This window comes from Physella acuta, unplaced genomic scaffold (assembly GCF_028476545.2).
Source record: "Physella acuta isolate Inbredline_101_S28 unplaced genomic scaffold, ASM2847654v3 ptg001077l, whole genome shotgun sequence".
Taxonomy (NCBI): Eukaryota; Metazoa; Mollusca; class Gastropoda; family Physidae; genus Physella; species Physella acuta.
This window is the reverse complement of record NW_026732594.1, coordinates 18,433-81,537: the sequence shown is the minus strand read 5'-3', so window position 1 is coordinate 81,537 and position 63,105 is coordinate 18,433. Positions and strand designations below refer to the sequence as shown.

Here is a 63,105-nt window from a genome sequence, read left to right as displayed (position 1 = left end):
TTTTTAATTTGCTTGTGTTTTCTCTAGAGCGTTCTTGTCAGACAGAGCGTTCTTGTCCAGATAGACAGACAGCGAAACTATTATTATAGACGAGAAAAATGGCCCGTTGAGGAAGGGTACAACGGGCGCTAGGCTGATAGTGCTGTCTCTTTTCTCTAAACTAAAACCAACCCACCCCCCACACACCCCACCCCCCCCCACCCCCCACCCCCCACACACCACCCCCACCCCCACACACCACCCCACCCCTCACCCCCCACACACCACCCCCTCCACACACCGCCCCCCCACCCCCCACCCCCCCCCCCCCCCAAAAACATGTCTACCGTCCCATTCAACGAAATATAATTATATACTTTTTCCAGTGTCCGCCCCCCTCCCAGAAAATTCTACCCCCGCCCCCGAAAATTTCAAGTACCCCCACCCCTCTCCGGGGAGGAAAAAGTCTGAAAGAAACACTGAAACCAACCCCCCCCCCCCCACACACACCCCCCCCACCCCCCCACACACACCCCCCCCCCCACACCCACCCCTCCCCACCCCTCCCCACCCCTCCACCACCCCCCACCCCCAAAAAAAACATGTCTACCGTCCCATTCAACGAAATATAATTATATACTTTTTCCAGTGTCCGCCCCCTCCCAGAAAATTCTACCCCCCGCCCCCGAAAATTTCAAGTACCCCCCCACCCCTCTCCGGGGAGGAAAAAGTCTGAAAGAAACACTGAAACCAACCCACCCCCCACACACCACCCCCACCCCCCACACCACACCACCCCCCACCCCCCCCCCCCACACACACCACCCCCCCCCACCCCTCCACCACCCCCCACCCCCAAAAAAAAAACATGTCTACCGTCCCATTCAACGAAATATAATTATATACTTTTTCCAGTGTCCGCCCCCTCCCCAGAAAATTCTACCCCCGCCCCCGAAAATTTCAAGTACCCCCACCCCTCTCCGGGGAGGAAAAAGTCTGAAAGAAACACTGAAACCAACCCACCCCCCACACCACCCCCCACCCCCTTACCCCCCACCCCCCCCCCCCCCACCCCTCCCCCCCCCCAAAAAAAAAACATGTCTACCGTCCCATTGCAAGAAAACCACTTTTTAGATTAGACACATTAATTAGGCGGTAATTTTATTATAGAGTATCGATGAGGAAATTTCTTTTGAGTTGGGGAGGGGGGGGGGGCTCAGACGTTCTTACGCGGGGGGTGGGGCTTCGCCCCTACCCCGAAGAATTGTATGCAAGAAACTCTTCACGCAAACCATTTAGATTAGACAACATTTCCTTTTTTTCAATGTTTACGCGAGAATCAATGACGTCATTACATTACTGTGTGCACTCTCTGGTTTGAGATTATGTTCTACTCTACGCTAAATGTGTCGACGTCATATTTCGTTTTTCGAATTACTGTGCATGTTTTTTAAATTGCTTGTGTTTTCTCTAGAGCGTTCTTGTCAGACAGAGCGTTCTTGTCAGACAGAGCGTTCTTGTCAGACAGACAGCGAAACTATTATTATAGACAGAGCGTTCTTGTCAGACAGAGCGTTCTTGTCAGACAGACAGCGAAACTATTATTATAGATAATATTAAATATTAATGTGGCCATTTCCTTCAAAAAAAGGGAGATAACCAGTAAAAAACTTAGAAACAATATTTAGCACTAGTTACGTTACATGTGGTTTTATAGGCCTATATGTTTATTTAGCAAAATAAATAAATAAATAAATAAATAAATAAAACAGGCCTAAAAGGCTTTTCACTGCTTAATTATTATTTTAATTATTTTTTTCGGCTGATTATTTCCCCTAGATACATTCCTACTGCTAGACCAACATAATATCTGCCAACTGTACAAAAAAAAAAAAAAAAAAAAAAAAAAGAATAATTAAAGCGTCCGCGATCTAAAATATTAACAGAAAAATGTCAAAGTTAGGTAGATCTAGATCTAGATTTAGAGACCAACTGATCACTTTGTAAAATCTATTAGAATCATAAGAAGGTTCTATTAAATTTTTGTTTAAAAAATTACATTTTAAACATTGTTATGAGCCGTTATACTTTCTGAAAATTCCCCTCCCTCTCACAAATCTATGCCCTGAGATTAGTTATATAAATCATGTCATGGTTAGTCGTCCCCCCCCTTCTCTCCCCCCCCCCCCCCACCTATGGGTCCAGTGTTTCTTCCAGACTTTTTTCTCACTTGAAATTTTTGGGGGGGAGGCGGTAGACTTTCTTCGGGGGGGGGGCGGACACTGTTAAAAGTATATATTTTCTATATAAATTATATAAATTTCATTTCTTTCGGGGGGGGGGGGGGCTGGAAGAAACTCTGTATGGGTCTTGTGTGTTCAACTCTGAGAAGCCCTGTGCTAGTTATTGGTTACTCGCCTTTTCCCAGCCAAATTTCCCAAGGTAAATTAAAATTTCGAAATCGGATCGTTGTACATAAACAAACAATGGAAATACGTGTCATGCACACATGTTGAAGGACCTAGTTACACTTAGGAACAATGAGCTTGCATATATGAAATGAAAGTTAATGGCTAACCAAAACAATTTTAAGACAATAATGTTTATCCTGTTTATATTTATTTTAAGTATTTCGTCAGTATTAGGCGATATAGATGGTTTGTATTCAACTGAGGATGACGTTCTTTCGTTGAATAACGAAACATTCAACCAAGTGATGGAAAGTAAACAAGGCATTGTGTGGGTTGTGGAGTTTTATAACAGCTGGTGTGGTCATTGCATACATTTTGCACCAACATGGAAAAAACTAGCCACCGAAATGAAAGGTAGGCCTAACATTATGTGACATGGTCATGAGTTTTTAAATGCTAGATTCCAAGAAATAATCTAGATTCTACCAATTTTTTATTTTAGTAGATCTAGATTTAGATCTAGATCTATATTAAAATTATTAAGTAGGCCTATAGGCCTAGTATTAATAATTTGAATCATCATTTAGACTCTTAGAGAATCTAGATCTAGATCTAGTATTAGTAGTAGCCAGTCTAGCGACTAGAAGGGTGAACGGAAAAAAAGTCACAGGAAAGAAAAACACAGAAAAAAAGTCACAGTTTTTGCTAGGAAAAAAAGTCACAATGGAAAAATTTTATTGGAAAAAAAGTCACAGAAATAAAGTCACAGAAAAAAGTCACAAAAATCTTCTTAGAAATATTTTGATTTATTTGTTAAGAATTGTAAAATTGGTATGTTTATTGTTGTGGGTTGTATTTTTTAATAGCATAAATTATTTATAGACATTAAAAGTTAAAAGCATTATGGTTTATAAAAATTTTAAGTAAAAATACTCTAAGATAATTTACACAACAATCTCAACTTTTGTTATGTATTTAGTTAAATACGCAGTAGATAAGTTAACTATAAAAGAAATTTAGTCACATCATTGTGTTTTGCATATGTTTCGCCGTAGGCTATTCTCTGGTCGGCCTCCCCTCAGTAGGCATTGTCTGAACATATTTTGTGTTGTTGACATTTTGTATCAATGACAGCCTTTGAACCTTGTCGGCTCTCTGTTTTGATCCTAAGTTTTGTTATGTAATGATCGTGATAAATGTGGGCAGTAAAGGTGGTTGAACTAAGCATAACTATTGTTGCGATGAGTTGAGGGCAGTAATTCAGATGACCTTACCATTTTACGGTAATTTAATTAAAAAAAAAACACGATGAAAACCGTGGACATTCTATTAAATGCTTTAAATATTATGTTTAACATAATTACAATCTACATAATTCATACTAAATATTTTTAGGTGAATTTTAAAATTACTATGTGTATACAGCCTACACACATTACATTACATTTAATTAATCCTAAGTTAATTTGCATTCTCTGAATATTTAATACATAAAAGTATTAACAAATTCCATGCAAATATATATTTGTGACTTTTTTTCCTGTGACTTTTTTTCCTGTGACTTTTTTTCTGTGTTTTTTTTTCCTGTTTTTTTTTCCTGTGACTTTTTTTCCTACAATCGACTAGAAGTACTACTAGTAGATTGATGTCCCTGTGAAAACCATGGTTAAGGGGTTATTCTTAAAATAAATATAGGATCATGACTAAAACTTTTTTGGATGATTTTTACCTTCCCTCTACACACAGTCAAGCATCACAAACAGCCAGACCCCCACCCCTCCCAAAAAAAATAACATCACATCTCAGCCTACAATGCCCCTCAAAATTGCAGTTTAATTTTTAAAATTTATTCTTTATTGAATATAGAATGAGCTTGTGTCATATTAAGTAGTTTAATACTATCAATAGATTTGTATTACAATTTACAAAAACAGTTTCCTAAAATGCTAAATAATAACGGCTAAAATTCAGTTCCTAACATTACTTTTTTGAAATGCAAAAGTGTGAAGTCACATAAACAATCCCCCCCCCCCCCCATCACAAAATTATAGACCCCCCACTCCCCCTCCCTAGAAGTGTGATATCATTTATAAAAAACACAAAATTTAATAAAACTGCCTGTAGGCCTACTTGATTTAACAATGACATTTTTTGCGAAGATGTCCATTAAACTAAAATAAAATTTAACCACACCTGAATTTTAACATGTCATTGATTGAAATTTAACTTTAGACACTACCTAAGTTGCAGCTTAGAAGTTTTTTTTTATTATTGTTAGCTGTATTTGACATAATTTATTATTATTAAGTTAATTAGTTATTAACCTTAGATATTAAACTTAATGGGACAGCTGAACTTTTCTAGCGGCCCAGGATTTCATAGCCAAAATAGTGGGAGGCTGATCCATTAGTTTTATAGTTAACCAGCATGCTCGTCCCGCATGTTGCCGCAGGGTTAGAAAAAAGTCAGAGAATAACCCGGGGCAAATCGCACCCTGATTCAGTTTATTGAACGACTATAATACTACTTCTTATCCATATTCTATCACACTCTTTGAAATGAACGCATGCTGACAGAGGAGCCTGGGTGCTTCAGGTCATGCAAAAGTAGTATTTCTTACCTGCTATGCACGACACACGATTAACAGATACCAAGTGCTTAGATAGCCTCTCTGGAACTCTGGGCGCCAAATCGTGTATTGACAAAAATCACACCCTCCTGGGTGCCGCCCATAAGAAATTTAAATATTTTTGTGTGTGCAGAAACCTTCTCGAGAGTATTCTCATCAACTCCCCAAAGTTTCAAGGCACTTGGATGAAAGGGGTCGAACCACAATTGACTTTTATTTTTATATTGTGTATATAGAGAAGAATCATATCGCGCTCTTGCAGGGGCGCATCCCCTGCAAATTTGAAAAAACAAATTCCGCAGACACCTCCAAAGACAGGCGTATTCTCAACAACTTCCCAAAGTTTTGTGCGGATCGGATGAAAGGTGTAGTAATGCATAACAGACAGACATACATTGCTTTAAAAATAGTCCTGATATAAATAATTTAATATTAATAATGTAGCCTAGCATCTCTTGAGGATACTGAGTTAAAATTACCTCTTGACTCCACAAAGCCATACATGTAACATAAGTAATGAAAACATTGAGACAAGGTTGAACACAAGAACCATGAACAAAAATGAAACGTCTTTTATCAGTAGCTTGCCAGATTTTTAGTTTCACTTTTTCATGAAGGTTTTTAAACTGAACACAGTTACAGTACAGTATCAGTTTGTCTTAAGTTTGTAGCCAGTTACCTAGTGCTTTATTCAATTGTTATGTGGTGCTATGTGGTGTGCTTCAAACCAGTGTCAGTTGTTGTGGTGCTATGTGGTGTACTTCAAACCAGTGTCAGTTGTTGTGGTGTACTTCAAACCAGTGTCAGTTGTTGTGGTGTACTTCAAACCAGTGTCAGTTGTTGTGGTGCTATGTGGTGTACTTCAAACCAGTGTCAGTTGTTGTGGTGCTATGTGGTGTACTTCAAACCAGTGTCAGTTGTTGTGATGTACTTCAAACCAGTGTCAGTTGTTGTGGTGTACTTCAAACCAGTGTCCAATATTAAAACAATATGAAACATGTCAAATGTTGACATGTTAGGTCTGTATGACAGTCTTGATGCATGAGAACTCAGCTATGTAAGATAATGTATATAAGACCTTACATTTCAGAATAATTATGAAAGTTTTAGTAAGGGTTAGAGTGATACTGTGGCTAACCATTTAAAAAATAACTGAATGAGAAGGTTCTGTCAGAAAACCAATTAAAGGTTTCCTGTTGTTTAAATACTTTCTCTTCTCATTGTTCTCCACACTATAAAAATGTGTTCAGCTATTTTTTCTTCTGTCCTTGTCACAAAGAAAATGTATAAAGAACTTGACCTACTTATAATGACTTGAAAAACCTCCATTTCAATTGCACAACAGTATAGTGGGCTCAATGTGTCAAGAAAACTGCTGTCAAGCTGTTTTATTAGGTCACTAAGGGTTGTTTTGTCAACAATAGTCTCAAGTAGGGATAATTCAGCCATGAGAGAGTCAAGATGGTCTAAAGTAGTTGTAATTCAGTTATCAGGCTGTTTAAATATAGTCTAAAGTAGACATAATTCAGCTATCACAGTATCAGCCTGTCAAAATACAAACAATCTTATGTAGACATAAGTCAGACTGTCAGAAACAGTCAAAATACAATCTAATGTAGATATACTTTGGCCATGAGACTGACCACACTGACCCTTGTTTGATTCCTACACCAGATTGGGGGGACATCATTGTGATAGCTGCAATTGACTGCTCACAACAAAAAAATCTGGGCACATGTCGAAGCTTTGGCATTGATGGTTATCCCACTATACTGGTAAGTTCAAACCTATTACTTAGTTTCTTTATTGATTTTTATCTTAACGTTTAACACACACTCTTCATGTATGAGAAGATCAATATTTCATTACAAATTTATATACATCTAATTAAAAGTAAATAAAGGGCTAATCGTTTTGAGTTTAACAGCAAGCTTAGATGTGAGCTACATGATTGAGTGGTTAGAGCAAGATCTTTGATGATCTATAGGACTATGACATGTCTATGACCAGCTATGACAATTCATGAATCTGTTTGCAGATTTTCCCGCCAGTTTTCAACTCGTCCAGAAAAAGTCTGGCGTATGAAATCAAGTCAACTAACTTGCCTCCAATCAAAGAGGAGATTCTCAAAGTCTTGACCCAGTACCCCACAGATTCCTGGCCCCATCTAGAACCTCTGATGTAAGTACCCCATAGGTCTCTGGCCCCATCTAGAACCTCTGATGTAAGTACCCCAAAGATTCCTGGCCCCACCTAGAACCTCTGATGTAAGTACCCCACAGATTCCTGGCCCCATCTAGAACCTCTAATGTAAGTACCCCACAGATTCCTGGCCCCATCTAGAACCTCTGATGTAAGTACCCCACAGGCCCCATCTAGAACCTCTGATGTAAGTACACCACAGGCCCCATCTAGAACCTCTGATGTAAATACCCCACAGGCCCCATCTAGAACCTCTGATGTAAGTACCCCACAGATTCCTGGCCCCACCTAGAACCTCTGATGTAAGTACCCCACAGATTCCTGGCCCCATCTAGAACCTCTAATGTAAGTACCCCACAGGTCCCATCTAGAACCTCTGATGTAAGTACCCCACAGATTCCTGGCCCCATCTAGAACCTCTGATGTAAGTACCCCACAGATTCCTGGCCCCATCTAGAACCTCTAATGTAAGTACCCCACAGGTCCCTGGCCCCATCTAGAACCTCTGATGTAAGTACCCCACAGGTCCCATCTAGAACCTCTGATGTAAGTACCCCACAGGCCCCATCTAGAACCTCTGATGTAAGTACCCCACAGATTCCTGGCCCCATCTAGAACCTCTGATGTAAGTACCCTACAGGTCCTATCTAGAACCTCTGATGTAAATACCCCACAGGCCCCATCTAGAACCTCTGATGTAAGTACCCCACAGGTCCCATCTAGAACCTCTGATGTAAGTACCCCACAGGCCCCATCTAGAACCTCTGATGTAAGTACCCCACAGGTCCCATCTAGAACCTCTGATGTAAGTACCCCACAGGCCCCATCTAGAACCTCTGATGTAAGTACCCCACAGGTCCCATCTAGAACCTCTGATGTAAGTACCCCACAGGTCCCTGGCCCCATCTAGAACCTCTGATGTAAGTACCCCACAGATTCCTGGCCCCATCTAGAACCTCTGATGTAAGTACCCCACAGGCCCCATCTAGAACCTCTGATGTAAGTACCCCACAGGCCCATCTAGAACCTCTGATGTAAGTACCCCACAGGTCCCTGGCCCCATCTAGAACCTCTGATGTAAGTACCCCACAGGCCCCATCTAGAACCTCTGATGTAAGTACCCCACAGGTCCCATCTAGAACCTCTGATGTAAGTACCCCACAGGTCCCTGGCCCCATCTAGAACCTCTGATGTAAGTACCCCACAGGCCCCATCTAGAACCTCTGATGTAAGTACCCCACAGGTCCCATCTAGAACCTCTGATGTAAGTACCCCACAGGTCCCTGGCCCCACCTAGAACCTCTGATGTAAGTACCCCACAGGTCCCATCTAGAACCTCTGATGTAAGTACCCCACAGGTCCCTGGCCCCATCTAGAACCTCTAATGTAAGTACCCCACAGGTCCCATCTAGAACCTCTGATGTAAGTACCCCACAGGCCCCATCTAGAACCTCTGATGTAAGTACCCCACAGGTCCCTGGCCCCATCTAGAACCTCTGATGTAAGTACCCCACAGTTCCCATCTAGAACCTCTGATGTAAGTACCCCACAGGTCCCTGGCCCCATCTAGAACCTCTGATGTAAGTACCCCACAGGTCCCATCTAGAACCTCTGATGTAAGTACCCCACAGGCCCCATCTAGAACCTCTGATGTAAGTACCCCACAGGTCCCTGGCCCCATCTAGAACCTCCGATGTAAGTACCCCACAGGTCCCATCTAGAACCTCTGATGTAAGTACCCCACAGGCCCCATCTAGAACCTCTGATGTAAGTACCCCATAGGTCCCATCTAGAACCTATGATGTAAGTACCCCACAGGCCCCATCTAGAACCTCTGATGTAAGTACCCCACAGGTCCCATCTAGAACCTCTGATGTAAGTACCCCACAGGTCCCTGGCCCCATCTAGAACCTCTGATGTAAGTACCCCACAGATTCCTGGCCCCATCTAGAACCTCTGATGTAAGTACCCCACAGGTCCCATCTAGAACCTCTGATGTAAGTACCCCACAGGTCCCTGGCCCCATCTAGAACCTCTGATGTAAGTACCCCACAGGCCCCATCTAGAACCTCTGATGTAAGTACCCCACAGGTCCCATCTAGAACCTCTGATGTAAGTACCCCACAGGCCCCATCTAGAACCTTTGATGTAAGTACCCCACAGGCCCCATCTAGAACCTCTGATGTAAGTACCCCACAGGTCCCATCTAGAACCTCTGATGTAAGTACCCCACAGGCCCCATCTAGAACCTCTGATGTAAGTACCCCACAGGTCCCATCTAGAACCTCTGATGTAAGTACCCCACAGGTCCCTGGCCCCATCTAGAACCTCTGATGTAAGTACCCCACAGGCCCCATCTAGAACCTCTGATGTAAGTACCCCACAGGCCCCATCTAGAACCTCTGATGTAAGTACCCCACAGGTCCCTGGCCCCATCTAGAACCTCTGATGTAAATACCCCACAGGTCCCTGGCCCCATCTAGAACCTCTGATGTAAGTACCCCACAGGCCCCATCTAGAACCTCTGATGTAAGTACCCCACAGGTCCCATCTAGAACCTCTGATGTAAGTACCCCACAGGTCCCTGGCCCCATCTAGAACCTCTGATGTAAGTACCCCACAGGCCCCATCTAGAACCTCTGATGTAAGTACCCCACAGGTCCCTGGCCCCATCTAGAACCTCTGATGTAAGTACCCCACAGGTCCCATCTAGAACCTCTGATGTAAGTACCCCACAGGCCCCACCTAGAACCTCTGATGTAAATACCCCACAGGCCCCATCTAGAACCTCTGATGTAAGTACCCCACAGGCCCCATCTAGAACCTCTGATGTAAGTACCCCACAGGTCCCATCTAGAACCTCTGATGTAAGTACCCCACAGATTCCTGGCCCCATCTAGAACCTCTGATGTAAGTACCCCACAGGTCCCTGGCCCCATCTAGAACCTCTGATGTAAGTACCCCACAGTTCCCATCTAGAACCTCTGATGTAAGTACCCCACAGGCCCCATCTAGAACCTCTGATGTAAGTACCCCACAGGTCCCATCTAGAACCTCTGATGTAAGTACCCCACAGGTCCCATCTAGAACCTCTGATGTAAGTACCCCACAGGTCCCATCTAGAACCTCTGATGTAAGTACCCCACAGGTCCCACCTAGAACCTCTGATGTAAGTACCCCACAGGTCCCATCTAGAACCTCTGATGTAAGTACCCCACAGGCCCCATCTAGAACCTCTGATGTAAGTACCCCACAGGTCCCACCTAGAACCTCTGATGTAAGTACCCCACAGGTCCCATCTAGAACCTCTGATGTAAGTACCCCACAGGTCCCATCTAGAACCTCTGATGTAAGTACCCCACAGGCCCCATCTAGAACCTCTGATGTAAGTACCCCACAGATTCCTGGCCCCATCTAGAACCTCTGATGTAAGTACCCCACAGGTCCCATCTAGAACCTCTGATGTAAGTACCCCACAGGTCCCATCTAGAACCTCTGATGTAAGTACCCCACAGGCCCCATCTAGAACCTCTGATGTAAGTACCCCACAGGTCCCATCTAGAACCTCTGATGTAAGTACCCCACAGGTCCCATCTAGAACCTCTGATGTAAGTACCCCACAGGTCCCATCTAGAACCTCTGATGTAAGTACCCCACAGGTCCCACCTAGAACCTCTGATGTAAGTACCCCACAGGTCCCATCTAGAACCTCTGATGTAAGTACCCCACAGGCCCCATCTAGAACCTCTGATGTAAGTACCCCACAGGTCCCACCTAGAACCTCTGATGTAAGTACCCCACAGGTCCCATCTAGAACCTCTGATGTAAGTACCCCACAGGTCCCATCTAGAACCTCTGATGTAAGTACCCCACAGGCCCCATCTAGAACCTCTGATGTAAGTACCCCACAGATTCCTGGCCCCATCTAGAACCTCTGATGTAAGTACCCCACAGGTCCCATCTAGAACCTCTGATGTAAGTACCCCACAGGTCCCATCTAGAACCTCTGATGTAAGTACCCCACAGGCCCCATCTAGAACCTCTGATGTAAGTACCCCACAGATTCCTGGCCCCATCTAGAACCTCTGATGTAAGTACCCCACAGTTCCCATCTAGAACCTCTGATGTAAGTACCCCACAGGCCCCATCTAGAACCTCTGATGTAAGTACCCCACAGGTCCCATCTAGAACCTCTGATGTAAGTACCCCACAGGCCCCATCTAGAACCTCTGATGTAAGTACCCCACAGGCCCCATCTAGAACCTCTAATGTAAGTACCCCACAGGTCCCATCTAGAACCTCTGATGTAAGTACCCCACAGGCCCCATCTAGAACCTCTGATGTAAGTACCCCACAGATTCCTGGCCCCATCTAGAACCTCTGATGTAAGTACCCCACAGGTCCCATCTAGAACCTCTGATGTAAGTACCCCACAGGCCCCATCTAGAACCTCTGATGTAAGTACCCCACAGATTCCTGGCCCCATCTAGAACCTCTGATGTAAGTACCCCACAGGTCCCATCTGGAACCTCTGATGTAAGTACCCCACAGGCCCCATCTAGAACCTCTGATGTAAGTACCCCACAGTTCCCATCTAGAACCTCTGATGTAAGTACCCCACAGATTCCTGGCCCCATCTAGAACCTCTGATGTAAGTACCCCACAGGTCCCATCTGGAACCTCTGATGTAAGTACCCCACAGGCCCCATCTAGAACCTCTGATGTAAGTACCCCACAGGTCCCATCTAGAACCTCTGATGTAAGTACCCCACAGGTCCCTGGCCCCTTCTAGAACCTCTGATGTAAGTACCCCACAGTTCCCATCTAGAACCTCTGATGTAAGTACCCCACAGATTCCTGGCCCCATCTAGAACCTCTAATGTAAGTACCCCACAGGTCCCATCTAGAACCTCTGATGTAAGTACCCCACAGGCCCCATCTAGAACCTCTGATGTAAGTACCCCACAGTTCCCATCTAGAACCTCTGATGTAAGTACCCCACAGATTCCTGGCCCCATCTAGAACCTCTGATGTAAGTACCCCACAGGTCCCATCTAGAACCTCTGATGTAAGTACCCCACAGTTCCCATCTAGAACCTCTGATGTAAGTACCCCACAGATTCCTGGCCCCATCTAGAACCTCTAATGTAAGTACCCCACAGGTCCCATCTAGAACCTCTGATGTAAGTACCCCACAGGCCCCATCTAGAACCTCTGATGTAAGTACCCCACAGTTCCCATCTAGAACCTCTGATGTAAGTACCCCACAGATTCCTGGCCCCATCTAGAACCTCTGATGTAAGTACCCCACAGGTCCCATCTGGAACCTCTGATGTAAGTACCCCACAGGCCCCATCTAGAACCTCTGATGTAAGTACCCCACAGTTCCCATCTAGAACCTCTGATGTAAGTACCCCACAGGTCCCTGGCCCCATCTAGAACCTCTGATGTAAGTACCCCACAGGCCCCATCTAGAACCTCTGATGTAAGTACCGAACAGGTCCCATCTAGAACCTCTGATGTAAGTACCCCACAGGTCCCATCTAGAACCTCTGATGTAAGTACCCCACAGGTCCCATCTAGAACCTCTGATGTAAGTACCGAACAGGTCCCATCTAGAACCTCTGATGTAAGTACCCCACAGGTCCCATCTAGAACCTCTGATGTAAGTACCCCACAGGTCCCATCTAGAACCTCTGATGTAAGTACCCCACAGATTCCTGGCCCCATCTAGAACCTCTGATGTAAGTACCCCACAGGTCCCATCTAGAACCTCTGATGTAAGTACCCCACAGATTCCTGGCCCCATCTAGAACCTCTGATGTAAGTACCCCACAGGCCCCATCTAGAACCTCTGATGTAAGTACCCCACAGGTCCCATCTAGAACCTCTGATGTAAGTACCGAACAGGTCCCATCTAGAACCTCTGATGTAAGTACCCCACAGGTCCCATCTAGAACCTCTGATGTAAGTACCCCACAGATTCCTGGCCCCATCTAGAACCTCTGATGTAAGTACCCCACAGGTCCCATCTAGAACCTCTGATGTAAGTACCCCACAGATTCCTGGCCCCATCTAGAACCTCTGATGTAAGTACCCCACAGGCCCCATCTAGAACCTCTGATGTAAGTACCCCACAGGTCCCATCTAGAACCTCTGATGTAAGTACCCCACAGGCCCCATCTAGAACCTCTGATGTAAGTACCCCACAGATTCCTGGCCCCACCTAGAACCTCTGATGTAAGTACCCCACAGGTCCCATCTAGAACCTCTGATGTAAGTACCCCACAGGCCCCATCTAGAACCTCTGATGTAAGTACCCCACAGGCCCCATCTAGAACCTCTGATGTAAGTACCCCACAGGTCCCATCTAGAACCTCTGATGTAAGTACCCCACAGGCCCCATCTAGAACCTCTGATGTAAGTACCCCACAGGCCCAACCTAGAACCTCTGATGTAAGTACCCCACAGGTCCCATCTAGAACCTCTGATGTAAGTACCCCACAGGTCCCATCTAGAACCTCTGATGTAAGTACCCCACAGATTCCTGGCCCCATCTAGAACCTCTGATGTAAGTACCCCACAGGTCCCATCTAGAACCTCTGATGTAAGTACCCCACAGGCCCCATCTAGAACCTCTGATGTAAGTACCCCACAGATTCCTGGCCCCATCTAGAACCTCTGATGTAAGTACCCCACAGGTCCCATCTAGAACCTCTGATGTAAGTACCCCACAGGTCCCTGGCCCCATCTAGAACCTCTGATGTAAGTACCCCACAGTTCCCTGGCCCCATCTAGAACCTCTGATGTAAGTACCCCACAGGTCCCATCTAGAACCTCTGATGTAAGTACCCCACAGATTCCTGGCCCCATCTAGAACCTCTAATGTAAGTACCCCACAGGTCCCTGGCCCCACCTAGAACCTCTGATGTAAGTACCCCACAGATTCCTGGCCCCATCTAGAACCTCTGATGTAAGTACCCCACAGGTCCCTGGCCCCATCTAGAACCTCTGATGTAAGTACCCCACAGGTCCCTGGCCCCACCTAGAACCTCTGATGTAAGTACCCCACAGGTCCCATCTAGAACCTCTGATGTAAGTACCCCACAGATTCCTGGCCCCATCTAGAACCTCTGATGTAAGTACCCCACAGGTCCCTGGCCCCACCTAGAACCTCTGATGTAAGTACCCCACAGATTCCTGGCCCCATCTAGAACCTCTGATGTAAGTACCCCACAGATTCCTGGCCCCATCTAGAACCTCTGATGTAAGTACCCCACAGTTCCCATCTAGAACCTCTGATGTAAGTACCCCACAGATTCCTGGCCCCATCTAGAACCTCTGATGTAAGTACCCCACAGGCCCCATCTAGAACCTCTGATGTAAGTACCCCACAGGTCCCATCTAGAACCTCTGATGTAAGTACCCCACAGGTCCCATCTAGAACCTCTGATGTAAGTACCCCACAGGTCCCTGGCCCCATCTAGAACCTCTGATGTAAGTACCCCACAGGCCCCATCTAGAACCTCTGATGTAAGTACCCCACAGGCCCCATCTAGAACCTCTGATGTAAGTACCCCACAGGCCCCATCTAGAACCTCTGATGTAAGTACCCCACAGGTCCCATCTAGAACCTCTGATGTAAGTACCCCACAGATTCCTGGCCCCATCTAGAACCTCTGATGTAAGTACCCCACAGGCCCCATCTAGAACCTCTGATGTAAGTACCCCACAGTTCCCATCTAGAACCTCTGATGTAAGTACCCCACAGGCCCCATCTAGAACCTATGATGTAAGTACCCCACAGGTCCCATCTAGAACCTCTGATGTAAGTACCCCACAGGCCCCATCTAGAACCTCTGATGTAAGTACCCCACAGTTCCCATCTGGAACCTCAGATTTATGCCTTTTCTCTTACTGTACTTTTGGTTTCTCAAAAGCCTTTAATTTTAGTACTGTTTCACTTTGATAGATGAAATTTTGGGTATATGTAAATGATCTAATTCTCTAGTTTCTTTAAAATTTTGAAGGATTTGCAGTTACAGGACGTAATACTTTATTTTCAGATTTCTCAAAAATGCTTAAGAATTTATTTTTAACTTGATTCTACTGTCTATCGTCCATCATGGCCTGAATTTTGCCAGCAAAATTTTTAACACTTCTACTGGACCAATTTATTTCAAACTTTTCATGTAGTTCAAGACTTGAAGACTGAATTTGATTATTAATTAACTCTTTGAAAATTAATCAAGGTTTTCTTTATTACTAACTAATGTTCCGCACTAAGTAGTATACACATATTGTTTGCTGTTCATTTAGTGAGCAATTTTTTTTTTATGCAGTTCTGTTCTATTTAAAAGTTCAAGTATTTAAAAATTGATAAAAAAGCATGTCTGTATCCTGATTGCACTGGTGGTGCCAAACCCGTTAGTGTTATATAAAAAATCTTTGAGAAAGTTGAAAGGAAGATCCCTCCTGTTTTATTTAATTGCTGTCAGTTCTCAATGGTGGGGTCCTGGAGTAAAAATCATCATTTTTGACATATTTGATTCCAAAGAAATGTTTATATACCTGTATATTTGTCTGTGTCATCAGAAAAATTGAAGAGATCTGGCAACACAAGAAAAGTCACCACAAACACATTCTGCTGATATTTGAGGAGAAAGGTTCTCATGTGGGGAAACAGGTGAGAACCAAATTTGTGCAGATAAAAAGCATCTAATTAAACTTAATTTCCTGCTTTTAGATTTGAAACAAAACTTTGATATGGCTACTAATCATGTTGGTCTGGCCAATCATGGAGTTCTGTAACATTTCTTGTCTTTTTGTTTACACTCTGGCTTCTATAAATAACTTGAGATATGATGTAAGACTTGAGTGTAGCAGTAGGGTCAAGGTTGTGAGGTCACTGTGTGTCTGCAGGTGATGCTGGACGTGAGGAAGGTGACCAGTGTGCTGGTCCAGAGCATGGTCAAGGACAGCGTGGAAAAGTTTGGCATCAAGAAGTTCCCCAGCCTGTACAAGGTGAACAACGACTCCACCTACAAGGTCATGGCCGTGTGAGTTCTCTTATGTTTGATCACCCTGGGATTTTGTCTTGAAATTTTTCTAGAGCAAGGTCTGGGTGCACAGACCAAATTTCTATTTTTAGATTTTTAAAAATCTGACCTAAAATTACCTGAATATATTTTAGTTTTTAGGCTTCTAAAAATCTGACCTGAAATTGGCTGTATATTTAATTTTGTGGGTTTAAAAAAATGTTGTTGTCATGTGACCTGTGTTCACAGTGGTAGCCACAACAACGAGGAGGACAGGTACCTGTTTGTTAAAGTCATCAGGAGCCTGGCTGATGTGGGGAGTATTGGGAGCAGAGGTCAAATGCCAGAGGTCAGCAATCATGGGGGCATGATGGGAAGTAAGGACAAACAAGACCAGCCATCTAAAGTAAAGGCCAACAGGTCAGTTTGTTACACCAGCTGATTGCAGTGCTAAATCAAACAAAGATAAAACAAATATCAAATTTAAAAATAAAACAAACTTGCTTTCTTTCAGTGCATTTAACAGCTGTAAGCTTTTTATATTTTATTTTCTACTTTCTCATATACTCAGTAAAGAGGAAGTATTGTAATCATACACAAACATCACATGCAATTTTGACAGTTTCATCGTTTTACACCTCAGTACTTCATCATATAAAGAGTATAGGGGACTTATTTTAATCGGGCAAAAATAATAAATGCAGGTTTATCTTGATTTCAGCGTTTTTTGCATGATGGAGTAGAAAAAGCTGGGCTTTGCAATTCTTTCCGTATGTCAGTGTGTGTGTGTGTCTATAAACACGATAACTTGCTTACCGTTACAGCTAGGTTGATGAAATTTCATATACAAGTATTATATGAAACTTGTATTTCTGTCAACTTTTCAGCCATTTCCGGTAACCGGAATTGGAACTTACTCTGCTTTTGGTTTTACAAAAGCCTATAACTTGACTACTTTTTCAGACAGATAAATGAAATTTCAAAAATAAGTAAAAGATCTAATTTTCTGCTTTCTTTCAAATTTTGAGTAATTTCTGTTGACCAGAAGTAGTAATTTAGGCTATTTCTGATTTCTCATGTAAATTTATAAAGTACTCATAATATTCTGCACTATTATACACAGATTGTTTGGTGTTCACTTGGTGCGCAATTCTAATTTCTAAGACATTCTATTCTAAAAAGTTTAAGTAATTATAATGGATTAAAAATCATGTCTATATCCTGAGTTGCCATCCCCCATAGTGTTGTATAAAAATATTAGAGAAAGTTTAGGGGAGATCACTCCCAGTTTATTAGTTAATGAAACACACCACAAAATATACTTGCTTTTAAAAACTGATCAGTAGTTATGAAGCTTTAAAAATAATTATTTACCTCATCTAGTACACGTGGTCAGCTCAAAGGTGTTAAACCAACAGGCGTAACCAGACTGACAGAGTGGTTGTTTGAGAATAATGCTTTTGTTATCTCCCCTTATAGAATTAAATTAATTAAACTTTCAAATCATTTTTAATTTTATACCAAATTCGATTAAAAATTAGATATTCTTGTGCTATTTTCGGAGACAAATGTATCTGTAAAGTTTAATAAAAAATGTTTTAGAAATGGTCCAAAATTAAGTTGCTAAATTAGCCAGTAAATATTGTGAACTAAATTTTACACCCAGGGTTTGGGATGTGTGTGGGTAGTGTGAAGCTAAATCAAGTATTGCAGCACTCAATGCCTTAACTACCATTGACTTAACTACCATTGACTTAACTACAGCTCAGTGGTCAGCATGTATTGCAGCACTTAATGAATTCAAATACTAACTTGTCACCATTGACTTGACAGCTCAGTTGACTTGATGAATTCAAATACTAACTTGTCACCATTGACTTGACTATAGCTCAGTTGACTTGATGAATTCAAATACTAACTTGTCACCATTGACTTGACTATAGCTCAGTTGACTTGATGAATTCAAATACTAACTTGTCACCATTGACTTGACTATAGCTCAGTTGACTTGATGAATTCAAATACTAACTTGTCACCATTGACTTGACTATAGCTCAGTTGACTTGATGAATTCAAATACTAACTTGTCACCATTGACTTAACTACAGCTCAGTGGTCAGCATGCAGGACCTGGAGTCTGCCATCCACTATAGCTTTAGGCAGGAAGTGGCCATCATGAAGGTCATTGACAGCGAGAAGCTGGCCGCACTCAAAGACTTTGTCAGTGTCCTGGCCAAGGTGGGTTGGGGCTTGTATATGTCCTGTTGGTTGTCAATGTCCTGTTGGTTGTCAATGTCCTGTTGGTTGTCAATGTCCTGTTGGTTGTCAATGTCCTGTTGGTGGGATGTGTCTTGTCAGTGTCCTGGCCAATGTGGGTTGGGGCTTGTATATGTCCTGTTGGTTGTCAATGTCCTGTTGGTTGTCAATGTCCTGTTGGTTGTCAATGTCCTGTTGGTTGTCAATGTCCTGTTGGTGGGTTGGGACTTGTCAATGTCCTGTTGGTTGTCAATGTCCTGTTGGTGGGATGTGACTTGTCAATGTCCTGTTGGTGGGTTGTGTCTTGTCAATGTCCTGTTTACGGGTTGGGACTTGTCAATATCCTGTTGGTTGTCAATGTCCTGTTTGTGGGTTGTGTCTTTCCAATACATTAGCATAGGTGCTACTTGAAATAGATGAGATCTATGGCCAACACTTGAGGCATGAAGGTGAAAAAATGTGAGGCGCTGAATGAATGGGCAAATGTCTTGACACTAGGGTAGGGCTAACCAATTGCTGTCTGGACCATTTCAGTAATGTCTTGACACTAGGGTAGGGCTAACCAATTGCTGTCTGGACCATTTCAGTAATGTCTTGACACTAGGGTAGGGCTAACCAATTGCTGTCTGAACCATTTCAGTAATGTCTTGACACTAGGGTAGGGCTAACCAATTGCTGTCTGAACCATTTCAGTAATGTCTTGACATTAGGGTAGGGCTAACCAGTTGCTGTCTGGACCATTTCAGTAATGTATTGACACTAGGGTAGGGCTAACCAATTGCTGTCTGGACCATTTCAGTAATGTCTTGACATTAGGGTAGGGCTAACCAGTTGCTGTCTGGACCATTTCAGTAATGTCTTGACACTAGGGTTGGGCTAACCAATTGCTGTCTGGACCATTTCAGTAATGTCTTGACATTAGGGTAGGGCTAACCAGTTGCTGTCTGGACCATTTCAGTAATGTCTTGACACTAGGGTTGGGCTAACCAATTGCTGTCTGGACCATTTCAGTAATGTCTTGACATTAGGGTAGGGCTAACCAATTGCTGTCTGGACCATTTCAGTAATGTCTTGACACTAGGGTAGGGCTAACCAATTGCTGTCTGGACCATTTCAGTAATGTCTTGACATTAGGGTAGGGCTAACCAATTGCTGTCTGGACCATTTCAGTAATGTCTTGACATTAGGGTAGGGCTAACCAATTGCTGTCTGGACCATTTCAGTAATGTCTTGACATTAGGGTAGGGCTAACCAATTGCTGTCTGGACCATTTCAGTAATGTCTTGACATTAGGGTAGGGCTAACCAATTGCTGTCTGGACCATTTCAGTAATGTCTTGACATTAGGGTAGGGCTAACCAATTGCTGTCTGGACCATTTCAGTAATGTCTTGACACTAGGGTAGGGCTAACCAATTGCTGTCTGGACCATTTCAGTAATGTCTTGACACTAGGGTAGGGCTAACCAGTTGCTGTCTGGACCATTTCAGTAATGTCTTGACACTAGGGTTGGGCTAACCAATTGCTGTCTGGACCATTTCAGTAATGTCTTGACATTAGGGTAGGGCTAACCAGTTGCTGTCTGGACCATTTCAGTAATGTCTTGACACTAGGGTAGGGCTAACCAGTTGCTGTCTGGACCATTTCAGTAATGTCTTGACACTAGGGTAGGGCTAACCAGTTGCTGTCTGGACCATTTCAGTAATGTCTTGACACTAGGGTTGGGCTAACCAATTGCTGTCTGGACCATTTCAGTAATGTCTTGACATTAGGGTAGGGCTAACCAGTTGCTGTCTGGACCATTTCAGTAATGTATTGACACTAGGGTAGGGCTAACCAATTGCTGTCTGGACCATTTCAGTAATGTCTTGACATTAGGGTAGGGCTAACCAGTTGCTGTCTGGACCATTTCAGTAATGTCTTGACACTAGGGTTGGGCTAACCAATTGCTGTCTGGACCATTTCAGTAATGTCTTGACATTAGGGTAGGGCTAACCAGTTGCTGTCTGGACCATTTCAGTAATGTCTTGACACTAGGGTTGGGCTAACCAATTGCTGTCTGGACCATTTCAGTAATGTCTTGACATTAGGGTAGGGCTAACCAATTGCTGTCTGGACCATTTCAGTAATGTCTTGACACTAGGGTAGGGCTAACCAGTTGCTGTCTGGACCATTTCAGTAATGTCTTGACACTAGGGTAGGGCTAACCAATTGCTGTCTGGACCATTTCAGTAATGTCTTGACACTAGGGTAGGGCTAACCAGTTGCTGTCTGGACCATTTCAGTAATGTCTTGACACTAGGGTTGGGCTAACCAATTGCTGTCTGGACCATTTCAGTAATGTCTTGACATTAGGGTTGGGCTAACCAGTTGCTGTCTGGACCATTTCAGTAATGTCTTGACACTAGGGTAGGGCTAACCAATTGCTGTCTGGACCATTTCAGTAATGTCTTGACATTAGGGTAGGGCTAACCAATTGCTGTCTGGACCATTTCAGTAATGTCTTGACACTAGGGTAGGGCTAACCAATTGCTGTCTGGACCATTTCAGTAATGTCTTGACATTAGGGTAGGGCTAACCAATTGCTGTCTGGACCATTTCAGTAATGTCTTGACATTAGGGTAGGGCTAACCAATTGCTGTCTGGACCATTTCAGTAATGTCTTGACATTAGGGTAGGGCTAACCAATTGCTGTCTGGACCATTTCAGTAATGTCTTGACATTAGGGTAGGGCTAACCAATTGCTGTCTGGACCATTTCAGTAATGTCTTGACATTAGGGTAGGGCTAACCAATTGCTGTCTGGACCATTTCAGTAATGTCTTGACACTAGGGTAGGGCTAACCAATTGCTGTCTGGACCATTTCAGTAATGTCTTGACACTAGGGTAGGGCTAACCAATTGCTGTCTGAACCATTTCAGTAATGTCTTGACACTAGGGTAGGGCTAACCAATCGCTGTCTGGACCATTTCAGTAATGTCTTGACACTAGGGTAGGGCTAACCAATTGCTGTCTGGACCATTTCAGTAATGTCTTGACACTAGGGTAGGGCTAACCAGTTGCTGTCTGGACCATTTCAGTAATGTCTTGACATTAGGGTAGGGCTAACCAATTGCTGTCTGGACCATTTCAGTAATGTCTTGACATTAGGGTAGGGCTAACCAATTGCTGTCTGGACCATTTCAGTAATGTCTTGACACTAGGGTAGGGCTAACCAATTGCTGTCTGGACCATTTCAGTAATGTCTTGACACTAGGGTAGGGCTAACCAATTGCTGTCTGAACCATTTCAGTAATGTCTTGACACTAGGGTAGGGCTAACCAATTGCTGTCTGGACCATTTCAGTAATGTCTTGACACTAGGGTAGGGCTAACCAATTGCTGTCTGGACCATTTCAGTAATGTCTTGACACTAGGGTAGGGCTAACCAATTGCTGTCTGAACCATTTCAGTAATGTATTGACACTAGGGTAGGGCTAACCAGTTGCTGTCTGGACCATTTCAGTAATGTCTTGACACTAGGGTAGGGCTAACCAATTGCTGTCTGAACCATTTCAGTAATGTATTGACACTAGGGTAGGGCTAACCAGTTGCTGTCTGGACCATTTCAGTCATGTCTTGACACTAGGGTAGGGCTAACCAATTGCTGTCTGGACCATTTCAGTAATGTCTTGACACTAGGGCTAACCAGTTGCTGTCTGGACCATTTCAGTAATGTATTGACACTAGGGTAGGGCTAACCAATTGCTGTCTGGACCATTTCAGTAATGTCTTGACATTAGGGTAGGGCTAACCAATTGCTGTCTGGACCATTTCAGTAATGTCTTGACATTAGGGTAGGGCTAACCAATTGCTGTCTGGACCATTTCAGTAATGTCTTGACATTAGGGTAGGGCTAACCAATTGCTGTCTGGACCATTTCAGTAATGTCTTGACATTAGGGTAGGGCTAACCAATTGCTGTCTGGACCATTTCAGTAATGTCGTGACACTAGGGTAGGGCTAACCAATTGCTGTCTGGACCATTTCAGTAATGTCTTGACACTAGGGTAGGGCTAACCAATTGCTGTCTGAACCATTTCAGTAATGTCTTGACACTAGGGTAGGGCTAACCAATTGCTGTCTGGACCATTTCAGTAATGTCTTGACACTAGGGTAGGGCTAACCAATTGCTGTCTGGACCATTTCAGTAATGTCTTGACACTAGGGTAGGGCTAACCAGTTGCTGTCTGGACCATTTCAGTAATGTCTTGACATTAGGGTAGGGCTAACCAATTGCTGTCTGGACCATTTCAGTAATGTCTTGACATTAGGGTAGGGCTAACCAATTGCTGTCTGGACCATTTCAGTAATGTCTTGACACTAGGGTAGGGCTAACCAATTGCTGTCTGGACCATTTCAGTAATGTCTTGACACTAGGGTAGGGCTAACCAATTGCTGTCTGAACCATTTCAGTAATGTCTTGACACTAGGGTAGGGCTAACCAATTGCTGTCTGGACCATTTCAGTAATGTCTTGACACTAGGGTAGGGCTAACCAATTGCTGTCTGAACCATTTCAGTAATGTATTGACACTAGGGTAGGGCTAACCAGTTGCTGTCTGGACCATTTCAGTAATGTCTTGACACTAGGGTAGGGCTAACCAATTGCTGTCTGAACCATTTCAGTAATGTATTGACACTAGGGTAGGGCTAACCAGTTGCTGTCTGGACCATTTCAGTCATGTCTTGACACTAGGGTAGGGCTAACCAATTGCTGTCTGGACCATTTCAGTAATGTCTTGACATTAGGGTAGGGCTAACCAGTTGCTGTCTGGACCATTTCAGTAATGTCTTGACATTAGGGTAGGGCTAACCAGTTGCTGTCTGGACCATTTCAGTAATGTCTTGACACTAGGGTAGGGCTAACCAATTGCTGTCTGGACCATTTCAGTAATGTCTTGACATTAGGGTAGGGCTAACCAATTGCTGTCTGGACCATTTCAGTAATGTATTGACACTAGGGTAGGGCTAACCAGTTGCTGTCTGGACCATTTCAGTAATGTATTGACACTAGGGTAGGGCTAACCAATTGCTGTCTGAACCATTTCAGTAATGTCTTGACACTAGGGTAGGGCTAACCAGTTGCTGTCTGGACCATTTCAGTAATGTCTTGACACTAGGGTAGGGCTAACCAATTGCTGTCTGAACCATTTCAGTAATGTCTTGACACTAGGGTAGGGCTAACCAATCGCTGTCTGGACCATTTCAGTACTTCCCTGGACGTAAGCCTGTGCTAGGTTTCCTGGGTCAAGTGGTGCTCATGTTGAGCAAGCTGGACAGGCAAAACTTGACCGGTGAAGAATGGATGGGTAAAATAGATGGCATCCAGGTAAGTCCTGGTCAGGTGGGCTCAAATTCTAAAAAAATAGATGGCATCCAGGTAAGTCCTGGTCAGGTGGGCTCAAATTCTTTCACTCAAACAGCTAATTCAATCTTTGGGGTTCAGAAATATTTTTTAATATATTACCGTCATTTATGGTGCTAATTAAGTTTACAAACATTCAGCATATTTTTAAAAATTTTTTTTTTATAAGTTTAACTTTACAAACAATAAAAAGCAGCCTATGAATATGATCACTTTTATCTTTGACTTGAGGATCAAGACAACTTTTTACCAGACGTCATTAAGTGGCAGGCCTGTCAGGGCAGCTCCGCCCAGTACAGGGGATTCCCCTGCAGTATGTGGACCTTGTTCCACACCCTGACTGTTGCTGCCTATTCCCAGAATCAAGCAGCAAGTGAGTGATTGCCCTTGTGTAGACTTTGTGTTTAGAAATATTTGATCATGTGAGTGATTGCCCTTGTGTAGACTTTGTGTTTAGAAATATTTGATCATGTGAGTGATTGCCCTTGTGTAGACTTTGTGTTTAGAAATATTTGATCATGTGAGTGATTGCCCTTGTGTAGACTTTGTGTTTAGAAATATTTGATCATGTGAGTGATTGCCCTTGTGTAGACTTTGTGTTTAGAAATATTTGATCATGTGAGTGATTGTTTTAACTTGACCTCAGGACAGAGCAATCCTCAAGAAGTACTTCTGGCTGTCAGGGGCTACATGAAACATTTCTTTGGCTGTAAAGAATGCTCCATCAACTTCCTGCAGATGGCCCAGTCAGTGCCAGAGGAAGTCAGAGACCATAAAGGGGCTGTCTTGTGGCTGTGGACCGCCCACAACAAGGCCAACAAGCGTCTCCATGGTGACGTCTCAGAGGACCCCAAGCACCCCAAAGTCCAGTTCCCTCCAGACAGTCTGTGCCCCAAGTGTCAGACCATGACCCAGTCCCCAAGCGAGGGCATGAAGCTGTCCTGGGACCAAGAGCAGGTCTTCACATTTCTCACCAGCTTCTACTCAGCTAAAAACATCGTCTTCCCCCTAACTTTACAAAGCTCAGCTGAGGCTTTAGAAGCTGAACAAGGGGATGACGACAATGCCAAACCATTGGACACACCTTTAAAAGAACTAGACTGGTGGGAAAAGATGCAGAAGCAAGACGATTTGAAAAATGTCTGGCTTTTGAAAGAGAAGTTGGATCGGCGTCGAGGGTCAGTGGGCAGGCTGGGAGAAGAGAGGGAGATCTCGTATGCTCTGAGGAGTGAGAGAAACTTTCTCAGCACTTGGGGTCTGACCCAGACAGACCTGAGCATGTGTGTGGTCTTCTACGTGGTCAGCACTGTGTTGATCATCCTACTCTATCACCACTTCATTGTCAGGCGACGCATGATTTCATGTAAAAATTCCAAGAGTTTTATTTAAAATCGTTTAGGCTGTGTATGGTATCGTGTTTTAGATGTTTGTTATTTTATTTACCTAAGATGGTATGTGAAAACTTCCAAATAATTTTAAAAATGTTTGTATTTAGCAGTAGCTATCAAGCTGTGTGTTTGCTTTGTTTAAGGGACATTCTTTTTTATTTTGGTGCTAATAATCTAGTAACACAGTTTTTTTTAAATTTATTTTATGGTGGCAGAAGTCATACATGATTTAGCATAATCTAGTGATGGGGATTATGTATTCTACTAATCCCGACTTTCTGGATAGTGACTCTGATGGTGATGAGATGAAGTCACCAAATGGTGCCACACTCAGCTGTAGGTGATAGCCTTGAGTGTTACCTACTGTGTTGACCTGTAGGTGATAGCCTTGAGTGTTACCTACTGTGTTGACCTGTAGGTGATAGCCTTGAGTGTTACCTGCTGTGTTGACCTGTAGGTGATAGCCTTGAGTGTTACCTACTGTGTTGACCTGTAGGTGATAGCCTTGAGTGTTACCTACTGTGTTGACCTGTAGGTGATAGCCTTGAGTGTTACCTACTGTGTTGACCTGTAGGTGATAGCCTTGAGTGTTACCTATTGTGTTGACCTGTAGGTGATAGCCTTGAGTGTTACCTACTGTGTTGACCTGTAGGTGATAGCCTTGAGTGTTACCTATTGTGTTGACCTGTAGGTGATAGCCTTGAGTGTTACCTACTGTGTTGACCTGTAGGTGATAGCCTTGAGTGTTACCTACTGTGTTGACCTGTAGGTGATAGCCTTGAGTGTTACCTATTGTGTTGACCTGTAGGTGATAGCCTTGAGTGTTACCTACTGTGTTGACCTGTAGGTGATAGCCTTGAGTGTTACCTATTGTGTTGACCTGTAGGTGATAGCCTTGAGTGTTACCTATTGTGTTGACCTGTAGGTGATAGCCTTGAGTGTTACCTACTGTGTTGACCTGTAGGTGATAGCCTTGAGTGTTACCTATTGTGTTGACCTGTAGGTGATAGCCTTGAGTGTTACCTACTGTGTTGACCTGTAGGTGATAGCCTTGAGTGTTACCTGCTGTGTTGACCTGTAGGTGATAGCCTTGAGTGTTACCTATTGTGTTGACCTGTAGGTGATAGCCTTCAGTGTTACCTACTGTGTTGACCTGTAGGTGATAGCCTTGAGTGTTACCTGCTGTGTTGACCTGTAGGTGATAGCCTTGAGTGTTACCTACTGTGTTGACCTGTAGGTGATAGCCTTGAGTGTTACCTGCTGTGTTGACCTGTAGGTGATAGCCTTGAGTGTTACCTGCTGTGTTGACCTGTAGGTGATAGCCTTGAGTGTTACCTAATGTGTTGACCTGTAGGTGATAGCCTTGAGTGTTACCTGCTGTGTTGACCTGTAGGTGATAGCCTTGAGTGTTACCTATTGTGTTGACCTGTAGGTGATAGCCTTCAGTGTTACCTACTGTGTTGACCTGTAGGTGATAGCCTTGAGTGTTACCTACTGTGTTGACCTGTAGGTGATAGCCTTCAGTGTTACCTACTGTGTTGACCTGTAGGTGATAGCCTTCAGTGTTACCTACTGTGTTGACCTGTAGGTGATAGCCTTCAGTGTTACCTACTGTGTTGACCTGCAGTTGACTTGTTGCAAGCAAGAGTTGAGCTAGTCAATGTTGTTATTTTGGGTTGTGTGATGAGAGTAGTGCTTGCAAATGTTGGATTCTATTTTATTTACTGTTTAGTTGTACATTGTACATTTCCTTTTGCGCTTTCATTTGTTACCCATACGGGATATCCTTTTAGCTTGGGATCACATATGATATGGGATCAGCCCATCCGCTAAGAGAAGCCACATCTTACCTTATTTATGACCAGCATTTGTCCATTGACCCATTAGGTTTGTTTCTGCCTGCATCTTTTGTCCTGATTGGTTGATGATGTTGTACATGAAGTCCTCTAGAGCTGCGGACTCTGTGTGTTAGGTGGTTGAGGAAAAGAAATCATGGATTGTATTAAAAATGTATTTTATTTTAAAAAGTTTTAAAAACCGTACTTACTAGTTGCACCTCCTTTACATCATTTGAAAAATGTTTTGATTTTTAAAGATGATAAAATTATATTTACACTATCAAATGTTTGCCGAAGAAGATGACGCTGCTTAACATCTGCCTTACTGTACATTTTTAATATTTTTATTCCTTCTTTCAAACTTTTTAGCTCAAATTTGTAAAATTATGTTGATAATTTATTCACTAATACATTTTTACTTAAAGTTAAAGCCAAAACGAGAATTGTTGAGAAGAGCAGCTAAATTAAGATTTTCTGAAAGCTAAAGGCCCATTTATTGTTTGGCTGTTGAGAGGGTGTGTATCACCAAGTGATGTGAATAGAAATCTCAGGCTCCTATTGTATTGGTTAATGTTGCTGTCTATTTGAAGGCCTGTGTTTCAACTGATCTCCTCAGCTATAGACACCAGCTTCTCACCACAGTATCTTTGAATGGACACATTTTTGTTGATTGCATTGGATTTTTGCAGCATTCAATTAATATTTATAGTGTGTTTTAAAATGTTTTAAAATATTTACCTTCCGAATTTATTCTGTTGAAATGTTATATTTCTTTTGCTAAAACTATTTATTAAATTCACCTCATTAGTGTGCTTAAATAAAGTGCTTGCTGAGTTGAATGCCTGTTTGAACATTATTATGAGCTATACCTCAGTTGTTAAATACGCTCATGATTGTAACATTTCTGGTGCCAGTGTGAGAATGTTGTAGACAAAGCATTGTTAATTCTTGGATTAATTTTTTTAAGTAGCCTAATTCAGTGAAAAATAATTAGCAACAGGTAAAATAATTGTAACCATTTTTTTTTTGACGTCCTAGTGAATTGTTTACAAAACATGTCCAGTTGAGACAGTTGTTATCTACTGTTTGGTGCTATTACATTTGTATGGATTGGACATATTCTGTAAGGGTAAAATGTGTACAAATATTTATGATATTGTGTTTTATATTTCCTAGAACTTAGAAATTATTTAATAAATAATGCCAAAATTTGAAGTTTTGATTCTTTAAAAAAAAATTTTAAATTTGGAAAATAGATTTTTAAATTTTATTTTGAGTTATAACTGATTTAAAAGAAATGAAAGTCTTATTATTTGACTGGTTACCTGTTTGAAAATTGAAATATTTGAAACAGACCAATGAAGACTTTTTCTATAATTAATGTTGTGTGTGTGTTGCTGGACCTGCACACTGAACCACTTTTTATTTGATGTGTAATTGTGATCATTATTTACAGTTGAACATTGTACAGTCTTAAGTAAAACAATTTCTGGGCTGAATACATGTCAGGAAAATTTAAATCATTACATTTTTATGACCTGCATATAAAGTTTAAAAGCGAGGAGTTAATTCAGTTTAAATCCAGTACTCAGCATGTTTTCTCACTCTGATTGATGATCTGAAATGTTTTGAATGAAATAAACATGTGATCAACATTACAAATGTGTTTGGGTTATTTTCCTCTTCATAAAAAAAAATAGCAGCAAAACCTGTCTGACCGATGTATAAAAAAAATAAATCTGAAAAATCACCATATTATGAATAATTAATTACAAAGAAACTCACGATCTCATTATAAACAGCTTTAGGTACTTGCTTAAGTATCCTAGATCTATTCAGTTACTAATTTTTATTTTGACTTGCCAGAGAAATAGCTGAGCATGATTAAAAAGAGGCTCTGATATAGAAATTATCTCACGGTTGGAAATGTTTGGGGTGGTAGGGTCTACTGTTGACATCCCAACCCTGCCTTTTCTTCATTCTAAATTTTACCCTACCCTTTTCTTAATTCTAAACTTTACTAACTGCAAACAATGGTTTTGATTTTTTAAAATAGTGTAAGCAGTTGACCAAATGTCTCAAATTAATAGAAAATCGGTCTTATGGTATGAAAATCATTTGTTTTGAAAAAAAATGCTTTGTTTCATTTTCAGCTCTTTTAAGTACGTTTCTAAGGATAAATTACATGGGAAAATGGGCAAGGAATAACAAATAGGGTTGCCAGATACCTTTTCCAAAAATACTGGACACCTTTCCATCCTTCCCTTCTCAGGTATGCCGCAAAGCAGAAGAAGGGGGGTAACAGAGTATTATTCATATACTTGTCCAGTATTTATTTTATCCTGGACAGTCTGCTCAAATAGTGGACTGTCCGGTTCAAAACTGGACACCTGGTAACCCTAATAACAAAATGTACAAATCTTTCATCCTGCTTCAGTAGGTCTACTCTTGATTTAACTTTTTATTGGAAACCCTTTGACCCATTTTAATTGATAATATAATAATAATATATCAAGTATAAACAGACGAATTTTACCAATTAAAAATAGCAATTTATTATATATATATATATATATATATATATATATATATATATATATATATATATATATATATATATATGGTGACTATATTAGAATTCATTCTCACATTTGATAAGCTGTGGGAGTTGTCTTTCTTTCTCTAGATTAATCTAGATCTAGATCTATGTCCAATGACATTACACATAATCATGTCCAGCAGATGAGAATTGCTAATACTTAATACAAATAATAGTAACAATACTAATAATAGTAACTTGCTATGAAAGTAATTAGAAATTGCAAACAAAAAAAATCAATGTCAGTGTAAATTGCTGGAAAGCTAAGCTAGACTACTGACAGTAAACTTTCTGTGATCACGTAACCCACTTTGAGTTTACGGTTGTGACATGAAACTTGCTAAAAAGGAAGTGGCAAAATCAATGGCAATCGCAAAAGTGAATAGCGTCATAAAATATTTTTAAAATCGTATTCGTATGCGGTGTTATTAAAAAAAAAACCCAATGTGATTATAAAACTTTATTGTGAGGTTTTAGCCTGACTCTAGTCTTTACAAAAGATTGAATGTGGGCCTATTTGAATTTTTTAATTTATATTTTCGGTAGCTAATCAAAATTTAAAAAACAAAAGCCAAAATCAATTATGCCCTAGTGTTATTTTTTAAAATTTGTATTACTGAAAATGTAAAGCATCATCATGTATGGTATGGGTGATGGGTCACCAACCAAAGATCTCCAGTGTTCTCTGTCCTGCTGGGGTATGAGTCACCAACCAAAGATCTCCAGAGTCCTCTGTCCTGCTGGGGTATGAGCCACCAACCAAAGATCTACAGTCCTCTGTCCTGCTGGGGTATGAGCCACCAACCAAAGATCTCCAGAGTCCTCTGTCCTGCTGGGGTATGGGTCACCAACCAAAGATCTCCAGTCCTCTGTCCTGCTGGGGTATGGGTCACCAACCAAAGATCTCCAGTCCTCTGTCCTGCTGGGGTATGGGTCACCAACCAAAGATCTCCAGTCCTCTGTCCTGCTGGGGTATGAGCCACCAACCAAAGATCTCCAGAGTCCTCTGTCCTGCTGGGGTATGAGCCACCAACCAAAGATCTCCAGAGTCCTCTGTCCTGCTGGGGTATGAGCCACCAACCAAAGATCTCCAGAGTCCTCTGTCCTGCTGGGGTATGGGCCGCCAACCAAAGATCTACAAAGTCCTCTGTCCTGTGCCAGTTTCTCAACCTGACTGAAGTCAATCTTTTTGTTATTTCATCCTCAATGCATCATCTGCGATGTATGGTGGTCATTCCCCTATCCGACACAGGTGGAGGCGCTCGGTGGGAGATTGGCTACTCCACGCGAGGAAAATGTAAATAAACATGACGTAGCTAGAGTAGATCCTAGGTCAGCGGTTATTAACCTTTTTATGTATGCGCAACCACCGAGCCCTACTTAATAGTTCTTTTGTCCGCACTGACAATATCCGATCGTGAATCATGAGTCCTATGTGTGTTTTGACCTTCGCCGAACCCTCAGACTGACACACTGAACATTTATTCTAAAAATATAAATTTCTGAAATTTTTTTCGGGTTTAAATTGTTTAAAAAAAAAACAAAAAAAAAAAACAAAAAAAAAAAACCAAACAAAAACGCTTATATAAGTGTACTTACACTTACACACTAAAAAGAAGAAAAGAAATTTTCTTTAAAAATATAATAATGAGCTATCATTTAAATTTTATATAACTAAAAAGAACCGTGTCAACAATAATGTATTTAAGTAGGCTATAATTAGATCTATAATGATCGAACACATCTCGTCAAACTCGTTTACTTCCGTTATGTAATAATTCAAAATTTGACCTGAAAAAAAATGAATACCTTACTAATAATATAATGCATAAACCAACGATATTAACTCATTAACTCTATCGATTTTGTATTTTTTACTAGATCTAGATCTAGATATATACAATTTATTTTAAATTAAAATGCGATACAATTTTAAAAGTTTTTTTTACACTTTCATTTAAATGTAGGCATTCAAAGAAAGATCGACTAATAATCTCAGGGCTACCAAATTGGCTTACAATACAAAACATTTTAATATTATTATGCACATATTTAAATCTAGAGCTTTTAATGTTATTAAGCTACTGATCATAATTATTTAATTTACAAATGTTAATGACTAAATAAAATCTAAGTGTTAGGCTAAAACAGATAGATCTAGACGCAAGTATATTAGGAAGACCACAACTTTCGTTTGATACTCTGATCTGGTCATTTTAAAGCAATAATCATGGAGACCGTTCGTGAGGTAGATTAAGAAATATTAGATTAGTATAGAATATAGAATCTAGAGGATAGAATCTAGATCTAGATATCTAGATTAGATCTAGACACTAGATTTTAGATCTAATAAAAAAAATTAAACTATTGCAAAAATTAATTAAATTATTATTCGAATAAATTATTAATCTTTTTCACTTTTTGAGATCCAGCCAAAATTTATGAATCTACAGTAAAACAGTGATAAAATAAACAGATAAAGCCTTTTTTTTTTAATTTTGAGGCAATTAACTAATTAAGTGTTAGATCTAAGGATTTGTATTAAATTTAAGTAATTAATTTTTTATACTCATTAAATTTATAAAATTATAGATCTAGGTCTAGTCTAGTAGATCTAGGTCTAGGCCGTTCGAATTCACAGCTTCCGGGTTTGTTGTTTTGAAGCCATCTCACGGCTCATGCGCTTACCAAAAATGACGACCAGTTTCGCTTTCACTAATGGGTAGAGCGATAAAACTAATGATTACGATGCCATCGTTAATTTAAGAAATCGGAACTATCCGTTTCTATTTAAGTCTGTTATTTAAGAATTGTCGGATCTACTTTTGGCCTAATTTCTATGTTTGTCTCGCAAGCGGCGCCTTAGTGAAAGTAGCTCTATATAATTCTTATCTTTCGAATCAAATAACTATAAAATACCGCAGGTATTTTTAACCAGACTATTGCTATTTTTTACTTGAAAGCATTAATTTTACACACGTTACAATAAACTGGTAATAATTTATTGTAGGCATGAGATATGCTCTGTAAGAATAATAATGCCATTTTATTATAATCTTTTTTGGTGAACACGAAGCGCGGGAAAATGTGTGACGCGCAAGAATCCAATCATTCGGCTAGATTTATGACTGTTTTTTATGTCACACCTAAAAATAGAATGTTTACGCTTTCTTCATTGATGATCGTTTTCATTATTTTTTTAAACTGAAAGTATGAATTATTAGTTAGATTTCAGGTTTTGTAACTTGGTATACTTACCCTTTATCAAAATTAAAAGCATAGCATGCTGATTGTGAACAAATATAGTCATAAAACACAAATATAAAGTTACAAACAATGCGATGTCGGGATGTGCCACACCCCCTCAAGAAAACACGTGTTTATTAAGCTGTTTATCTCACTTTACAACAGTAATTAAAATTAATTTTCAAATTTTTATCACTTATTGGGTAAGATTAAGCACATATTTACTTAAAATGAAAAAAAAAACAAAAGCAAATTCTGTTTTAATGAAGGTCACGGGTCAAGTTTTTTTTTCCTTCTGTCATGTTCAGTGGAGGGTGCCACAGGCTGACCTGACTTTGGAATTTTTTTCAGTAATAATGACTTTGCACAGAAAGTTAAAATATGCTAAATTGGCTTAGTTTACTAGTGTGCAAGCTATTATTGATACATTTTTAATAAAAAAATCATTCTGTAATTCTCATCAAAAAGCCTAATCTAGGTCTATACCAATTTTATTTATTTTTATTAGAGGTAAAATATTCAAAAATATTTGTAAAATTTAAATCTAATTCATTTGGTTGTTATTAATTAATTATTATTAAATATTAATTAATATTATAGGATAGGCTGGCTAATATTTCAAAGCATCATTTGATAGGTAAAAATAAGACTGTATGATTGAAGTTTTTTGAATAACTCTTGTTTTTATTTGATTGTTTTGTAGTCAATGTCAGCAGGCGGAATGAAAAGTTCAAAAGTTCTGAACAAAGTCTCCAGCTCGTATGAGCTGTTTGAAGCAGATCCAGAAGATGATGTCATCCCGACCCAATCTAACCCATTTCGCGCACCATCCATTGCAGAAATTTACAAAGTAGTTGAATTAGACTCTAGAGCTTTATTTTTCTCTCCTTACACGAGCTTAAAAGATCTATCTTTTGACATATCCATGACCCTGGCTTATTATAATTTTTGTTACAAATATCTTTTATTTTTCATTCAAACATTTATAATTTTTGTTCAAATGCAGGATTTCCCATTGCTTGTGAAAATTTTAAACTTGATTTTTTAATTTAATGTTGTAAGCCCTAAATAGGTTTTTTTTTTGTTAGAACATTTTAGATAACTAAAAAAAAAGAAATTTATTCATTGTTGAACTTAAAAAGGATAATTGAAATGAGAGGATCCCTTTGTTTATACAATACAGGGAAAATGTAATTACTAATAGATTTAATTTTTAAATTAAAATGTCCATGAATACAAAGTAATGCATGTTGTTTCCCTCACACTAGATCATTGAGCCTATTTCTATCAATACACCAAGCAGTATTTTTATTGTTAAGAGCCGTGAAGATATGAAGAAATATGTGCTTAAAAAGGTATACTATATATTTGTATTTATGTTAAGCCTATGTTGATTGATTTAAATGTCAATAAAATGATAAGAGTATCCATAGATGACATCATGCAATTTTTTGAGTAGGTGTTTGTTTGCTCTCTTATACATCACCAAATAGAGATATTAAAGTCCACATTCACCAAAACCTAATTCTAATTGAAGCGTACAAGTACAAAAGTATGCTGGGTTTCCTAGAAGATGATGAGTCAGAACTTTTCTGCAGACTAGCACTTGTTTACTGTTAGTTTGAGATGCTTCCTGTAACACAAAGTAATGAATGAGCTTAAAGTAATGTTTCTTGCCATGCAAACATCACCTCATTGTAATGTTTTTTGTAATACAATTGATGTAAGGCTGTATTTCAACCTGTTAATTGGCTAGCTTTGTTACATTAGAATGTCATTGTTCATTGCACATCATGTTTTCTATTGCTTGTATATTCAGTGAGTAACATTCATGCATTCAACCACATAACTCAAACTCAAATCACTAAACTATCTTTTAACTAATTAGCTCACAATTCATTAGTTAATTAGTTAAAGATCAGCTTTTATTTGAATTCCAGATTGAATGCGAGGATGAAAGTGCTGCAGTCAAAGCATTTTTTGAGGTAAGTTTTCCGACTTGTGGTTCCGAAAGGCTTGGACACATTTGGAGATGACAATACACCATGATGCCTGAAGGTATCTATGACTTGATATTAGTTTGCCTACACTGAACAAGCCCACTAAAGGCAATTATAAATCCACAGTCACATTTGTTTTTATTATTACCACAGGAAATGGAGCTGAAAAAGTTGGAACATATAAATATTGTTAAATACAAAGATTTCTTCGTTACTTTTGAACCGAGTGTAATATATTTTCTTTTTCTTTGAATTTTTTCACAAAAAAGTATCAACCTGCATTTTTATGATATCATTACTTGTTGGATTGTCTAATTAAAATTATAGTTAACGCGTTGAACACTTTTCTATTTTGTGTTTAATATTACTATCTATTTACTAGGGTTAAGCCTTTTGTCATATTTTTATTAATAGTCTTTTGGACTAAACCTTTTTAAAACTATATTTTAATTATATGTAATCAGTAACTTTTCTCAATGCTCAAGGCAAACATTCAATACTTTAACACCAGCTGCAAAGAAAAACCTTTAAACATACAATATAGCCTATTGTTCTATTATTTGACATGTCAAGCTTTTTCTTATTAGCAATCGTCAGTTTTCCTAAATATCATCTCCAAATACTTTCCCTGTGGTAATCTTCAAAAATGGATTCAGGAGTATCAGGATAAAGCACAATTAGCATCTGAAAAGGTAGGACGCCAATTTCTTAATTACTCAACTTAAAAAAACATGAATTCATGGTCTACTGCCAAAAAAACTAACACCAGGTAAAACAATTGAAATCAAAGAATCCAACACTTGCTTGTTTAACAACTAAAAAACAACTGCATATAAGGTATATTAAACTTTTTATTTGAATATTTAGTCATATTATAATTGGTCACATATGATATAGCTGGTGAAAATATTGACTAGTGTTGATGGAGCATTTTTCTAAACTGTTATTTTCAGTCTGTAAAAAATATACTGGGGGACATCTTGAATGGCCTTGTCTACATGCATGAGAAAGGAATTATTCACAGGTAAAATTAGCTGCTCCATTTTTTCATGTTCATTCTCAAAAGTCAATGTGGAACTTAACAGGACAACTATTTAATTTATCTAAGACAGAATCTAGATCCCTACATTTCTTATTCCAACTTGCAGGAATATTGTTCCTGACAGAATCTAGACCCCTACATTTCTTATTCCAACTTGCAGGAATATTGTTCCTGACAGAATCTAGACCCCTACATTTCTTATTCCAACTTGCAGGAATATTGTTCCTGACAGAATCTAGATCCCTACATTTCTTATTCCAACTTGCAGGAATATTGTTCCTGACAGAATCTAGATCCCTACATTTCTTATTCCAACTTGCAGGAATATTGTTCCTGACAGAATCTAGACCCCTACATTTCTTATTCCAACTTGCAGGAATATTGTTCCTGACAGAATCTAGATCCCTACATTTCTTATTCCAACTTGCAGGAATATTGTTCCTGACAGAATCTAGACCCCTACATTTCTTATTCCAACTTGCAGGAATATTGTTCCTGACAGAATCTAGATCCCTACATTTCTTATTCCAACTTGCAGGAATATTGTTTCTGACAGAATCTAGATCCCTACATTTCTTATTCCAACTTGCAGGAATATTGTTCCTGACAGAATCTAGATCCCTACATTTCTTATTCCAACTTGCAGGAATATTGTTCCTGACAGAATCTAGATCCCTACATTTCTTATTCCAACTTGCAGGAATATTGTTCCTGACAGAATCTAGATCCCTACATTTCTTATTCCAACTTGCAGGAATATTGTTCCTGACAGAATCTAGATCCCTACATTTCTTATTCCAACTTGCAGGAATATTGTTCCTGACAGAATCTAGATCCCTACATTTCTTATTCCAACTTGCAGGAATATTGTTCCTGACAGAATCTAGATCCCTACATTTCTTATTTCAACTTGCAGGAATATTGTTCCTGACAGAATCTAGATCCCTACATTTCTTATTCCAACTTGCAGGAACATAAAACCCAGCAATATTTTTTTTCGTCAATGTGGGTCAGTGGTGCTAGCAGACCTGGGCGTATCTACCCTGAATAGTGACATGAGGACTAACACCAGACAGACACTCAGTAAGTCTGTCTAGTTGAGAGTATTGTAACACCAGACAGACACTCAGTAAGTCTGTCTAGTTGAGAGTATTGTAACAGCAGACAGACACTCAGTAAGTCTGTCTAGTTGAGAGTATTGTAACACCAGACAGACACTCAGTAAGTCTGTCTAGTTGAGAGTATTGTAACAGCAGACATTCACTCAGTAAGTCTGTCTAGTTGAGAGTATTGTAACACCAGACAGACACTCAGTAAGTCTGTCTAGTTGAGAGTATTGTAACACCAGACATTCACTCAGTAAGTCTGTCTAGTTGAGAGTATTGTAACAGCAGACATTCACTCAGTAAGTCTGTCTAGTTGAGAGTATTGTAACACCAGACAGACACTCAGTAAGTCTGTCTAGTTGAGAGTATTGTAACACCAGACAGACACTCAGTAAGTCTGTCTAGTTGAGAGTATTGTAACAGCAGACATTCACTCAGTAAGTCTGTCTAGTTGAGAGTATTGTAACACCAGACAGACACTCAGTAAGTCTGTCTAGTTGAGAGTATTGTAGCAGTAAGACAGACACTCAGTAAGTCTGTCTAGTTGAGAGTATTGTAACAGCAGACATTCACTCAGTAAGTCTGTCTAGTTGAGAGTATTGTAACAGCAGACAGTCACTCAGTAAGTCTGTCTACTTGAGAGTATTGTAACACCAGACAGACACTCAGTAAGTCTGTCTAGTTGAGAGTATTGTAACAGCAGGCAGACACTCAGTAAGTCTGTCTAGTTGAGAGTATTGTAACAGCAGACAGTCACTCAGTAAGTCTGTCTAGTTGAGAGTATTGTAACAGCAGGCAGACACTCAGTAAGTCTGTCTAGTTGAGAGTATTGTAACAGCAGACATTCACTCAGTAAGTCTGTCTAGTTGAGAGTATTGTAACACCAGACATTCACTCAGTAAGTCTGTCTACTTGAGAGTATTGTAACAGCAGGCAGACACTCAGTAAGTCTGTCTACTTGAGAGTATTGTAACAGCAGGCAGACACTCAGTAAGTCTGTCTACTTGAGAGTATTGTAACAGCAGGCAGACACTCAGTAAGTCTGTCTACTTGAGAGTATTGTAACAGCAGGCAGACACTCAGTAAGTCTGTCTAGTTGAGAGTATTGTAACAGCAGACATTCACTCAGTAAGTATGTCTAGTTGAGAGTATTGTAACAGCAGACAGTCACTCAGTAAGTCTGTCTACTTGAGAGTATTGTAACACCAGACAGACACTCAGTAAGTCTGTCTAGTTGAGAGTATTGTAACACCAGACAGACACTCAGTAAGTCTGTCTAGTTGAGAGTATTGTAACAGCAGGCAGACACTCAGTAAGTCTGTCTAGTTGAGAGTATTGTAACAGCAGGCAGACACTCAGTAAGTCTGTCTAGTTGAGAGTATTGTAACAGCAGACAGTCACTCAGTAAGTCTGTCTAGTTGAGAGTATTGTAACACCAGACAGACACTCAGTAAGTCTGTCTACTTGAGAGTATTGTAACAGCAGGCAGACACTCAGTAAGTCTGTCTACTTGAGATTATTGTAACAGCAGGCAGACACTCAGTAAGTCTGTCTACTTGAGAGTATTGTAACAGCAGACAGTCACTCAGTAAGTCTGTCTAGTTGAGAGTATTGTAGCAGCAGACAGACACTCAGTAAGTCTGTCTAGTTGAGAGTATTGTAACAGCAGACATTCACTCAGTAAGTCTGTCTAGTTGAGAGTATTGTAACAGCAGACAGTCACTCAGTAAGTCTGTCTACTTGAGAGTATTGTAACACCAGACAGACACTCAGTAAGTCTGTCTAGTTGAGAGTATTGTAACAGCAGACATTCACTCAGTAAGTATGTCTAGTTGAGAGTATTGTAACACCAGACATTCACTCAGTAAGTCTGTCTACTTGAGAGTATTGTAACAGCAGGCAGACACTCAGTAAGTCTGTCTACTTGAGAGTATTGTAACAGCAGGCAGACACTCAGTAAGTCTGTCTAGTTGAGAGTATTGTAACAGCAGGCAGACACTCAGTAAGTCTGTCTAGTTGAGAGTATTGTAACAGCAGGCAGACACTCAGTAAGTCTGTCTAGTTGAGAGTATTGTAACAGCAGGCAGACACTCAGTAAGTCTGTCTAGTTGAGAGTATTGTAACAACAGGCAGACACTTAGTAAGTCTGTCTAGTTGAGAGTATTGTCAGCAGTTCAATGAAAGTCTTAATATGAGTTTCGTCTACTGTGAGTACTCTGTGGGTTCCTCCATTATAGGGGGCATACTGTACCTGGCCCCAGAGACAGCCTACCAGTCACATGATGAGAAAAGCGACCTCTACTCTTTGGGAGCTGTGCTGCTCAACATGCTGACCACATCCACCCTGAGTAATGATGGTTTCTTCAAGAAGTTCTCTCAGATCAAGGAATTTCCTGAGATGTTGAATGAAGTGACTGAGGGAATTAGTGAGGTATGTTGCACACTCTTCTTTTTTTGTGTAGTAGCTGACATCACCAGAGCCGGCGTTAGGAAAACGCGGGGCCTAGGGCCAACCATCCGCGCGGGGCCTTTTCATTATATATATATATATACATATATATATGTATGTATGTATAAAGGCCTATATAATGTGATGTACACATAATAACACAAATGTTTTGGAGTTTATAAGCTAATGCCAAACTTTCCACTATAATAACAGAATTTTATCTCTCCCATGTATTAACCCAACGTTCTTAGTTTTTTTTCCTTGCTAAGATATTAAATCAGTTTTGACAGTTATGTAATTCATACCAAATCACTTAATAAAATTTAATAATTAGGAAAATAAAGTTTACAATACAGCGAACTCGGCCTGATGTATCAAAACAGTATAGACTTCAAAATTTGTTAGGAATTCATACAATATTTTAAAACCAAAATCATTATTGTCTAAACTATTGTAAAGGATTTCCCTATAATTAAAAAAATCGCTTAAGCACTCTACAAATGTCGTGTTTTAAAGTTCACCAAAGTATCAGATATAAATTGAAAGACCGTGTTTATTGGGGGAATATCAATGACTACTAAATCACTACCCTTCATTGCCTTCAAAGATTCCCCTTCCTCAATAAAAGTTGTGCGACGAGGACCATTCGCTGACTATATCATGTCAGCACCATCGGAAGACGATTGAATAAAACAATTTGGATGAATTCGCTAAATTAATCATTCTGTCTTGGAAAGGGTGAATCCTTAAGGTGACACAACATAACAACAGTTTTAACTTTCTTCCAAAAATTAATAATAAATCACCCTGTTTAATGCCCCCCCCCCCCCCTCCTGATATAGAATCCTAAACCCCCCCCCCCCCCCCCCCCCTCGTCGCCCTCCTCCCACCCCTCTGCACGCAACTGAATGTTAATTTTGTTATACCAAGACAAGTAGGCCTACATATAGAGTTTCTTCCAGGCATCTCTTCAGGGGGGGGTCAGACCCCCCCTGAAAAAATTCTACCGCTCCTCCCCCCCCCCCCCCCCCCCCCCCCCCCCGAAAATTTCAAGTGCCCCCTCCCCCCCCTCCCCCCGGAGAAAAAAGTCTGGAAAAAACACTGCACATATACGACATTATACGACATCTACAACAAGAAAGTCAGGACTAGAGTTCATCAGGTCACTAACTGTCTACTACAGACATCCCGTCTGCTCACTAAAAGGACGTCTTCATCGGTCCGCATACAATAGGGTATCTCTTTACGTCGTGGGCTAATTCTCGACTGCCATCTCCAGTCAGCTCAGGTCAAATGCCAGGCGACCGTACCCTACACAAAGGGGAGGTGTGACACTGTTTTTGTATCGAATTACGGACTTTCCCAGTTCAGGTGGGACTCACCAACATCAAACGTGGCCTCAGTTATAACAATCAACAACGTCGGCATTCGACCATTTAGTTTTTCCCAATTGAATTCAGAAACAATTTTTTTAAGTTTACAAACTGATTCAGATAACAATGACATTGCTGGAGCTTCTCCTCTGTACATGTTTCACCTGTTTCAGGTGAACTCTACTTCACTTGCCCCATGGAGCCTCAGGTTCTTAAAAAGAACTTTTTACTTGACACACTACCTGCCTTATATCTTACAGTTGTTCTCATTCAATGTTATATAATTAAGAGTGCTTAAATTCCCTAGATATACTCCAAGTCCATGACAATCTCAGTGCAACTTTTGCTGCGTCACAAGCACAGCATTCGTTTTACTACACTGTAAGTCAAATAAGTAACTCATAGTCCATAGGGCTGATCAGCTCAGCTACATCATCTCCACTCTCACGTCAGATGGCCACTCTGACGTAGGGTAGCCACCATGACAAACATAGCCACTCTAACATCTAGTAGATTGACATAGGGTAGCCATCTGTGTTGTGTTAGCTAAGAGGAAGGTGAGCCAGCACACACATTTTGTCACCATACCTTCCCAACCACATTAATGTCACTGTATTGAAGTGTGTAGCCCTATTAAAGTATGTTGTTTGTAGACCTGCTATGAAGTGTGTAGCCCTAAAGTGTGTTGCGCATGTTTGCAGGGAATTCATCAAGTCTGGCTTTATCCAGGAGTGTATGGCCAATGCCAGCCACAGTGACACAGGCAAGAAGTCAACCAACAAAGTGACCAAACAAACAGTAGCAACAGTAGATGGTAGGTGTCTGATGTGGGTGTGGCACTGGGGGGGGGGAGTTTGATGTGGGTGTGTCACTGGGGGAGGAGTTTGATGTGGTTGTGTCACTGGGGGAGGAGTTTGATGTGGGTGTGTCACTGGGGGAGGAGTTTGATGTGGGTGTCACTGGGGGAGGAGTTTGATGTGGGTGTGTCACTGGGGGAGGAGTTTGATGTGGGTGTCACTGGGGGAGGAGTTTGATGTGGGTGTCACTGGGGGAGGAGTTTGATGTGGGTGTCACTGGGGGAGGAGTTTGATGTGGGTGTGTGTCACTGGAAAGAAGTTTGATGTGGGTGTGTCTCTGGGGGAGGAGTTTGATGTAAGTGTGTCACTGGAAAGAAGTTTGATGTGGGTGTGTCACTGGGGGAGGAGTTTGATGTGGGTGTCACTGGAGGTGGAGTTTGATGTGGGTGTCACTGGGGGAGGAGTTTGATGTGGGTGTCACTGGAGGTGGAGTTTGATGTGGGTGTCACTGGGGGAGGAGTTTGATGTGGGTGTCACTGGAGGTGGAGTTTGATGTGGGTGTCACTGGAGGTGGAGTTTGATGTGGGTGTGTGTCACTGGGGGAGGAGTTTGATGTGAGTGTGTCACTGGGGGAGGAGTTTGATGTGGGTGTGTCACTGGAAAGAAGTTTGATGTGGGTGTGTCACTGGGGGAGGAGTTTGATGTGAGTGTGTCACTGGAAAGAAGTTTGATGTGGGTGTGTCACTGGAAAGGAGTTTGATGTGGGTGTGTCACTGGGGGTGGAGTTTGATGTGCGTGTCACTGTACAAATTCTGTACATAAAAAAATATTTCAAAATCAAAATACAACAAATAAATCATCCACATACTAACACAATATATTTATACATAAATTGGAACCCCTCTCTCCATGAGCAATTTTTGTCTAAGCCACTAATGAATGATTGAATGTTGATCAACTACAAATCTTCCAATTGACCTTGCCAGAGACAGCAGTGCATGAACTGACTGATGTGAGCAAGATGCTGGACTTTATCTCCAACAATATTAACCATGAAGCCAGCCTAGCTGAAGGACTGTCCATACTAGCTGACCACCTGAGAGACAATTACAAGGCCCACACTGACGTTGATCAGAAAGCCAGGAGCATGATCATGTTTGCCTTGTGGGACAATATCTTCAATATGGACATCATCATCCCAGGCTGCTACGTCCTCAGTAACTTGGTTGCCTCCAGTCAGCCTAGTGGTTAGTTCAGGTTCTATGGTCTCTGTTTATTTGGTCTCAGTGGTCAGTTCAGTGGTCAGTTCAGTGGTCAGTTCAGCCTCTATGTTGTCTGTTTATTTGGTCTCAGTGGTCAGTTCAGTGGTCACTTCAGTATTTCAGTGGTCAGTTCAGTGGTCACTTCATTGTCTCAGTGGTCAGTTCAGTCTCTATGTTGTCTGTTTATTTGGTCTCAGTGGTCAGTTCAGTGTCGCAGTGGTCAGTTCAGTTTATCTTATTGGCCAGTTCAATTTGTCTAGCGATTGGTTCATTTTGTTTTAGTGGTAAGCTCATTTTGTTTTAGTGGTAAGCTCATTTTGTTTTAGTGGTATGTTCATTTTGTTTTAGTGGTAAGCTCATTTTGTTTTAGTGGTATGTTCATTTTGTTTTAGTGGTAGGTTATGGCCTCAGTGTTGAGTCAGTGCCTTTTGTCCACCATTTCATTTTCAGCTGAGCCGACCTCATTGTTAAGTTCTGAAATCTTCACCTTTACCCAAAAAATTATGACAGTAAGTGCTTTGAGTCACCTTTACCCAAAAAATTATGACAGTAAGTGCCTTGAGTCACCTTTACCCAAAAAATTATGACAGTAAGTGCTTTGAGTCACCTTTACCCAAAAAATTATGACAGTAAGTGCTTTGAGTCACCTTTACCCAAAAAATTATGACAGTAAGTGCTTCGAGTCACCTTTACCCAAAAAATTATGACAGTAAGTGCCTTGAGTCACCTTTACCCAAAAAATTATGACAGTAAGTGCTTTGAGTCACCTTTACCCAAAAAATTATGACAGTAAGTGCTTTGAGTCACCTTTACCCAAAAAATTATGACAGTAAGTGCCTTGAGTCACCTTTACCAAAAAAATTATGACAGTAAGTGCTTTGAGTCACCTTTACCCAAAAAATTATGACAGTAAGTGCTTTGAGTCACCTTTACCCAAAAAATTATGACAGTAAGTGCCTTGAGTCACCTTTACCCAAAAAATTATGACAGTAAGTGCTTTGAGTCACCTTTACCCAAAAAATTATGACAGTAAGTGCTTTGAGTCACCTTTACCCAAAAAATTATGACAGTAAGTGCTTTGAGTCACCTTTACCCAAAAAATTATGACAGTAAGTGCTTTGAGTCACCTTTACCCAAAAAATTATGACAGTAAGTGCTTTGAGTCACCTTTACCCAAAAAATTATGACAGTAAGTGCTTTGAGTCACCTTTACCCAAAAAATTATGACAGTAAGTGCTTCGAGTCACCTTTACCCAAAAAATTATGACAGTAAGTGCCTTGAGTCACCTTTACCCAAAAAATTATGACAGTAAGTGCTTTGAGTCACCTTTACCCAAAAAATTATGACAGTAAGTGCTTTGAGTCACCTTTACCCAAAAAATTATGACAGTAAGTGCTTTGAGTCACCTTTACCCAAAAAATTATGACAGTAAGTGCTTTGAGTCACCTTTACCCAAAAAATTATGACAGTAAGTGCTTTGAGTCACCTTTACCCAAAAAATTATGACAGTAAGTGCTTCGAGTCACCTTTACCCAAAAAAATTATGACAGTAAGTGCCTTGAGTCACCTTTACCCAAAAAATTATGACAGTAAGTGCTTTGAGTCACCTTTACCCAAAAAATTATGACAGTAAGTGCTTTGAGTCACCTTTACCAAAAAAATTATGACAGTAAGTGCTTTGAGTCACCTTTACCCAAAAAATTATGACAGTAAGTGCTTTGAGTCACCTTTACCCAAAAAATTATGACAGTAAGTGCCTTGAGTCACCTTTACCCAAAAAATTATGACAGTAAGTGCTTTGAGTCACCTTTACCCAAAAAATTATGACAGTAAGTGCTTTGAGTCACCTTTACCCAAAAAATTATGACAGTAAGTGCTTTGAGTCACCTTTACCCAAAAAATTATGACAGTAAGTGCTTTAAGTCACCTTTACCCAAAAAATTATGACAGTAAGTGCCTTGAGTCACCTTTACCCAAAAAATTATGACAGTAAGTGCTTTGAGTCACCTTTACCCAAAAAATTATGACAGTAAGTGCTTTGAGTCACCTTTACCCAAAAAATTATGACAGTAAACCTAATTTGATATGACTGCTGTAAGTGTTTACATAAGGTGACCAATCAATTGATGTGAAATACTTTACATCCTAAAGGCTTTTGAATATGAACCAGAAGTTCAGCTTGCAGCCGTTAACTTGATCCTGGCCATTTCAACGGACAGTAAGTTCATTAACCTTATGTTCATCATCACTTTCATCAACATAGACTTCATCCATTCGCAATAAGTTCATTATTAATTTCAATAACAAAGACTTCATCCATTCATTTGTTCATTTATCACTTTCATCAACATAGTTCATCCATTCCCCATACAAGCTCAATATCACGTTCATCAACATAGACCCTCTGTTAAGCATACGTTTTAATATTCTATAACCAGCCCTGCTATTTAGGCAGGGAAAAAAAGCTATACATGATGATAGTAGATAATATATATATCTAGATCCTAGATGTAGTTTCTTACAACTTTTGAGTGATTTTCATTAGCATAAATTGGTACTTTCCACTATTTGAAACTTATCAAAAGTTCTTATCAGAAATGTATTTTATGTTAACTTTTTGGCATTTCTAGAGCTGGCAGTCCAATTTATTTTATGTTAACTTTTTGGCATTTCTAGAGCTGGCAGTCCACCGAGCAGAAGAAAATCACTGTATGAACTTTTTACAAGCTTTTATTTAACTTGCTTCCTCTGTTATCAGTCTGTTGACAGTCTGACTGTCATCACAAATCAAAATGGGCAAACAAAATTTCAGTCACTTTTAACTTTGTTTCTAAGTTGGCATGTGGGTCAAGACTTGAAGACAAAGCAATATGACATTAAATTTGAAAAGCGTGGGTGTGCTCCTACATATTAGTAAAGGTATCCAATGGATAATAAAGTGACCCACGCTTTTCTTTGTAGTTATTTAAATAGTAGTGAATTATTATATATTTAAGGAAAATCATTTATTTTCTACTTTTTAATGCATTATTACATAAAAGCTTGTTATTAAAACTTTTTATTGTGCAATTTTTTTCTTTTTAGAGCTAGCAGCCCAACAAGCAGTAGAAAATGGAGGCATGCATGCCATACTGGTGGCCATGAGGCATTCCAGACACAACGCTACACTCAATGCTTTGAGCTGCATGGCCCTGTGGAGCCTTACCTTGGATGGTAAACATTGTCATGTAGATTCAGTGTCCACCATCCAACTGTCCACCCAACTGACCAGTGTCCACCACCAAAGTGACCAGTGTCCACCACTCAACTGACCAGTGTCCACCACTTTCTGACCAGTGTCCACCACCCAACTGAACAGTGTCCACCACCCCAACTGACCAGTGTCCACCACCCAACTGACCAGTGTCCACCACCCAACTGACCAGTGTCCACCACCCAACTGACCAGTGTCCACCACCCAACTGACCAGTGTCCACCACCCCACTGACCAGTGTCCACCACCCAACTGACCAGTGTCCACCCAACTGACCAGTGTCCACCACCCAACTGACCAGTGTCCACCACCCAACTGACCAGTGTCCACCACCCCACTGACCAGTGTCCACCACCCAACTGATCAGTGTCCACCACCCCACTGACCAGTGTCCACCACCCAACTGACCAGTGTCCACCACCCAATTGACCAGTGTCCACCACCCAACTGACCAGTGTCCACCACCCAACTGACCAGTGTCCACCACCCCACTGACCAGTGTCCACCACCCCACTGACCAGTGTCCACCACCCCACTGACCAGTGCCCACCACCCCACTGACCAGTGTCCACCACCCCACTGACCAGTGTCCACCACCCAACTGACCAGTGTCCACCACCCCACTGACCAGTGTCCACCACCCAACTGACCAGTGTCCACCACCCAACTGACCAGTGTCCACCACCCAATTGACCAGTGTCCACCACCCCACTGACCAGTGTCCACCACCCAACTGACCAGTGTCCACCACTGAACTCAACAGATGAGAACCTAAAGGTTGCTGGCAAAGAGCATGCCGTCAGGGATGTCTGTATTGCCCTGAGCATCCACAAAGTTTCTCCACAGGTCTGTGAGTCTGCTTCAGCATGTCTCATCTCACTGCTACTGGATGGTAAGTCTGGTTGGTTGGTTGGGTTGTTGGCTGGCTGGCTGGCTGGTTGTGTTGTGGTTGGGTTGTTGGCTGGCTGGTTGTGTTGTGGTTGGGTTGTTGGCTGGTTGGTTGGGTTGTTGGGTGGCTGGTTGGCTGGCTGGTTGGGTTGTGGTTGGGTTGTTGGCTGGCTGGTTGGGTTGTGGTTGGGTTGTTGGCTGGCTGGTTGGGTTGTTGGCTGGCTGGTTGGGTTGTTGGCTGGCTGGTTGGGTTGTTGGCTGGCTGGTTGGTTGGGTTGTTGGCTGGCTGGCTGGTTGGGTTGTTGGCTGGCTGGTTGGGTTGTTGGCTGGCTGGTTGGTTGTGTTGTTGGCTGGCTGGTTGGGTTGTTGGCTGGCTGGTTGATTGTGTTGTTGGCTGGCTGGTTGGGTTGTTGGCTGGCTGGTTGGGTTGTTGGCTGGCTGGTTGGGTTGTTGGCTGGCTGGTTGGGTTGTTGGCTGGCTGGTTGGGTTGTTGGCTGGCTGGTTGGTTGGGTTGTTGGCTGGCTGGCTGGTTGGGTTGTTGGCTGGCTGGTTGGGTTGTTGGCTGGCTGGTTGGTTGTGTTGTTGGCTGGCTGGTTGGGTTGTTGGCTGGCTGGTTGATTGGGTTGTTGGCTGGCTGGTTGGGTTGTTGGCTGGCTGGTTGGTTGGGTTGTTGGCTGGCTGGTTGGGTTCTTGGCTGGCTGGTTGGGTTGTTGGCTGGCTGGTTGGGTTGTTGGCTGGCTGGTTGGTTGGGTTGTTGGCTGGCTGGTTGGGTTGTTGGCTGGCTGGTTGGGTTGTTGGCTGGCTGGTTGGGTTGTTGGCTGGCTGGTTGGGTTCTTGGCTGGCTGGTTGGGTTGTTGGCTGGCTGGTTGGTTGGGTTGTTGGCTGGCTGGTTGGGTTGTTGGCTGGCTGGTTGGGTTGTTGGCTGGCTGGCTGGTTGGGTTGTTGGCTGGTTGGTTGAGTTGTTGGCTCGCTGGTTGGTTGGGTTGTTGGCTGGCTGGTTGGTTGGGTTGTTGGCTGGCTGGCTGGTTGGGTTGTTGGTTGGTTGGGTTGTTGGTTGGCTGGTTGGTTGGGTTGTTGGCTGGCTGGCTGGTTGGGTTGTTGGCTGGTTGGGTTGTTGGTTGGCTGGCTGGTTGGGTTGTTGGCTGGCTGGTTGGGTTGTTGGGCTGTAGCTAGGAGGTTGGGTTGTAGCTAGGTGGTTGGTTTGTAGGTTGGGTTGTAGCAAGGCAGTTAGGTTGTTGGTGGGTTGTGGGCTGGATGGTTGGGTTGTAGCTAGGTGGTTGGGTTGTAGCTAGGTGGTTGGGTTGTAGCAAGGCAGTTAGGTTGTTGGTGGGTTGTAGCTGAGTGGTTGTGTTGTAGACAAATTGTTTGGTTGGTTGTGAATGTAGCATAAACTGAAAGTAAACCACCCAGTATGTCATGTGTGACACAATGTTTGACCATGTAAACCACCCAGTATGTCATGTGTGACACAATGTTTGACCATGTAAACCACTCAGTATGTCATGTGTGACACAATGTTTGACCATCACCAGAGACCTGCTACGACCCCTTCAATGAACTGGACTGTGTGGGCAACCTCATCTATGCCATCCACTTGCACACTGAGTGTGTCAAAGTTGTCAAAAACTGTTGTAAAGTTTTGTCCATTGTTGTGGAAGCTAATGGTCAGTACACACTTTTTTTTATTCACCTGTAGTCCATTTACATGCCACTAGTACTTGCCTGGCTTATGCCAGTTGTACATGCTGGGCCCTGGCCAGTTGTACATGCTGGGCCCTGGCCAGTTGTACATGCTGCGCCCTGGCCAGTTGTACATGCTGGGCCCTGGCCAGTTGTACATGCTGGGCCCTGGCCAGTTGTACATGCTGGGCCCTGGCCAGTTGTACATGCTGGGCCCTGGCCAGTTGTACATGCTGGGCCCTGGCCAGTTGTACATGCTGGGCCCTGGCCAGTTGTACATGCTGGGCCCTGGCCAGTTGTACATGCTGGGCCCTGGCCAGTTGTACATGCTGGGCCCTGGCCAGTTGTACATGCTGGGCCCTGGCCAGTTGTACATGCTGGGCCCTGGCCAGTTGTACATGCTGGGCCCTGGCCAGTTGTACATGCTGGGCCCTGGCCAGTTGTACATGCTGGGCCCTGGCTAGTTGTACATGCTGAGCCTGGCTACTAGTACATTTTGGAAGGACCACACAACTTTACCTTCTATTTTTACCTCAGCTGAATGCGCGTATAGATTTTTGACCAGTGCTGAATCAGACAAAACTCCCCGTGGTATTCCTACAATAGTAGCTGCATACAGCTACCACAAGGACAATGCTATGGTGGTGGAGAGTATTGTCAGGCTTTTGTTGGAGCTCTCTAACTATGGTTAGTATTGTCAGGCTTTTGTTGGAGCTGTCTAACTATGGTTAGTATTGTCAGGCTTTTGTTGGAGCTCTCTATGGTTAGTATTGTCAGGCTTTTGTTGGAGCTCTCTAACTATGGTTAGTATTGTCAGGCTTTTGTTGGAGCTCTCTAACTATGGTTAGTATTGTCAGGCTGTGGCTATAGTCAGACATGTCACTCTGTTGTTGTTGCTCTCTCTGTTGTAATAATGTAAGATAACCCTTCTAGATAAGAGATATTAGCTGATGCCTGTTTACTGTTAGCTCCTCCCATGCTAATGTGTTAGCTCCTTCCAAGCTGAAATGCTAGCTTCTCCTAAGCTGAAGTGCTAGCTCCACCCATGCTGAAGTGCTAGCCCCTCCCATGCTGAAGTGTTAGCTCCTCCCATGCTGAAGTTTTAGCTCCTCCCATGCTGAAGTGTTAGCTCCTCCCATGCTGAAGTTTTAGCCCCTCCCATGCTGAAGTGTTAGCTCCTCCCATGCTGAAGTGTTAGCTCCTCCCATGCTGAAGTTTTAGCCCCTCCCATGCTGAAGTGTTAGCTCCTCCCACGCTCAAGTTTTAGCTCCTCCCATGCTGAAGTGTTAGCTCCTCCCATGCTGATGTGTTAGATCCTCCCATATGTTAGCTCCTCCCATGCTGATGTGCTAGCTCCTCCCATGCTGATGTGTTAGCTCCTCCCATACTGATGTACTAGCCCCACCCATGCTGAAGTGTTAGCTCCTCCCCTGCTGATAGCAAGTGTTGTGCTTGTAGATGACATCAACTCTGAGATGCAAGCAGCCATGATAGCACAGACCCTATTACTGGAGATACACAACAGATACAGAGAAAACAAGGTAGGCGTGGCACAGGGAGGGGTCATGTCCACTCTAATGGTGGAAGGGAGGGGTCATGTCCAATCTAATGGTGGAAGGGAGGGGTCATGGCTAATCTAATGACGGAAGGGAGGGGTCATGTCCACTCTAATGGTGGAAGGGAGGGGTCATGTCCACTCTAATGACGGAAGGGAGGGGTCATGTCCACTCTAATGGTGGAAGGGAGGGGTCATTTCTAATCTAATGGTGGAAGGGAGGGGTACAGGACATTATGGGCCTCCTGTACTAATGCCTACTTGAACCTCCCCCCCCCCCACAGGACAGTATGGGCCCCCTGTACTAATGCCTACTTGAACCTCCCCCCCCCCCACAGGACAGTATGGGCCCCCTGTACTAATGCCTACTTGAACCTCCCCCCCCCCCCACAGGACAGTATGGGCCCCCTGTACTAATGCCTACTTGAACCTCCCCCCCCCCCACAGGACAGTATGGGCCCCCTGTACTAATGCCTACTTGAACCTCCCCCCCCCCCCCACAGGACAGTATGGGCCCCCTGTACTAATGCCTACTTGAACCTCCCCCCCCCCCCCACAGGACAGTATGGGCCCCCTGTACTAATGCCTACTTGAACCTCCCCCCCCCCCCCACAGGACAGTATGGGCCCCCTGTACTAATGCCTACTTGAACCTCCCCCCCCCCCCACAGGACAGTATGGGCCCCCTGTACTAATGCCTACTTGAACCTCCCCCCCCCCACAGGACAGTATGGGCCCCCTGTACTAATGCCTACTTGAACCTCCCCCCCCCCCCCACAGGACAGTATGGGCCCCCTGTACTAATGCCTACTTGAACCTCCCCCCCCCCCCACAGGACAGTATGGGCCCCCTGTACTAATGCCTACTTGAACCTCCCCCCCCCCACAGGACAGTATGGGCCCCCTGTACTAATGCCTACTTGAACCCCCCCCCAGGACATTATGGGCCCCCTGTACTAATGCCTACTTGAACCTCCCCCCCCCCACAGGACAGTATGGGCCCCCTGTACTAATGCCTACTTGAACCTCCCCCCCCCCCACAGGACAGTATGGGCCCCCTGTACTAATGCCTACTTGAACCTCCCCCCCCCCCACAGGACATTATGGGCCCCCTGTACTAATGCCTACTTGAACCTCCCCCCCCCAGGACATTATGGGCCCCCTGTACTAATGCCTACTTGAGCCCCCCCCCCCCAGGACATTATGGGCCCCCTGTACTAATGCCTACTTGAACCCCCCCCCCAGGACATTATGGGCCCCCTGTACTAATGCCTACTTGAACCCCCCCCCCCCCCCAGGACATTATGGGCCCCCTGTACTAATGCCTACTTGAACCCCCCCCCCCAGGGCATTATGGGCCCCCTGTACTAATGCCTACTTGAGCCTCTATTTCAAACCTCTCCCCCAGGACATTATGGGCCCCCTGTACTAATGCCTACTTGAGCCTCTATTTCAAACCTCTCCCCCAGGACATTATGGGCCCATGTGAGCTGGCCCTAGAGAAACTTGGCTCCCCCCAGACCGTGATGAAAAATTCCGCCATGGGCCTGCAGGTGGCCCCACCCAGCAGGCTGTACAGGTTTGAGGGGGAGGTGCAGAGCTCGTGCAGACAGCTGCTCAGCAGGTGGCACAGAGACTCGATGCTAGCGCAGGGCCAGAAAGCCAAGATCAACGCCGAGCTCAACACGCGCATGAAGATGAAGAAGAAACCCAAGCCTTCCATGACATCATTCTGACCCCAGCTCATGACACCTCGGCTGGTTGACTCATCCACCTTTCTCACATTCACCCCTGTTAGAGCCATTGAGAGCAGCAGTGTTGCGTGTGTTTGACGGCAGCACGCCATCATGTTGTCATGTCTGTCCCATTTGTCTTAGTGTGTGACAGAATACTGGACCATCTGCACGTCTGGCAGGGACAGAGTTGTTTGGTTCTTATCAACATCAACGTGTTGTTACAGTTTGGTTCTTATCAACATCAACGTGTTGTTACACCATTGTTCAATCCATTGTGTCGACTGACAACATGGTCGACTGACTTTGTCGACTGACATCACTGGGTCAACGGACAGACACCACTGGATGACAGGTTGTAAGGGGGTGGACTGGCTAGTTTAGAATGCTTTTGTGTGGCTGTGCTATTTTTAGACTACTCAAGTTTTGGTGACCTCAAATTTTGATAAAGTATAATTTATATTGAATAATTTAATTTCCTTACAAATACAAATTTAGTTCTTTGTTTTTAATTGTATGGTGTCTTCAGTGTTATGGGAATGTCAGTGGTATTTGTATCTTCAATGTCATGGGAATATAGCCGAGTGGTATGTATCTAATGTCATTGGAATGGAGCTGAGCTGACCATGGCATTGGTTAGGTGGTAACACAATGGTGGGGATAGTTGAAGAAAAGCAGTCGTCATTTATTTGATTAACTCGGGTTCGTAGAGCTGATTGTTCAAACAGTTCACAGACTACATTACAAAGGGGAAGCTACTCTAAATAACGATGATTGATGAAACGCCTAAAAACATTTTGACATGCTATATGATTATATTATACGAGCCGGCCCGCGGCATAACATACGCCGCTATTTAGTTGTTTTTTCTACTTTTCAGTAATTCATAATTTGTGAATTCGACAGTACCAATGCTGCTACTGAAAATATTTCTTTTAAACACTATAAGCAGCTCGTTAAGGACCATAACCCACCCCCCTTCCTCCCCCCCCCCCCCCCCCGTCGTTTAAAATCGTTGGCTCTGCTTGTAAACATTTAGAGTGAACACAGCTCACTAAAACCATGTAGGGGTGGGGAGGTAGGGAGAGCGTTTGCAGCTTGTTTTCTAACGGCTCGAAGAGGAGAATTATATATATAGAAGATTGATAAAAAGAAAATAGATCTTTGTGTAAGTAGGAAACTTTCTCCCCCATAAGTCACTACACTATTAACTAAACACATTAAAAGAATACGTGGTGATTAAATTAAAAAAAAAACAACCTGCAGAAATGTTTACCTGTGTTAATTTAAAAGTTGGTAGGGTCTACTTGTCTAAATAATAACAGTGAACATATCGTGTAGAATTATCCCCACAAATTTGTAAAAAAACGTAATTTGTTTATGCAAAAATATTGCATTATATTTATAACTACAATTGTAATGACCATTTGTTATTTAAAAATAGCTTATTAAAATTATAATAAAAATCATACATTAGTAATGAATGAAAGTATCCGGCTCAAACTGAGCCACCTTGAAGTCGAATACAGTAAAATGGTTGATAACTCATTAGTCAAGTAGACCGAAACATAAAAGAGGATGTGGCCATTGGCGATGTTTTAAAGCAGGCTCCTGAGTTGTGCTCAAGTTTAATACTAATACATGGTACTTAGGGCCGAGTTACAGAAAGGGGAATTAAAACGTGGAGTCAAATGTTTATTCTGCTATATTTTTAAAATTCAAAACAAAACAAGACTTCTCCAATGGCGATGGTTCTATGTTTTGTCTGAGCTTGGTATACCGGCCAGGCGTAGAGTCAGGTGTGTTTATAGCGCCGCCCCACCTGGATTCGAACTCTGGCAGGAGACATGAGGTGTCTGTTGTGGCCTAATCCACTCGACCACCACGCGAGCGTGACGATTAATCGCTGCAAGTTCTTCATTGCTCAGGGCGTTATCATACCATACGGCTTCAAGTCCCAGAATATTTCACTATTGAGAACTGACCAATCATAGCCACAATATTTGATTATAAAATTGATAGTCCCTAAAAATAGCCGAGTATGTAGGTCAACAGGGACTAAAAACTGGGGGATTTAATCAGGGCTCAAATAAATGTTCTTATAAAGACATTAAATCTGTGCTGCTGATGAACTTTAACGTTTATGATTTGAGGGTCCAAGACAGTGACACGCCAGAGGCTGACAGAGGCTTGTGTGAGGGACAGTTGTACATGTTTACTGATGGAGGTCTGCTACCATCTGTTTGGTTGGCTGGATGGGTGGCAAGACCAGGGTTCGAATCCTCTCCAGACGAGTAGGTGAAGCTGTGGCGGTAACGGGCGATAAGTTTTTCATTCGTGGCAGGACGGCAGTGTCACTGTCCGTGGAGAGGTTTGTCAGCCTTCCCCCACCCTTGCTGGAAACTGTTGTTCCCGGACGTGTGGTTCCATCAGCCAACTCTGGAACAGCGCCGCCATTTTTCTCGGCCTCCTGCGCCCTGAGCAGCTCAGCCTTGAAGCGGCTGGGGATGAGCCCGGCCAGGCGGCCCAGCGGGTTGTCCTCCAAGTATTTCTTCACCGTGCCGAACGGGTCGGGGAAGTCTCCGTCCCTGGGGCCGTCGTCCTCCCCCACCAGCAGCCCCCCGACCCTTCTGTACCTGGCTCTGTTGGGGGGCGGGGCTGGTCTGCGGGTCTGGGCGTGTCTCTTCATGTCGTCCTGGAGGTCCTGGAAGAATTGGCCCATCCTGTCTCTGACGTCACTCTCTTGGAGAATCTCGCCTTGCTGAGGAAACAAGTCAAGTCAGTCAGCACGGGATAAATATTAACATCATAGTGATATCAGTCTTACAATGTTGACACGGTATACAATAATCATAGTGATATCAGTGTTACAATGTTGACACGGTATACAATAATCATAGTGATATCAGTCTTACAATGTTGACACGGTATACAATAATCATAGTGATATCAGTGCTACAATGTTGACACGGTATACAATAATCATAGTGATATCTGTCTTACAATGTGGACACGGTATACAATAATCATAGTGATATCAGTGTTACAATGTTGACACGGTATACAATAATCATAGTGATATCAGTCTTACAATGTTGACACGGTATACAATAATCATAGTGATATCAGTGTTACAATGTTGACACGGTATACAATAATCATAGTGATATCAGTCTTACAATGTGGACACGGTATACAATAATCATAGTGATATCAGTCTTACAATGTTGACACGGTATACAATAATCATAGTGATATCAAGTCTTACAATGTGGACACGGTATACAATAATCATAGTGATATCAGTCTTACAATGTTGACACGGTATACAATAATCATAGTGATATCAATACCAGTCTTACAATGTTGACACGGTATACAATAATCATAGTGATATCAAGTCTTACAATGTGGACACGGTATACAATAATCATAGTGATATCAAGTCTTACAATGTGGACACGGTATACAATAATCATAGTGATATCAAGTCTTACAATGTGGACACGGTATACAATAATCATAGTGATATCAGTCTTACAATGTTGACACGGTATACAATAATCATAGTCATATCAGTCTTACAATGTTGACACGGTATACAATAATCATAGTGATATCAGTCTTATAATGTGGACACGGTATACAATAATGATAGTGATATCAGTCGTACAATGTTGACACGGTATACAATAATCATAGTGATATCAGTCGTACAATGTTGACACGGTATACAATAATGATAGTGATATCAGTCGTACAATGTTGACACGGTATACAATAATCATAGTGATATCAGTCTTACAATGTTGACACGGTATACAATAATGATAGTGATATCAGTCGTACAATGTTGACACGGTATACAATAATCATAGTGATATCAATATCAGTGTTACAATGTTGACACGGTAAAGAATAACAATATCCCACGCTTAATTAACACTTCTCCATTTACAATACTAACCAACTCCACAACCATAACTTTGTCACTCCCCGCACCACCGATATGGTTTACCATCCCACCGACACCACATATGAGACTGACACCAGTCCCCCCCCCCCCATGAGACTGACCATCAGACCCCAGTCCCCCCCCATGAGACTGACCATCAGACCCCCCCCCTACCCCCATGAAACTGACCATCAGACACCTGTCCCCCCACCCCCCATGAAACTGACCATCAGACCCCCCACCCCCATGAGACTGACCACCAGACCCCCCACCCCCTTGAGACTGACCATCAGACACCTGTCCCCCACCCCCATGAGACTGACCATCAGACCCCCCATGAGACTGACCATCAGACTCCCCCCCCATGAGACTGACCATCAGACACCTGTCCCCCCCCCATGAGACTAACCATCAGACCGCCCCCCCCCCCATGAAGCTGACCATCAGACCCGCCCCACCCCCCACCCCCATGAGACTGACCATCAGACACCTGTCTCCCACCCCCATGAGACTGACCATCAGACACCTGTCCCCCACCCCCATGAGACTGACCATCAGACACCCACCCCCATGAGACTGACCATCAGACCACCCACCCCCATGAGACTGACCATCAGACCACCCACCCACCCCCATGAGACTGACCATCAGACACCCCCCCCCCGCCCATGAGACTGACCATCAGACCACCCACCCACCCCCATGAGACTGACCATCAGACACCTGTCCCCCCCCCCAATGAGACTGACCATCAGACACCTGTCCCCCACCCCCCTATGAAACTGACCATCAAACACCTGTCCCCCCCCCCATGAGACTGAAGATCAAACACCTGTCCCCCCCCCATGAAACTGACCATCAGACACCTGTCTCCCACCCCCATGAGACTGACCATCATACACCTGTCCCCCACCCCCATGAGACTGACCATCAGACACCTGTCCCCCCCCCCCATGAGACTGACCATCAGACCCCCCTACCCCCATGAAACTGACCATCAGACCCCCCCCCTTATGAAACTGACCATCAGACACCTGTCCCCCCATGAAACTGACCATCAGACACCTGTCCCCCCCCCATGAAACTGACCATCAGACACCTGTCCCCACGCCCATGAGACTAACCATCATACACCCCCCCCCGCCCATGAGACTGACCATCAGACACCCCCACCCCCATGAGACTGACCATCAGACCACCCCCACCCCCATGAGACTGACCATCAGACACTTGTCCCCCCCCCCCATGAGACTGACCATCAGACCCCACCCCCATGAGACTGACCATCAGACACCCCCACCCCCATGAGACTGACCATCAGACCCCCCCCCATGAAACTGACCATCAGACACCTGTCCCCCCATGAAACTGACCATCAGACACCTGTCCCCCCCCCATGAAACTGACCATCAGACACCTGTCCCCACGCCCATGAGACTAACCATCATACACCCCCCCCCCGCCCATGAGACTGACCATCAGACACCCCCACCCCCATGAGACTGACCATCAGACCACCCCCACCCCCATGAGACTGACCATCAGACACCTGTCCCCCACCCCCATGAGACTGACCATCAGACCACCCACCCCCATGAGACTGACCATCAGACCACCCACCCCCATGAGACTGACCATCAGACCACCCACCCCCATGAGACTGACCATCAGACACCTGTCCCCCCCCCCATGAGACTAACCATCAGACCGCCCCCCCCCATGAAGCTGACCATCAGACCCGCCCCACCCCCCACCCCCATGAGACTGACCATCAGACACCTGTCCCCCACCCCCATGAGACTGACCATCAGACCACCCACCCCCATGAGACTGACCATCAGACCACCCACCCACCCCCATGAGACTGACCATCAGACCACCCACCCACCCCCATGAGACTGACCATCAGACCACCCCCCCCCATGAGACTGACCATCAGACCACCCACCCACCCCCATGAGACTGACCATCAGACACCCCCCCCCCCGCCCATGAGACTGACCATCAGACCACCCACCCACCCCCATGAGACTGACCATCAGACACCTGTCCCCCCCCCCCCAATGAGACTGACCATCAGACACCTGTCCCCCACCCCCCTATGAAACTGACCATCAAACACCTGTCCCCCCCCCATGAGACTGAAGATCAAACACCTGTCCCCCCCCCATGAAACTGACCATCAGACACCTGTCTCCCACCCCCATGAGACTGACCATCATACACCTGTCCCCCACCCCCATGAGACTGACCATCAGACACCTGTCCCCCCCCCCATGAGACTGACCATCAGACCCCCCTACCCCCATGAAACTGACCATCAGACCCCCCCCTTATGAAACTGACCATCAGACACCTGTCCCCCCATGAAACTGACCATCAGACACCTGTCCCCCCCCCATGAAACTGACCATCAGACACCTGTCCCCACGCCCATGAGACTAACCATCATACACCCCCCCCCCCCCGCCCATGAGACTGACCATCAGACACCCCCACCCCCATGAGACTGACCATCAGACCACCCCCACCCCCATGAGACTGACCATCAGACACTTGTCCCCCCCCCATGAGACTGACCATCAGACCCCACCCCCATGAGACTGACCATCAGACACCCCCACCCCCATGAGACTGACCATCAGACCCCCCCCCATGAAACTGACCATCAGACACCTGTCCCCCCATGAAACTGACCATCAGACACCTGTCCCCCCCCCCATGAAACTGACCATCAGACACCTGTCCCCACGCCCATGAGACTAACCATCATACACCCCCCCCCCGCCCATGAGACTGACCATCAGACACCCCCACCCCCATGAGACTGACCATCAGACCACCCCCACCCCCATGAGACTGACCATCAGACACTTGTCCCCCCCCCCCATGAGACTGACCATCAGACCCCACCCCCATGAGACTGACCATCAGACACCCCCACCCCCATGAGACTGACCATCAGACCCCCCCCCCCATGAAACTGACCATCAGACACTGTCCCCCCATGAAACTGACCATCAGACCCCCCCACCCCCCATGAGACTGACCATCAGACACCCCCCCCCATGAGACTGACCATCAGACACCTGTCTCTGGTCCTCTCCACCAGTCTCCGCCGCCTCAGGCTGGGGTGGTACCAGGCGATCCTCTCCTCCGTCTCCCTGTGGATATCCTGCAGGGTTTGACCTGCATACCTGCCTAGGTTGTTCGTCTGACTCGATGTTGCCTGCGAGGAAATTCACCTGGTTAAACATCAAAGTGACCAAGGTGTAACGTCCGGAGATGACGTCACGCTCATTGTACTGAAGAAATGTGACGTAACGTTCATTGTGTTATTCTTGGAGACACCTGTCTCACCTGTTTCCTCATGTCCACACACCTGTCTGTCTCACCTGTTTCCTCATGTCCACACACCTGTCTGTCTCACCTGTTTCCTCATGTCCACACACCTGTCTGTCTCACCTGTTTCCTCATGTCCACACACCTGTCTGTCTCACCTGTTTCCTCATGTCCACACACCTGTCTGTCTCACCTGTTTCCTCATGTCCACACACCTGTGTGTCTCACCTGTTTCCTCATGTCCACACCTGTCTGTCTCACCTGTTTCCTCATGTCCACACACCTGCCTGTCTCACCTGTTTCCTCATGCCCACACACCTGTCTGTCTCCTCATGTCCACACACCTGTCTCACCTGTCTCCTCATGTCCACACACCTGTGTGTCTCACCTGTTTCCTCACGTCCATACAATGCAGCAGAACCCTCTGTCTGACCGCCGCTTGCCTGGCCAGTACCGTCTCGGTGGACATCCTGGCCTTGACCTTGTGTTCATGACGTGTCAGCCAGCTCTCGTTCATGGCCTGGGGAAATCTGATTGGTCAGTCAACATAGACAGGATACAACCGATCCTAACCCAATCCCACTTGTCCAAGCGCCACATATCTTGTACAACTGTCCTACACCTGTCCTACACCTCTACCACATATGTCTAACACCAGTCCTACACCTGCCCATCACATGTCCTACAACTGCCCTACACCAGTCCTACACCTGCCTTACACCTGTCCCACACCTGTCCTTCACATGTCCTATACCTGTCCTACACCTACACATGCCCTACACCAGTCCTACACCTGTCCTACAATGTCCTACACCTGCCCATCACATGTCCTACACCTGCCCTACACCTGTCCTACAATGTCCTACACCTGTCCTACACCTGTCCAACACCTGTCCTACACCAGTCCTACACCTGTCCTACACCAGTCCTACATCTGCCCTACACCAGTCCTACACCAGTCCTACATCTGCCCTACACCAGTCCTACACCAGTCTTACATCTGCCCTACACCTGCCCTACACCTGCCCATCACATGTCCCTCACATGTCCTACACGTCCTACACCTGTCCTACACCTGTCTACACCTGCCCTACACCTGTCCTACACAAGTCCTACACCTGCCCTACACCTGTCCTACACCTGTCCTACACCTGTCCTACACATGTCCTACACCTGTCCTACACCTGTCCTACACATGTCCTACACATGTCCACCTGCCCTACACCTGTCCTACACATGTCCTACATCTGTCCTACACCTGTCCTACACCTGTCCTACACATGTCCTACACCTGTCCTACACATGTCCTACACATGTCCTACACATGTCCGCCTGTCCTACACCAGTCCTACACCTGTCCTACACATGTCCTACTCCTGCCCTACACCTGCCCTACACATGTCCTACACCTGTCCACCTGTCCTACACCTGTCCTACACCAGTCCTACACCTGTCCTACACCAGTCCTACACCAGTCCTACACCTGTCCTACACCAGTCCTACACCTGTCCTACACCAGTCCTACACCTGTCCTACACCTGTCCTACACCAGTCCTACACCAGTCCTACACCAGTCCTACACCTGTTCTACACCTGTCCTACACCTGTCCTACACCTGTCCTACACATGTCCTACACCTGCCCACCACTTTACAAACGTACCTGTCTGTTCCGGATGATCTCATTCATGACGTACGTCATACGACGGTTGCGTCTAGCATGACGTCTGACTAACCCTAACCTGCCGTCATCCATTGGTCGTCTGCTGGCTCTCCTGTAGTGGGATTACGTCATCATACGTCCTGCTATGGATTTTAACATATCTATTTCACTACTGATATATTTTGATACTTATCTATTATATCACTGATATATTTTGATATTTATCTATTTTACAGCTAATATATTTTGAAACCTATCTATTTAATCACTGATATATTTTGATACTTATCTATTTTATCACTGATATATTTTGATACTTATCTATTTTATCACTGATATATTTTGATACTTATCATGTTTTACCAAACATATGTTCTGATACTTCTCTATTTACTACTGGTATATTTTGATACTTATCTATTTTACAACTGATATAATTTGATACTTGTCTATTTTACAACTGATATATTTTGACAGTTATCTATTTTACAACTGAACTATTAAACACTAGTAGTTTAGAATAAAATTCACCCCCTCCCCCAATTAAAAAAACGCCCTAATGATGTAGATGTAGACATTATTGTACGGCAATAATTCTTCTGTGACAGCATATTCCACGTGTCAAAACATCTTACCATACCTGGTCTAAAAATTCATGACGTTATAGCTACTAAATACATGTTATAACAACCGTGACGTTATAGCTACTAAATACATGTTATAACAACCATGACGTTATAGCTACTAAATACATGTTATAACAACCATGACGTTATAGCTACTAAATACATGTTATAACAACCATGACGTTATAGCTACTAAATACATGTTATAACAACCAGCTCCCTTTGATAGCAAATTAAACGTTAGACCAACTCACCTGTTCACTAGCTACAACTGCTTTTAATTCCTCCCCTGGAATGATCGAATGCCAAGCCTTCACCTCCAGCCCCCCCCCCCCCCCCCCTCCCCCTTTGATTAACTACAAACGATGTCGTTAGCCTCCCCTCATAGCGCCAGAAACACTGGGTAAGGAGACACCTGTCTAATGGGCCGTGGGGGTCGGGGGGGCGGGCCTAATTGCCATCAAATAAACGACGGTTGATTGAGTCAAGCACAGAAAAACAAGACAGCGGTCCCGGCCGTTATTTGATCTGATCGATTTGATATGGGAATAAGATAGTCTGCGGGATCGGGGGCTAAGTGGACTTCATGACAGTCTGAACAGTGCAAAGTTAGATCAGTTGATGCATTCGGTAGATAAATTGGAGTTGGAATATTGAGGGGGGGGGGGGTGGTGGGAAGGGGGGGAGTACGATTTCTAACCTAACATTTCCCAGAACAGGTGAAGCAGAGTAAATCTGTATGTCTGCAGCACTTTACTATACTGTGATTACTTTTTAGATGACGTCGGCTATCCATACGGGCTGCCCGGTGGACTAAACCCAGGTACCCAATAGAGCTGAGTGACCTCAGTGATGCTCTGTAAACTCCAGCTGATCTGTGCTGGTCACGTGATCAAGACAACAACAAACTTGTCAGGGCCGGCGCTATCTTAAGACGGTCGCCTAGGGCGCTATCTATAAGACGGTCGCCTAGGGCGCTATCTATAAGACGGTCGCCTAGGGCGCTATCTATAAGACGGTCGCCTAGGGCGCTATCTATATGACGAACTAGACAGTCGCCTAGGGCGCTATCCATAGGAAGGCGCAAAAATGTGTAGTCGCCATTTTTAAAAGTAAAACTTCATATTATATAAACTATATACAAAGGCGTAGCAATCTATTTCGGTACCTTGGACGAACTATCAATTTTGCGCCCCCCCCCCCCCTCCTCAAATCAAGCATATATATAGTTTTTTGCTTTGTTGAAAATACGTTCCCCCACCCCACCTCCCTCATTTGGAAAGGTTGTGCTCGTTTTATCAGTCACTTTGCCTTTCTGTTTAGGTTTCACACAACTGATGTAGAAAACAATTAAATAAGTCCGTTATGCCAAGTAACAGTCAACATTCTTTATTTT

At 43.2% G+C, this 63,105-nt stretch overlaps 3 protein-coding genes across 4 annotated transcripts; 2 read left to right on the top strand and 1 right to left on the bottom strand.

The window, feature by feature from the left end:
- Positions 1 to 2,456: 2,456 nt before the first annotated feature.
- Positions 2,457 to 26,134, top strand: LOC131955545 (sulfhydryl oxidase 1). The gene is made up of 10 exons (XM_059319702.1): positions 2,457 to 2,804; positions 6,694 to 6,794; positions 7,058 to 7,200; positions 15,817 to 15,907; positions 16,144 to 16,280; positions 16,509 to 16,679; positions 18,368 to 18,497; positions 23,762 to 23,881; positions 24,149 to 24,290; positions 24,564 to 26,134. The coding sequence occupies exons 1-10, from the start codon at positions 2,549 to 2,551 to the stop codon at positions 25,304 to 25,306; spliced, it is 2,034 nt and encodes a 677-aa protein (XP_059175685.1). The 5' UTR covers positions 2,457 to 2,548; the 3' UTR covers positions 25,307 to 26,134.
- Positions 26,135 to 31,867: 5,733 nt separating this feature from the next.
- LOC131955546 (serine/threonine kinase-like domain-containing protein STKLD1) lies at positions 31,868 to 52,603 on the top strand. Of its 2 annotated transcripts, XM_059319703.1 has the most exons (20): positions 31,868 to 31,990; positions 33,692 to 33,838; positions 34,257 to 34,343; positions 34,929 to 34,973; positions 35,142 to 35,216; positions 35,576 to 35,680; positions 35,942 to 36,012; positions 37,001 to 37,113; positions 39,374 to 39,567; positions 41,266 to 41,339; positions 41,660 to 41,772; positions 42,742 to 43,002; positions 43,468 to 43,526; positions 45,170 to 45,236; positions 46,103 to 46,231; positions 47,035 to 47,163; positions 48,692 to 48,823; positions 49,377 to 49,526; positions 50,298 to 50,380; positions 51,862 to 52,603. In XM_059319703.1, exons 1-20 carry the CDS (start codon positions 31,973 to 31,975, stop codon positions 52,126 to 52,128), a joined length of 2,319 nt encoding a protein of 772 aa, XP_059175686.1. In that variant the 5' UTR covers positions 31,868 to 31,972; the 3' UTR covers positions 52,129 to 52,603. The 2 variants fall into 2 exon arrangements, with proteins under 2 accessions (XP_059175686.1, XP_059175687.1); XM_059319704.1 differs by lacking the exon at positions 35,142 to 35,216.
- Positions 52,604 to 53,266: 663 nt separating this feature from the next.
- Positions 53,267 to 62,018, bottom strand: LOC131955542 (uncharacterized). Its single transcript, XM_059319699.1, has 5 exons — positions 61,964 to 62,018; positions 61,084 to 61,226; positions 59,811 to 59,942; positions 59,160 to 59,309; positions 53,267 to 54,886 (listed from the first exon to the last, which is right to left on the bottom strand). Exons 2-5 carry the CDS (start codon positions 61,174 to 61,176, stop codon positions 54,341 to 54,343), a joined length of 921 nt encoding a protein of 306 aa, XP_059175682.1. The 5' UTR covers positions 61,177 to 61,226; positions 61,964 to 62,018; the 3' UTR covers positions 53,267 to 54,340.
- Positions 62,019 to 63,105: the final 1,087 nt, after the last annotated feature.

Excerpts from the sequence above, each read along its gene's own strand:
- LOC131955545 (XM_059319702.1), top strand. The coding sequence starts at position 2,549 with ATGGCTAACCAAAACAATTTTAAGACAATAATGTTTATCCTGTTTATA. Across the intron at positions 16,680-18,367 it reads TCTAAAGTAAAGGCCAACAG|CTCAGTGGTCAGCATGCAGG; the intron begins GTCAGTTTGTTA and ends ACTTAACTACAG. Across the intron at positions 23,882-24,148 it reads GTAAAATAGATGGCATCCAG|GATCAAGACAACTTTTTACC; the intron begins GTAAGTCCTGGT and ends CTTTGACTTGAG.
- LOC131955546 (XM_059319703.1), top strand. Across the intron at positions 41,340-41,659 it reads AGCATTCGTTTTACTACACT|GGAATTCATCAAGTCTGGCT; the intron begins GTAAGTCAAATA and ends GCATGTTTGCAG. Across the intron at positions 48,824-49,376 it reads CATTGTTGTGGAAGCTAATG|CTGAATGCGCGTATAGATTT; the intron begins GTCAGTACACAC and ends TTTTTACCTCAG.
- LOC131955542 (XM_059319699.1), bottom strand. The coding sequence starts at position 61,176 with ATGGATGACGGCAGGTTAGGGTTAGTCAGACGTCATGCTAGACGCAAC. Across the intron at positions 59,943-61,083 it reads AGATCATCCGGAACAGACAG|GCCATGAACGAGAGCTGGCT; the intron begins GTACGTTTGTAA and ends AGATTTCCCCAG. Across the intron at positions 59,310-59,810 it reads GTATGGACGTGAGGAAACAG|GCAACATCGAGTCAGACGAA; the intron begins GTGAGACACACA and ends ATTTCCTCGCAG.